Source organism: Artemia sp. Qi Xiang Cuo, chromosome 3 (assembly GCF_049724085.1).
Source record: "Artemia sp. Qi Xiang Cuo chromosome 3, ASM4972408v1, whole genome shotgun sequence".
Classification (NCBI taxonomy): Eukaryota; Metazoa; Arthropoda; class Branchiopoda; order Anostraca; family Artemiidae; genus Artemia; species Artemia sp. Qi Xiang Cuo.
In genome coordinates, this window is record NC_142796.1 from 44,398,560 (window position 1) to 44,458,577 (window position 60,018).

General features: G+C 34.6%; 1 protein-coding gene across 1 annotated transcript; it reads right to left on the reverse strand.

Annotated features, from left to right (window-relative positions):
• Positions 1 to 3,138: 3,138 nt before the first annotated feature.
• Positions 3,139 to 45,083, reverse strand: LOC148954142 (major facilitator superfamily domain-containing protein 6-like). The gene is made up of 10 exons (XM_089086937.1): positions 44,986 to 45,083; positions 39,377 to 39,475; positions 33,017 to 33,139; positions 21,245 to 21,880; positions 17,659 to 17,744; positions 14,978 to 15,149; positions 11,186 to 11,330; positions 8,424 to 8,575; positions 6,281 to 6,439; positions 3,139 to 3,570 (listed from the first exon to the last, which is right to left on the reverse strand). Exons 1-10 carry the CDS (start codon positions 45,011 to 45,013, stop codon positions 3,518 to 3,520), a joined length of 1,653 nt encoding a protein of 550 aa, XP_088943063.1. The 5' UTR covers positions 45,014 to 45,083; the 3' UTR covers positions 3,139 to 3,517.
• Positions 45,084 to 60,018: the final 14,935 nt, after the last annotated feature.

The following is a 60,018-nucleotide window of genomic DNA, read 5'->3' on the forward strand; positions in this document are numbered from 1 at the left end:
TTGTCATCCTCAAAGACCTAATTTCCAGAACTTTAAACTACGTTGAACAAAATGGCTATCTCAAAATTTTGATTGGATGTGTTTGGGGAAATGGTGGGCGTGAGAGGGAGGTTAGTTGCCCTTCAATCTCTTTCGACTATTAAAAAGGGCACTAGCCCTTTGAATTTCTAATCCAATGAGCCCTCTTTGAAGTATCTACGACAACGCTTTCGATAAAAACCTTAAATGCCCCCAGGGCATAACTTAAAACCCTTGCCCCGAAGGCTGTGGGGGGGATCGTCCTCCTCAAAGACCTAATTTCCAGACCTTTCAACCAAGCTGAAAAAATGGCTATGTCAAAATTTTGACTCGATGTGTTTGGGGAAATGGTGGGCGTGAGAGTAGAGGTAGTTGCCCTCCAATCACTTTCGACTGTTAAAAAGGGCACTAGCCCTATAAATTTCTAATTCAATGAGCCCTTTTGGAAGTTTCTACGACAACGCTTTCTATAAAAACCTTATATGCCCCCAGGGCAAAACTTACAACCCTTTCCCTGAGGGCTATGGGGGGAGTGTCCTCCTCAAAAACATAATATCCAGATATTTAAGCTGCGTTGAACAAAATGACTATATCAAAATTTTGATTGGATGTGTTTGGGAAAAGAGTGGGCTCAGAAGGGGTTTTAGTTGCATTCGAGTCACTTTTGGCTGTTAAAAACGGCACAAACCCTTCCCATTTTGAATCAAATGAGCCCTTTTCGAAGTTTCTACGATCACTCCTTCGATACGAAGTGCCCTGGTCTAAAACAAAGAGAGAAACCAAAAAATAAATAATACATTGTGCCAACATCGTTCTTTACTTAGGCAGCGCTATTGCGCTGTATATGATACATCCTGTGTTTAAACAATAGGCGGCAAATTCCATAATTTACGGCGCCTTGCCCTGGTGCTGTCGGATGCATGATATTCCCGGAGGCATAGTCATTAGACCTTTGGACGGCTTTGAACAGCTTGGGTTTTTCAAAATTTCAATTGGTGTTGACAGGAGAGAACATCTAAAAAAGGACGGGGGTTGATGGGCTGGTTGCCCTCAAATCATTCTTCAACACACCCTAAAGGTTTCAACTTAATACCCTCATCAGTTCCCTTGATATTGCTGATATTCCCTTTTGGCAGCCATAATGTTTACAGTGCGTTTTGATTGGGTTCGGCAACCCTCTCAACATTTCCTTAAAATTTCACCTTAATACCCTAAGCCTTTTTGGAGGCCCAGAATCAAACATACCCCCTTTTTCCAATAAAACTCTAAGTGTTATTAGAACTTGCATAATTTACAGCCCTTGTCCTCAGGGCAGTGGGGGTTAAGTCAACCCTGATGGCATAGTTATTTGACCTTTTGACTATTTTGAACAAAATAGCAGTTTCAAAATTTTGATTAGTTTCGTTTGGGTAAATATGGAGTGGGAGGGGATCTGGTTACCCCCTATCACTTTTGACTCTTAAAAAAGGCACTAGAACTTTCAATTTCCAATCAAATGAGCCCCCCCCCCCAAAGTTTACACCTCCACTTCCATATGAAGGAACCCTAGAAAAAAAAAATACACTGAAATCTTTATTTCTTTAGTATCGACAAGGCTAGAGCGTTGCTTCTGATCTGAAAAAAGGATGAAACTACCGAAACTACCACAAATCAGCAATGAGGCAAAAAATGAAACCCAAAACGAACAGAAATTACAATAAATAACCGAGTCAAACTCAAAACGAGCAGAAATTAACATAAGTTGGGCTCAAAACCCCTATGCCTTCCCAAGGCCAGAACAAAATTTGCACTTTACTGTGTTTGTGTTTGGCATGAGAGGGGGGTTAGTTGCCCTCCAATCACTTTCGACTATTAAAAAGGGCACTAGCCCTTTGAATTTCCAATCGAATGAGTATTTTTTGAAATTTCTACGACAACGCCCTCTACAAAAACGTTATATGCCCCCAGGGCATAACTTGCAACCCTTGCCATGAAGGCTGTGGGGGAGTGTCCTCCTCAAAAACATAATTTCTAAGTGAAAATCTACTACGCTGAACAGAATGGCTCTCTCAAATTTTTATGGGATGTGTTACAGGAACTGGTGGGCCTGAACGAGGTGTTAGTTGCATGCGTAGCACTTTAGCCTATTAAAAATGACGCAAGCCACTCCAATTTCCAATTGAATGAACCCTTTTCCAAATTTATTCGACAACTTCTTCGATACGATGTGCCCTGCTCTAAAGGAAAAAAATAAATAAAAAAAAAATACAGTGTGCCAACATCGTTCCTATATACCATCAGGGCATAACTTAAAACCCTTGCCCTGAGGGTTGTGGGGGAGTGTCCTCCTCAAAAACATATTTTCTATCTGAAAATCAACTACGCTGAATAAAATGGCTATCTCAAAATTTTAATTGAATGTGTTTGGGGGAATGATGGGCGTGGGGGTGGGTCTTAGTTGCCCTCCAGTCACTTTTGACTACTAAAAACGGCACTAGCCACTCCAATTTCCAATTGAATGAGCCCTTCTCGAAGTTTCTACGACAACTCCTTCAATACGAAGTGCCCGGGTATGAAAAAAAAAAATTACATTGTGCCAACATCATTCTTTACTTAGGCAGCGCTGTTGCGCTGCCTATAATACTGAATTAAAACTATAAGTTTCGTTTGGTTCCCATTTAGTTTCAATTTTCTGAGATCTCAAGTAGGTTCTCAATTTGTCTGCATTTCTTCCCCTGATTTTGCCACAAGTGCAATAACATATAAAAACAGAACCATTGAAACGTCATATGTCCTAATTTTAAAGTTGGGGCCCAACTAATTAAAAAAAAACCTACCTTACCACAGCAGCAGCAGTCTATAACCAATGCTATTTTCCTTTCCTTCGCCAGATTTACCTGGGATAAGATCCCATCTATCCCTATTCTGATTCCCTTTTGAACTCATCCCTGATTGAATCACTTTTCTATTAGTGGCACAGTAGTCGCACAAAACTTCGTTTTCTAAAGGAGAAGTGTGACTAGTGTGCCTAAAGCCTCATTTAATCAAAACGGGCAGAAACAAAAAAGGGACAAATTGCACTATTATTATTTGCCTGGTAAGTAAACCCTAAATAGAGAAATGAAGCAGATTTATTTATTTTAATGACATGTATATTGGTGTTTCATTTTTAGAACACTTAAATGATTAGTAAACAGATGTCCCTGTTATCCCAGGGAGAGGTGACTGTTAAAATTTGCTTTAGTTTGCTTCAATCATAAAAAGAAGGATTTCAGTTCTGAACTGAAATTCTTAAGTAGAGCTAGAATATTTTTTTTTTAATTCTCCTGAGGTAACGAGATTCAAATGAACATCACAGAAATCTTATCTTAAACATTTAATGTAAAAAATAATTAGAATAGTTTAAAGGGATGTCTAGTTTTCTTAGAACTCATTATTAAAAACTCATTATTTAATTTTAAATAGATAAGATCAGACGTCTTTTAGAGTAAAAATTGATTTCCTGGAGCAGCATATTCGGCTATGAATTGGAAAAGAAAGGTGTTTTGGACTCTTCTTCTATTTCTTTCATTCCTAAAAAAAGAAAATATTGTAAGTAACAAAATCCAAGGGAATACGGTCTTCCAAAATTTGCACCCTCGGGAATTGACAAGCGAACACATGAATTAATACTTCTAGAGTCACTGTGGTACAGCGTCTGGCGTCTACAATCAAAAGAACAAAATTACAAAGAAACCTGGATATTTGATTTAGTCAAACGGCAATATTATAGAAATAAAGTTTATATTTTCCCGTAAGCGATAATTAATCAGTTTTTTGTTTTCAAGAATTATTTTAAGCCAAAATCTAGCCGATTTAAAGACGGTGTAAGCAGGTTTAGAATAATTATGCTAAGTTAAAGATTCTACTTGACTTCAACATGAGAGGCCTACTAGTGACATAATTCTGCTTTCTCATCCCTCCCTTATATTTTAAGACACTTAAGAAGGCTAAATTACAGAAGATTTGGGTTCAAACATTTCAAATATTAGATAGTAGTGGTGATTTCCTTTTCGACACTAGCGCCAGTTTTCATTCTTATAAATTCCTCATAATTTTGTAACAAAGCATATGTTGACCTAACTGTATAGAATAAACGTATAGTGTGAGCAAGGCCGTATCAAGGAGAGGGGGTTACAGGGTTTGAACCCCCTCACCCGAAAATTGTGTCCAACCCATGCACATAACTAAATTTTTGATGCGTTTTTCATTTTTTTTAACCTCCCCCCTCCGAAAAAATCCAGGACATGCCCTTGAGTGTGAGATTAATTTCTTCTAGCTCCCCTCTTGCTTATCCATTCTAATTGCATGATAGCATTAAAAAAATTATGGAAGAGGACGAGATCAGACAAAAAACAATCGGAATGGCAATCCTTTCGGCCAATAATAAAATACTTGAAACAAATAATAATAAAAATAAAAAAATACTCCAGCTGAGACTCCCACCCAGCTCCAGCTTGTCCTGCTAAAAAACTTAATTTAGAAAGCAAATGGTGCGAAAAACCTTTGAAAACACATTTTTCATATTCGTCAAAATAGCAGAGCCTAGATAATTTGTTTTTCCATCAAATCATATTTTTTCTACATCAATTCAATCAAAATACTAGGACAAAATCTTCTCTAAATAAAATTAGGTCTTGGCTCAATTTTGCAGTAAATGAATATTTAGCTTATTTTTGCATCAAATAAGACCTTAGCTAGATTTCCATAAAAAAAACGAATTAAAACTATAAGTTTCGTTTCGTAAACATTTAGTGGCAATTTTTTGAGATCTCAAGTAAGTTTTCAATTTGTCTACATGTCCTCCTCTTATTTTGCCACAAGTGCAATAACATCTGCAAACAAAACCATTAAAACGTCATATGTCCTAATTTTACGGTTAGAACCCATCTATTTTCAAAAAACCTACCGTATCATTAATGAGTTTATAAAATAGCTAAGATAAGAATGAGCTACTTTGCCTCAATCCCATGGTACTACTGAAAATCATGAAAGTACATTTACCAAAACAATTACCTCATTTTTATCCCCTCGTAGCCTACATAGATCGTAAGAGACGAAGGAGGAGGAGGATGTCGAAGGAGGATGAGCCTATAGTTACTAGTCTATTCGTAATCTTATCATCATCCCTTTTTTTTACCAGGTATTTTACGTATAAAATATGCACCCACCGTCTTTACTACTTCACACGGGGTTCATCAAGTGGAAATATTAGATTCTTATCATGGCTCTGGTCAAATCATAATAACCAACACTAAGTAAGATAGCCTCAAACTAACTGAGAATAAAGTACTCTTCAACAGTTTATAGATTCTTGCTGGTAGGCCATATGGCATAGGAGATTTATTCAGAATATTCAGGAGATTTATTTACTACTTCCTCCACCTCTTCTTTTGGTATTTTGTTATTATTTAGAGAGCCTTCTCGTAAATTCTGAATAATATTGAAGGCCCTAAAGAAAGTGAAGAATGCGGTATTGAAGATTAAAAACTATGCTAGAAGACAGAAAATCAGCCTCATGGTGCTGGTACCAAGTGCTCCCGATTGTTTATTTTTTCAATAGACGTGCTAATAAGAGTTTGGTGAAGACCATTATCTTAAGTTAAAATTACTAATTGAGTATCAATTTGTGTTCAGATGCGAACAAAATTTCTCCCATTAGTAAAGATTAGAGGAATCCTAATTATTATAATGGCTTAAAAACCTGTCCTCAATGCGGTTTTTAAGGGATGTATTTGGAATTTTCTTTTTGTTTAAGGAACCAGGAAAGCTCAAGGAAGATTGGTTTAATTGTGGTAATGATGAGCTGCTCGATGGGGTCGTCAGCTGAACATCTCCTAGGTATATACTGCCAATTTTATTTTAAAATGTTTCAAAAACCTTTAGAATGCTCAGAGGGTCTAGAAGCAATAGCGGTTTCAGGCCCCATAATCTGGGGGAAGGGGCAATGTATACCACATGAGTGTAAAAATAAAAGGGAGAGATCCTGCCCCCCCCCAACCCTGCCAAGGGCTAGAGCCCCCACTGTTTAGAAGGTTTAAAAGGTTTAGAAGCCCGTAATTAAGAAGTTTTGATTTAATTAAATCAGTCTCTTTCTTAAGTTTCATTGCAACAGTTTTCTATATGTCTTTGTCGAGATTTACACCATTGTAATATGAATTAGGCAGCACCTCTTCAAGAACAACCCCCGACATAGAATCAAGTCACAACAGATGGGATAAAATCACAGAAAAAAGAAGCTTACGCTGTATCCTCTTGCTTTCAATTCGTTTCAAAATAAGAGCGTCAGTCAACCAATAACATGCACCAAATATTAATGCTGCATATGCGAGTATTTTAAAAGTTTCCCTTGTTCCAAAACGAGATATAAGAATTCCTCCAACAAATGCACCACTGCTTCTACCTGTAAAAGACAGTTTCTTTTAATTTGAATTAGTAATTCCTTTTTTTATTGTAGGAATAATACATATTTATAATTTCTTAGACCACACTGTTTTTGCATTTAAAGAATTTAAAAGAGAAAAAACAGGTATAATTTAAATAAAACAGTGGAACAAAAAAAGCAACAACAACAAACTTTAAAACATAAAATCGGGAAGAAAGAGCGAGGACAGTTAAGAGCCAGTAAAAAAATTGAAAAATTATGTAAATATTTCGGTTATGCAAATATGCAAATGTTTTATCTTGATTAGCCAGTGTGGTTTCACAAATTATTTACAACAAACTTTAAATAATAAAAATCCGAATATTTCGACTCCACGTCTGGGAGCCTTTGTCAACGGAAAAAAAATCAATAAAAGTTAAATTAAATTAAACGCAACATGTAAGGAAAAAGACACAAAAAAACAAATACACACAAAACAAATAAATAAAACTCACATCTTAATAACCCCCAAATGCTGCAATAACTGTAAATAGCCTGAATAAGCACACAGAAATGACAAAAGATTGTCTCTATTACACCAGATTGTCTCTCGTATAATTTCATTTTAGCAATGAGAGTTAGCAAAAATGAAATGCTATATTTATTTAAAAGAATTTACATAAGCCCCTGGTCATCACCCATGATCAAAATTACAAGGTTAAGAGTATTTGAACTATATAAACAATCTAAGGTTACACGGCAACAGGTCAATGTATGATATATTGAATAGATTTTTTATTTGCTAAGTAACTGCGGTCCGTTGACTCTTTCCTGCATTGACCTCATCCCGACTTTCGCTCACAAGGTTGATACTTGTTTGGAGACTATTATGTTACACATTACCATTTGAAGTTTTGACATAACAATTCTACGTTTTTCAGTTAAATTCTAATCAATTCCCCCAAATAAAATTGATCGCAATGAATTCATAATTCTTCGTCTCTTAAAATTAATTGGTGAATCACACTAGACAAAACAATTAACTATGAAATGATCTGATTGACCTATGTTTCGTTTTAAGCTGGTACCTTCATGAACGCAATTAACTTCAAGAGCATGAACATGCTCTGTTGAAAAGTTCCCATGAATATCGGGGAATTCAGATTGTTAAGTGATACAGCTGAAATCTTTGGCATTTGGATGAATAAGAATAACAGACAAAAACTAGTATTTTATCAACAGTAATCAATGCTGTATTTAGGATATTTTTTCGGGGAGGGGGCCTACAGAAAAACTTCAAAAAAAGCATCATAAATTCGTTCTTATGCATTTTCCTTACGTTTTAATGGGCCGGGAAAATTTTTGGGAGGAAGGTTGACACTTGTCAACCCCCTCCCCCTGGATACGACCTTGATTGTTATCCATTTTCCAAAAGAGGATAAAATGAAGCTTAAAAAAGTGAATTTCCCAATACAGGATAAAATAAAGCTTAAAAAAGTGAATGCACAGTTTACCCTTTCAGTCAATGTTAATTAGCCTATGAAATGGCCTATGAATTAGCCAATGAAAGTCGGTGGCACCCATGAAAGCGTGCTTATTCTCGTTGGATGTACATCAAACTTACTACGATGCATTCAAAATAAAGTGATTTCAGCGATATTAAATCTTCTCGGAAACACGGAAACGGATATGCAAAAAAAAGAGAAGCTAATTATGGTTTGCACAATTAGAAACTAAGAAATGGCTAATAGACCAGGTTTACTCTTCTTTCTTTCTCTCTCAACCCCCCCCCCCCCGTCTCGATCTCTCGTCAACTCATTTTCCCACCTTCAATCTCTTCCTCGTACGAAGGACGAACAGAAGTTCTCTGTTTTAGCGCATTCGTACAAACTCTAAATTCGATTAAAACAATTAACCACATGCACAACGTAATGTTTTTAAACCTGACTGGAATTCAAACAGTGTCTAGCTTTCATCCAAATTGATTTTCGTAGGAAATTCATGTTCAGACTGTGCAACTTACCTAGCTGGTAATGAATAGAACAATATACTGCAGTCAGGGTTGCCAGAAGCCCTTTTGGCGCTTTAATTGAGCAGAATTTGCATGCTGCACTTTGTAAAATATGGTAAGACAGGAATTTTAGGCACTCCAGCACCAAAGTATTCCATGGGTTTCTAGATAGAAGAAAAAGATTAAAAAAAAAAAAAAAACAGTTGAAGTTAGTATACAACAGTTTAATTTAGGGTTGATTTCAAACATCCGGAAAAAGTAAACCATAGGTTTGTGACCTAAAAACCTTTCATGCTGGAAAACTTTTTTACTGAAAAATATCAAGGAATGTGATTGGGTTATAAAAGCCCACCAAAGGTCAGCAAAATCAAAGAACGTGTTTTTTTTTGCTATGGAAATGAGAGTAATCACTCTTTTTGTCTTTGCACTTCTCTTCAGCCTTTTTTCCAGGTCTTTTAGTTATTATGATTATGAATATGAAATTGGATTATGGAAAAACAAAACAAAAGCCCTCAATTCAATAAAGAAAGCAACCTTTAGAAACTTCTTGCTGTTTTGAGACACAAAATTTCTTTAAATCTTATTTAATCCTGCAGTATGGGAAACATCCGAATTGTAAAAAAGATTTAATAGCTAGTAAGGCCATATCTAAGGAGGGGGGGGGGAGTATCGGTTTTCCCTCCCCCCCCCCCCGAATTTTTTTCCAACCCATAAAAAATAGGAAAATTGCATATAAACAAAATGTTTGACGCGTTTTGTAAATATTTTTTAGTAGCCCCCCCCCCTAAATAAAAATCCTGGATACACCCTTGATAACCGGGATAACCATTTTGACATGTGCCCCATTCTTTAAGTCAAGCGTTCTTAACTTTCAGACAAATTTTGTTAATAAAAGTCTAACACAGGTGCTCTTACACTGTTCGATTACTTTAAATTCACTGTTTGTGTTTGAAATTGATTACTCTAAATAAAAAAAGAACAATTATTCTTTTTTCATAAACGAGAGACCCTCAGTATCGCATTTCTGAATAAACAATGTTTATTTATGAATTTTTATAATAAATAAAACGCGTTTTGTTAGCCATAGGTAAGAATTTATGTTTTGTGCCTATGTTAGATTATATCACATTGGAAGATAGTGATTTGATGAAAAAAAGCAGATTTTCTGTTAAAATGTGCCTGAGTTAATATTTGACTAAATCTGATTGAGTTATTAAACGATTAATGTTTGATAAAGTACCTGCTCATAATTGACATTTTATTACTCACTTGTTTGCTTTAATTCTCCAGCAGAATTGACACCAGCACAAACAGAGCATAAAATATTAGGTCCCTGGGCGATCATAGGGGGAGGGGATGGTAAATTGTGTAAGGTAGTATCCAATCTTATCATGGCAGCCATTTTCAGATGGGGGGTCGCAAACCCTACTAACCCTAAGACTGTGGACTTTTGATCCACTGGTGAAAGCACCGACATGGTAAAGGCACCCCTTTACCGTATGCTTAGTTCATATTGGTCAATACCTAACGAGCGGAACGTGGGGGCGTAAATTGAGCGCCAGTACAATGATGAAGCGACAACTCCCTAGAGTTCTCCGGAGAAGTTGTATTATAATATTTTGCCCCTTAAACCTGATCTGAATTGGCAGCGTGGTTTGTCTTAATCAGAAGATTACAATGAGAAGGGTTATGAAATTTTGAGCAAAAACGTGAATAAAATTTCAGAATAAACAGTGGGTTGCCACCTCTTTTGCACCAAGTTGATACATTTTTCTAAACGAAAAAAAAAGGCTCTAAAATTAACATCAAGATTGGTCGAAACGAGCCCCTTCACATAGACAGGAGCTTTCGGCCTTTTAACCATTTAAAATCTTCGAGCTCCCCATCAAATATTTACTGACCTCCATCTTGGAACTGGGCGTGCAGCTACATGATATTTTAATTAAGCATTAAATGGCTACTAAGCAATAAATGCCAAATTAACTGAAATTTAAAACCTGACAGTGAAAAATCGAAAACAATTCATGAAACAGAATAGAAAATAATAATTTTTTCTAAGTAAAAATAAAACCTCTTTAGCAGTCATTGTAATGAGTTGACCACGCCAAAGAGTTTTTTTTTTGAAAAGATTTAAAAAGAATTTGGACTTTGAAAACACTCTTATCAATATCAGAAGTTATAAATATTCCTAATAAATCATAATTCTGAACCTAAATGAGGTTAATGAAACTATAACAGAAACTGCTTTTCAAACCACAAAATATGCAGGTGGTCACTTTATAGGGTAGAAAGATGTCAAAGGAAACATCTCAAAGAATATTTCCACTTCATATGAGGAGGTAAAAAGCAAAGATTTGAGAAGATCGGGATACAGGATGAACGTGCAGATCTCCATAAGCGTAATAAAGAAAAGAGAAAATACCCCTCTCCCTCCCTTCCTGCTAAAGAATACAGCATATTTGAGACTACCTCATGGAATGTTCTAAATTTTAGTCAATTTTTGTACATAAGAATTGGTTAAAATTTGCCCCCCCCCTTCAAAACAGTTAGAAAAAAGGACAACAACCCATATGAGTGTATCTGAAAAAGTTAGGATGATTATTTAGGATGTACAAATTTATAAGCTTATGGTGAATAAGATGAATAAGGCGAATAGGGTATGCTTGTATTTTCCGATCTAATTCTGTTTTTTCGGCTGTGGCTTACGAAGTAGGCTGGCTGAAAAGTCTGTTAGACTTAAAGTGAAAGTACTCTGCATAAACCTTGCAACTTACGTCATGAGGCTAAATCCAATGTATCTGACGGCATACGACCAAAATGCCACTACAATAATCGTCACTATTCCAACCTCCTTGATAATTTTATTTGAAAAGCAGAGAAAAGGGAGTCCAAAAATGCATCCAACAGTTACAGACAAACCTAAAATAAAAGATAAATTAAAAACTTGTTTCAATGCCGGTTAATTCTCGTCATAGTTGAGGTAGATACTTATGTTAAATGGCAAACAACAGTAAAAAGTACTATTTAATCTTTACTTAATATCGTAAATAAGACAAATAATACTAATAACACCGAGGCCGAACACTTAAATTTTTTCATCGTTCCTAGTACCTCAGTAGACTTCACAATTTACTTGTTCTAATCTAAGACTTCACAGATTACCAACTTGAATTTCGAAAGTGATTTGGTTGTGCTCAGGCTCATTATATTCTTGGAGTTGTTGAAGCAGGCTATTCGACAGAAAAATGCACTCTAACTTTGTACTGTTGACATTTCTGATGCTTTTGACACTGTTGTTCATTCTCAGTCTCTTTTGACACTTATTCTTGCTAGTGTTAATTCATTAGTTGTGTCAGTGCTATATTATTAGCATTTAAAACTTAATGCTTGCGTGCGGTGGCAAATCAGTATTTCTGATCAAATTTTCGTTAAAAAAGGTGCCAAACAAGGTGGTGTACTGTCACAATATATTTTCAAAATATTCTTTGTAATTATTTCCGTTCTTTGTCGAGAAGTGTATATTATGGTGGTATTGTTCTGAATCATGTTGCTTACGCGGATCACGTTCTCTTGAAAAGTAGAACACGAAATGGTCTTGAAAGCAATATACGAAAATGCAGTTTTTTGTCAAAAAAGTGATTTTACTTTCAATTTTGTGTTTTGTTAATTAGGAAAGGCGCTAGATGTAGCAGTTGAATTTAAAATGACTTCTTAAACAGCTCTCTATGAGGTTCCAGTGCCCCGCTAACTAAAGAGAAGGAAAAAAAGGAAAAAGATGTTTGACATGAAAAAAAGTGATTTTCCTTGTTGTTCAAGCCAAGGAATGTTCCTTGTTGTTGAAGCTAAGGGATTGTAAGTTTCCTGTATAGTGTTTTCGGCCAAGGTGATTCCAACGGTGTACCGTTTGTTTCATACCAATCCCATTTTAGCGGTTAAGGACTAATTTTTTTGTTCGCTCCTTTACTAGTTTACTAGTTTGTTCACGCCTTTACTAGTCACTCCATTACGGTTTCAGGGCCATGTTCGTTCTTTACTAGATTACTGCTGTCGCTGGGACAAACGATCTTTATTCTCCTATTGAGTCACTAGCCAAAACAAGTTTATCTGTAAATTCTGCAAATTATAAATGTTTTATGTTTTTAATCTACTTCAAATCTACCTATCTACTTGAATGGTTCTTTGCTGACTAGATTGACGAAAATTAATTGGCTTGACATTTCTTTCTGTTCAGCTCTGTTTTCAACATGTTTCGAGTTAGTTAGTTTAACGATTAAAAAAATAAAATTACTTATGGAAAAAATTGTCCCACCGGTGGTCGACTTAATCAAAATGGTATTTGCGGATTTTATGGTTTATTTTGCATTCCAGCAGTATTTATTTCTTTGGGTTTGCTAGTCTTCTCCAGAAAAAGGATTATAAAAAATTGAGAGTTGTATATTTTCGTTATGTAAAATATCTTTGTTTTTGTTTTCTTCTTATGTTTGTTTGTGTGTTTGTTTAAACTTTACAAAAATTTGCAGTTAAGTGCTATCCATTTGATGAATATAAATTCAATTGGTAACTATTTTGAAAATGAGAATATTTTAATAACCTTAAAAAAAATAATACTCAGGTATGGACCGCAACCCACCCAATCTTTCTTACTACAAAAATAGTAAGATTGTGTTGCGGTTCCAGCTTGATGATGCTCCTTTTAGCTTGATAAACTAGCATTTGAGATGAGTTCAAAATCAGTCTGTCTTTTAGAGTTAATAATCCTTTGTCCATCGGTTTTTTTTTATCGTGATTATGGTTAGTTTTTAATTTGTGTGTTGCAAATGTACAACTTATAGATTATCATTTTGATTATCTTTGTTAAGAGTTTAGGATTAACTGGTTTGAAATTTCTTATAAATTATTCAATCAGTGGTTCCCAACCGATTTCTGACCATGCTCCACCTAGGCATTTCTAAACTCCTGGTGCCCCCTCCCTTGTCATACTAAAAAAAATTTATCAGAAATTGTATATGTATTTACCTGAAGGAAGCTTAAAAGGCCATTAACTTGGTATTTTTTTTTCAGGTCGTCTTCTAGGCATATCTTATGCTAATGAAAAATATTATCGGTATAAAACACCTTTTATACAATGCATTACATTATTGCCACACTGTCAGTATCTTTTTTGTTCTTTGAATGTATATCAATGTGACGTCATTCACATGAATTTTTTTTTTCAAAATTAAGGCTCTAAAGTCAGCCAAAGGGTGCACGTCCAACCCACGACCCACAAAAATATCACCACGCCCCGCCGAAGGGGCCTGCACCACATGTTGGGAATCACAGGACTAGATAATAATTTTAAACTAAGCAGATGTTAAAGGCGATAAACAAGTTCTTAAATATACTGGTGCCCTGCAAGAACTAGTAGTATCTTAAATATTCTTATATTTTCAAATAGAAGGCTAAAGGGATGAAAAGATTTGATCTCTTCTATTTGTCTTATACATGAATTAAGACGAGGTGAAATATGCAAAACCTTGATGATTAATGAAAGAAATTCGTGGACGCGTTCAAAATTTAACTCATAATAATTTCTAAGGTAAGCAAGAAGAAGAAAAAAGAAACGCTTCCAAGCGTAAAACTATTACAAATGACCTTCAATAAATAAATGAAACCCAAAACGAATAAAAACTACAATAAATAACCGGGTCAAACTCAAAACGAGCGAAAATTAACATGAGTAGGGCTGACAACCCTCATGCCTTCTCAAGACCAGAACATAATTTGCACTCTACTGAAAAAAAAAACAATAAAAAAAAAAAAAAACACAGATGACCGTGGATTGTGATTTTAATATACATATACTGATATTTATTCCTTAGAGTTTTAGTAATGTTTCAATTAATAAAATCAAAAAAGGGAAAACATAAAAGAAATTTCAATAAAGTACAAGTTATGTTCTGGTCTTGAGAAGGCATAGGGGTTGTCAGCCTACTCATGTTAATTTTTGCTCGATCCTTAGTTGCTTCAAAAAATGGGATTTTATTTTCGAAGGTTTAGGAAAGATAAAAAAAAAATTTCCAAAAATCCACGTTAACATCAATTGAAAAAAAAAACAAAAAACACTGATAATTCCGATTGCGGTTTTTACAAAGATTTTGATTTTTTCCAAAACTCCAAGCAACCAGCTATTTAGAAAAAATAACAATAGTTTCTAGTGTTTACTAATATGCTTGACAAGTGAGAATGTTCTTAAGGATATTTTGTAATTGACTTGGCCGACTTGTTTTTTAACGAACCGTAAATATAGCAACTGGTAAGTGTCCGTAATTCCCAGCCCATCACTAATGTGAAAATTATCATTGAAAAGCAGTCGACAAAAAGGCAATTCCATATTTTCACCAACTATGTTGCACTCAAAAATGCTTACGAAAATCAGTAGCAAAAAGTAAAGAGTGGAGGGTTAAGGGTGTAGTCCCCACATATATAAAAATGTTGGAACCCTTTGAGTTTTAGAGTCACTCTTTTCTTTTATTTAAAAACTAGTCTTTTATTTATTCAATAGCTAAAAGTAGCCTAGAACTCACCAAGCAAAAAGTTTGGGGTTTTGATGTCGTCAACAAGGAAAATGAAAAGATAATTATCCATAAATCCAAAATTAGTTCCAAGGAACAGCATAAACACAAGAAACACCGGTATCTCAGGTATCGTAAGCAATTGTTGGAGATTCTTAAGAAACGACCCCTCAGGTTTATCAGCCTGGAATAAATAATGTGTGATCAGAAAGGCAACTATTGAATTTAAATTTAAAATTAAGAAACACAAGATACAGGTCAACTATAAAAAAAGGTGGCGTTATGAAGAAACTAATATGGTAAAAAAAAAGAATTCCAGGATGAGCAGTTACAAAAGTTCGAAAACAAATTAAATAAAATTTTCTTAGAAAGCATTTCATAACGTCTTTTCATCAAATATCATAATGACCAATTCAATTCAAATGAATTTTTCAACTGAAATTTCAATTAGATTGAATTCAATTGAAAAAAACTCCATTGAATTGAATTCAATTTAAAAAATTCAACTGAATTGAAGTCAATTGAAATTTTTCAATTTAATTTCGAATTTCCACATTTTAATTTTTGCATACTTCACTTAATATTATTGTGATTTAGCGGCAACCTTGGGACTTTTATGAATTTTTACCTTATTTTAGTGTGAAATGGTTTCTTTAAGTGTGAAAGATTATACTAACGCAAAGTAGCTTGACCACTTATGGTTCGTTCAGACACACTGGAAAACAGATGAGAAAAACCGATCGGTACGAGAAGAGAAGTGTTCAAACGATAAGTGCAAAATTTTTCCTAAAAAGCACAGATAACATACACTTATACGCGCCAAGTCTCTAAGCCAACGGCATTCCTTGCCAAGTATTTCCCTCTTTCCCGTTAGTTTTATACAAAGCATTACTTGTGTTGGATAAAAACTGATTGTTCTTGATAGGAACCACTAAATCTAAAATCACTAAATCTTTCGCGTGCTTAACAGTTGACTTGCTTTCCACTTTCAAAACGTTTTCTCATTTTTGCTCAACGTCACACGAAAAACTGAGCGTTACTATGGAAAAAAACCAATTGATTTTACATAGATAAGTGAGGTTGTCCACTTGATCAATCTTTCCGTTACCCAACGTCACCTTTTCATCTTCACTTATTCCTAGCCTTGGCGACTTAGTTTTCTTAATATTAATTTTCAAACCTATTCAAGCACCCTGAGCTCGCGAAATCTCTAAATGTTCATTCATTTTGCTAAGACTAAGTCTTTCCCAATTAGTTTCGTGTCCTCCCATTACCTTTGTTGTGCTCCTAAGGACAAAGTCCATCAAAATGATTCATATAATGAGGATAGAGCCCAAGCCTGCTTAACTAATGATTTAATATGAAACCAGACTCAATTGAACTAACTAAACTGACTTTAAGAGACTCAACACCTTATAATTCCTAGACTGCCCACCTCAAAACCTCGCTCTTTAAACTAAAGTTTGACTTTTTGTCTTTGTTCGTTAAGCACGACGGTACTTACGTATTATCCAGAGAACACGCGAGAATTGTATCACGAAAAACTAGTCATGCAGCATCTTTAAAAAGACAATTCTTTTGTCTCGCTAGGCAGAACCTCGCTCCGTGAACCTGTGCCATGACCTTAGTAAAGTTCATCTTCTCTTTGAAGATATGGCTATTCTTGCGAATCAACAGTTGGTTAATGTTTGACTTTTTGTGAACGGACAGCACTGTCAAATCTACTAAAATAGTTTTTCAAACCGCATGCTTTAATTTTTATGGACGAACAACATTGTAAAACTCAGATATTCTTATATTCTTCAGATATTCTAAGTGCTTTCTTGCCCTCCACTTTTGGATCAGGAATACTCACATCGCTAAGAAATACAGAGTTTTTGATATTACATTGACAGTGGACATCCTTTGCTTAAGATTCCAAAAATGTAACGAAGGCATCGTTGATTTTCCACTGAATTGCATCCGTGTTTGAATAGTACTGATATTCATAAAAGACATTTTTTTTCTAATTCCCTAGCTCTGGTTTTGTTTGAATGGTGCGTAAATTCATTTTTTGTTGTTGTTTACTTATTTTGTTGTATTTTCGTTTGTGCATTTTAGCGTATTTTCTTTTTTTTTCCTTTATCCACTCCTCAATAACAGCATTTTTAATGTTTGTAGAGGGTAAAAATAAAGAACCATTGCTATTATTTATGCGTAAGGTAAATAACTAAAACTTAAAACTTTTTCTCACATGCTGACCAATAATATGTATGATGCAAGTACCGATTTCCTTATTGACTGCCTTCGACTGGGAGCGCAATGCTTGGTTGGGAGGCATATCATCCGACGCTTCCCGTGTTTTACATGTGAATTCACATGTAAGGTGAATAAACACTTAACCTAAATCAACTTAGAGCTTCACTCTTTACACTCTGCCATGAAGTTCCAACTTCTTTTAGACCACTTCTTTTTGCCTCTTTCCACCTCACTTGGGGACAATTTTGAAATCACTTGCGGTACTGCCCTACAAACTACACAAGTTTCAAACAACCGAAAGAAAAAACTTCGAAAGTAACGGTTCTCAGATAAGATCGTTACATGCAAAATGGCTATCTAAGATGGCTACAGGGGGCAAAACAAGTTTTAAAATGATGTCCTTGGCACTTTAAATAATTATAAATTGTTAAATGCAATGTTCATTTAAACCATACCTTAACGTCCAGTTTCCATACAAGAAGTGCGGCAAGGAGCCAAAAAGTATGTCCCACGATAAAAATTGAAGAATAGTCTCTGTAGCCTGCAAAAAATAAACACAATTTGAGTGAATCTAGCTTCAGCTATGGAGACAAATTCCAACTCAAATGTACTAGATCAGCAATCAACAGTCATAAAGCATTATCTGCCATACAGAAAATAAACTATGAATAGGGATGACAGAGTTGAGGAATTAAAAGATGAACTGTTCACTCTCCCCATTTAGTAGGAGATTCCCTGTAACTGTGACAATAGCTTTTAGTTCCACTTCATATCTATGGGTACAGATAGTAACATGGCTACACTATCTAAAGATATGATACTAGGCGTTTACTTGTTATTAATTTAAAAAAAACTTTTCGAAAAATAAGTTTTTAAAATAAATTTAATTTAAATTTTAAAATTAATAACTTTATATAAAATCAAACTTTAAATTCAAAAATAAAAACGACCAAAAATTACTATTAAGGAATAAATGAAACCCAAAACGAACATAAATTGAATAAACAATCATAGCAAAAAACATACAACAAGTAATAATATAAATGAATAAAAAGATCTTAAAGCAAGTAATGCTTAGATTGAATATTAAAATCCAGCTTAAAACGAAAACAAATATTTTGCTATTAAAGTATAAATGAAACTTAAAACGACAAGAAATTAAATAACAATCAATGCGAACAAACATACAATAGATATTAATGTAAATGAATGAATAAATCTTAAAACGAGTGAAACTTAAATTGAACATGCAAATCAAGTTTGAATCGAATAAAAATAACTACAAACAAGAGTTTGGGTATCGTCTCACTGCAGAAGCCTAAAACCTACCGCGTCATTGGCGCTTTATTGAAAACGAATTATATTACAAATGTTTTCTTTTGTACTTAATATTGAAAACAAATATTAAAACTACAGTAAAATTTTGAACTGATGAGCTTTTAGCAATTAATTTCATTATGCATCAAATATTTAGTTTAATTTATTAGTTCTTTTCAAGATTAGTCAAGACAAATATAGTTTCACTACAAGCAAAATTTGGATACTGCCCCCTTCTTTAACTGTAAAAACCTAAAGCCTTCTGCGTCATTGGTGCTTCACTTAAAACGAATTACTCGTATATTACAAATTTATTATTTTCCAGTTCTTACAGCATTGGAAATCTCTCTCAAAGAAAGTCCACAGCCTTTTCTTTGCGTCAATAATAGATTCATGGCTGAAAAACTCTACCGCTCTATTCACGTAACCTATGTTTTTAAACCACATGCTAATGATCGGGAAATATAGTTCAATAGCGGGTTCCAGACAAGTTCAGCTTTATCAAATTCATCCATTTAATTAATAAAAAAGTTCAAGCCCAAACTAGTCAGATTTCATTAGCACCAATCTCTATTCAATTATTGCATAAATATTAACCTACGATTTACTGTCCCACAAAACAGTAATACGCTTATACAAATAAATCCAGAATGAAAGTCCACAGGGAAATTTCACAGGTTGAGCAAGGTTATATCCGAAAAAACTATGGTGTTAACACAATGAAATTTGAATCAATACAGCCAACCCTTAAATTCCGAGCCTTAGCTTTACGGAATAAACTATTCAACTTCTGACTATATGCTTTATATGAATTAATATGACTAATATTATTACTTAACACTGACTTTTTACACAAACGAAACTGAATACTCTTCGTAACCCAGGGCTTCATTGACGTTTCGTAATATTTTTTCTTCTTCTTAGCCTAACAACAAGCAACTACCACAACTTTCACATTCACAACAATCACCTCATATTATCACCATTTAAAAAATTAAAACTATAATCTCAAAGCTCTTTTTTTTAACTTCAATAAGGATCAAACCCCTTTTCAACACCTCAGATCGCTCTAATCCCTGATTTATTCATATGAGAAGGTGAAGACACAATTATACCAAAGTGATCCGAAACATCATTTGCAAGAACACTAACTGTACTATGACCAGTATTTAAGAAAACCAGTATTTAAAGGGTGGCGATGAACAACCTGCTCGTGGTGGCCCTGCTTCTTCTAATCTTAGTAAACAGATCGAATGGTGGGACTTTGTCATGTAAATGCTCCACTCCAAACCCAACATAGGTACAACCCATGCCGGGGCACCACCTCTATTGCCAAGGATGGGTAAAAAGTGCTTTGGCTCCATTGACTCTCTCGAGTGCGTTAGTAAGAAGTTAGATGTAGAGTCGATGGCTATTTCCTACAAGTACATAAATTCACCTCCTTTTTTAGAGATTTCTTGTATTGTGCCCCCTATTGTCCGACTGACAAGACAGATATGATGGTAGAGAGCTTGTTCCAATTATTTTAAGGCTGGCACGCCTAGAACAGAGTTTTCGAAGAACAGTTTTATTCAACGTTAAACTTTGATTTGGAATGATCTTCCTGACGCTGTTATCTCTAAAGGCTTCTATGTTGAATCTTTCAAAAGAAGGTTCAACAGCCATCTAAAATTTCATGAAATGACTAGCGGCAAATCAGACATTTAACCATACCTTGCACCCCAAATTTAGGAATAAAAAAAGAAAATATTATCAATCAATGTCGCTGAATCATGGGTCATCCTAGAATATATATCAATAGTCAGTTTTAACCCTTAACCCGGCACAGTGTTTAGGTACCCAAGGACTTTACCCTAGCAAGGCTTGGAATGTTATAAAATACGTGATAAGCACAAATAATCCTGATACCGTTTTTAATTTTGCTGATAATGAATATATTCACCAAATAGCTGAATGTATGTGTGAGCTTTTTTCTAGTGTAGGAGGCAGGTTAGCTCGTCGGTTGAACACCATTCTAATGATGGTTATTTTACTCAATTTTTACCTGAAAGTAGCGTGCCATCACTGAATTTGCGAACGGTTGCTAAAAAAGAATTGAATGACGTGGTAAAGAATATGCGAAATAGTACAACGGGGTCTGATCAGTGAGAGTATGTAAGACAATATTTCCTGTGACATCACATCAAATTCTGAACTTGATTGATGAAAGTTTAAAAAATGGCACATCCAACACTAGAGTTATCCCTTTATTTAAAGAGGAGATGAGAACAATGTGAAAATTATGGTGCTTGCAATCGATGGTTCGCGTAGCACATGTGCCGATCTCCTGATTCTCTACCTTGACCCGGGAGTACAATACGTGGCTAGCGGTAAATCGCCCAAAAGACATTGAGAAAAAGGAGATACAATTTAAAAAAGAAAGCAAAAAAAAAAATAAACAGAAGAAACATGTCTTCAAATTACAATATCATATTAAAAATAAAAATTTGTTCAAAGACATACTTTTTATAAAGGTAATTTATCAAGCAAAAGTAATAATATAACGCGGGTTATATTTATTAGAAATAAAGTTTTATTTTTTATCTAGTATCAATTTATGCAATGTATCTGTTATTTTTATCCTTCGAATTTCTTTCAAAATAGCCACTAAACTTTGTAAACTTTTTCTCCTGATAATCAATATATTTATCACAATATATTTTTTGTACTTAAAGTGACAATTACCTTTCAATGAGCCAAGCCAATCAGCAAGGATGCCAACAAAGGGGGAGACGGTCGACAGTCCAAACATAGAGAAGAATCTTTGTTTCCCATAATCTCCATTATGCTCCTTCACCATAGCTAATGTTATGGCATCAAATGAGCAAAAAGTGCTTGCAAGCATTGCTGTAGACACTCCTCGTACTAAGAAATAAATCCAAAAGCCACGCATATGACTAGCCTGATATTCAGCATCTCGACTTTCATCTTCAAGCCGTAGCCCAACAATCTGGATTTCCACTGGAGTCAAGCATTCCGTTATGTCTAAATCTACATCTACGTCTCCCGTAATGATAAGACCCTCTTCCTCTTTGGGTATAAAAGTTATGAGTGTTTCTTCATGAACACAATGTTGAGTTTCGCTAGGAGGTATTACAAACCTTATTGCTAATGATGGTGATGACGTGTTCCACGTATCAGTCGTTATTTGGATTTGTGTTTCATTGTTGATAGAGTAAAGAATAGCAGAAGCATTATAGGCTTCAAATCCATCAGGAATTCTTGCATCAGCAAGTAAAATACAAGTTTGAGATATAACAGCAGCAATGAGAGTCCCAATTAGAACGTAGCGATATTGACCAAGCTTGTCGGATATCATACCTAAAAAAAGGACCACAAGATAAGCGATTTCTCGAGCAAAGGAGTTTTTAGAACCTTATTCATCATTTCAAGTGGGAATGTGAAACAGCAAAACAAGAACTTGTAAAACTACATATTCCCACACAATGTTTACAATTAATTCAAAAAGTGTGGGTAACTTTTAGAGTTCAATCTGGTGCTGATGGGGGCAGAGAATCAGTCCCGCCATTTAGCGCATGGTGTTTAGGAGACCCAGTACTTCGTAATATGTTAATGTTGACAATTACACTAAAAACACAAATTTTGCCTGATTATTCATTAAAAAAAAAAACGAAAAATGCTAGATGGTATTGTGGCTTTTCTCGACACTAGGGTTGGTTTCAATACTTATGAGTTACCTATGTGGGACGTTGAACTAGCCAAAACACACTATGTCTATGTTACCACTATTGTTACTACTAATGTTTTGCTACTGCGACTACAACTTCTACTGAGGCTAAGGGTATTAAGGTGAAAATTCCACGGAATGTTTAGGGGGGTGTTGAACTAATTAAAAACCACTTTATGTGCATTTAGGTTGCCAAAAGGGTATATGAGCAATTTCTAAGGAATAGCTTAGAGCAGTGGTTCTCAAACTGTGGTACGAGTACTCCTTGGGGGCACGCAAATAATTTTAGGGGGTACGCGGCCGGCAAACAAAAAACAACACAACCCTTTAACTATAGGACTGGCAAAGTTGTCAGGATTGTCCCTTTCTGACTCTCAAGCGGCTTAAGTAGAGACACGTTGACGTGCGCGCGCCACTAGGGCTTAGTCATCAGAGTAGCAGTGTAGGTCGGCCAGTCTCTCGTGTCAATACACTGCAGTAGTATTGCCTGTTATTACAAGCTCACTCTCAGTATTGTGTTATTTTTGTGCTGTGTTGTGTTATTATGCGGAAACTCAATCCTGTTCAAACAGTACGTCAGTGTATTGATTCAGGTACGTAAGTGATTTTTATATTAAAAATTAACAATGGATATATGGCTCCCGAAGAAAATGTCTCATGAAGATCTGAATCAAAGGTCTGGGTCATCAATTTCACGAAATGAAAGTAGTCCTGAACGTCTTGTTACTAACGAGCAGTCCAAGCAAAAAAAAAAACGAAAACTGGCAAATGAACTAAAAGAAAAGAAAAAGAAATATGACGAGTTGTACTTAAAATTAGGTTTTACTTGGACAGGAAGCACAGATGAGCCTAATCCACAATGCGTTGTTTGTTCTGAAATTTTATCAAACAAATCTATAAGACCTTCTCATTCAAAACGCCATTTTGAAAACAAACATGAGAATTTAGTAAAAAAACAGGAGTTACAGCAATTTGAACGTCTTTTGGAAGATGTTAAAAGTAGAAAAAACAAAATAAAACAGTTTTCTGGTGCAGAACAAAATGAAAGGGCTGTAAAAGCTTCTTACAAAGATAGTCATTTGATTGGAAGGTTGGTAAAAACCATACTATAGGTGAAAATCAAATCCTCCCAGCTGCAGCAGAAATTGTTTCTTGCATTTTTGGAGAGAAAGAAGCAAAAAGAATTAAAACAATTCCATTATCAAATGGTACAGTTTCAAGGAGAATTAGTGATACGGCGTATGACACAAAAGAACAACTTGTCGACGCAATTCGAGGTACTCCATGCTTAGATATACAACTCGATGAAACCACTGATGTCACTGGCTTAGTCCAACTGATCGCTTTTGTACGTGGCATTTTTAAAGATGGAATATTAGAAGATATATTATTTTGTAAGACACTTAAAACATCGACAAAAGGTGAAGATATTTTTAAGTTGTTAGATTCTTTTTTTCCGAAAACCAGTTAGAGTGGAAAAACTGTGTATCAGTGTGTATGAATGGTGCTAAGGCTATGATCGGCCTTATCACGGAGCTTGTACGCCATGTTAAAAAAGTTTCAACTGAGTGTAAGTTCACTCATTGTGTACTTCACCGAGAGGCTTTGGTGGTTGCGTACCTCCTTGATGAACTTAAAGATCTCCTTGATCAGAGTGTTAAAATTGTAAACTTCATAAGCACAAGGTTTCAGAAATCTCGTTACTTTAAAATTTTATTCCAGGAAATGGGGAGCCTCCATGATAACTTATTGCGGCATACTGAGGTACGATGGCTTTCTCGGAGAAATGTTGTGTCCTGTGTATTTGAACTCCACAAAGAATTACATTTTTTTTTTATCAAGCACAAATCCCATCGGTCTTATGTACTTACTGATTTTGATTGGCTTTTGAAGTTGGCTTATTTAAGTGATATTTTTGAAAAACTCAACATCTGGAAGTTATCCATGCAGGGCAGTGTTTCTGATATTTTTTTACGTAGAAAAGAAAACTGATGCAATGCTAAAAAAAAATCACTCTCTGGGAAAGATAAATAGAAAATAGCAACTGGGAGCAGTTTGAAAGATTACGTATATTTTTGCAAGATAATGAGAAAAACATATCTGATTTCACTGGAATCAAGACTAAAACGAGCCAGCATTTGAATACATTGAACAGTTACACTGGATACGTGAGCCCTTTAATGATAATGCTATGGACACTAACCTGAGTACCTTTGAAAAGGAGCAACTCATTGAAGTCTCAGGTGATCCATCTCTGAAAACCACAAATATTTGACTGCTGCTACTACATTGTTAGATTTCTGTATCGATATTGGGAAGGAATACAAAGAACTGTCAAGCACTGCTGTTAAATTTCTTGTTGAGTTTTCCACCAATTATTTATGTGAAAAGGGTTTTTCAAGTTAGCCCATGTTAAAAGTCAATCTAGAAACGAATTAAATGTTGAAGATGATTTAACATTGTAGTTAACTTAGTTAGAACTTAATCTTGATAAACTGTGCAAAAGGAAAAAAGCTCATCCTTCTCACTAATCTCTTTGGAAATAAGCGCCGTTTGTTCTTTGAATTTTGTGTGTGTGTTTACTTTTAGTTAAAAATGTTTTTAAAAAATATATCTTTGTTTTTACTTCAACATGATACGTAATTGACTTTAAAAGGTCAAGGCTTTAAGATTTGTTTAATATTTTAGCTATAGTTTACTTAATATTGGTAACTGAGAAGGGGTACCTAAAATGTTTTGTGGGTAAAAAGAAGTACAGTGGCGAAATAAGCTTGAGAACCACTGACTTAAGAGTATTAAATTGAAACAAATTAAAATGAAGACAGGACATGGTGAGAGGGATGTCGAACTAGCCAAAAGGCACTATGTGCATACTGCTGATAATAATAATTAATAATATATTATCAAAAAATAATGGTTTAGGTGTAAGAGCCTTTGCCGTGTTCCTTAGGAAAAATTTCATCAAAATAAACTTTTAATACTGAGGAAACCGTGCTTAATTTCAGATTCAATACGATACCAGCTCAATACGAGAAAATGTTTAAAATATATTTTAGTTTTAGTAAGATACAAACGACACTTTGTTCTTTACAGTGGCGTCATTTGGGAGGGGACAGGGGGGGGGGGGCAGTATCCCTCCCCCTAAATAATTTGGAGATAAAAACTATTATATAGCCTGTGCCCCTTGACTCTCCAGATGTAGACCTCTCTTGGTTCTTTAGAATAAGTGTTCTCTTTTCATTTTATGGTTGACTTGATTGTTCATTTTAATTTCAGTTCTTTTTCGGATTCATCCATTTATGTTTAGTGGGATCTGTTATTTTTATGCAGAGTGTGATTATTCATTTGAATTCCATGTGCATTAAATTTCATTTATTTATCTATGGTAAATTTTGTCAGAATTAAGTATCATTTATTATCTGAGTTTATTTCCGCTCGTCTTTGGCTCATATGGCTTTAAGGCCCATTGGTACTAACAAGAATTCCCCTATCTTGTCCATTATAAACATTTTCAGTTTGTATGGCCGAACTATTTAGAATTATATTGGCGGCCTTGATATAGCTTGTAGAACATAGATAATAGATTTGAATAAACAAAATAAAACTAAAAGCCGAAACCGAATTTCCCAGATATCTTAGTAAAACCATTTAATTTCTTTCAATTTGGGCATGACATAGGGATGTTCACTTTTGGTGAGACTTACATCATCGAGAAGTGTGAATTTTGTTTTTTCTATTAATCGGATCAGAATTCAAATTTAAGTTCAGGAAAAGTCAGTCCCTAAAAATATTTTAGCCTACCTGCTCGAAAAATACTGAAAATCAGTTCAAAGAATCTATCAATTGGTTGATCTGGCCGTTCAGTATTCAGGTATTTAAGTATTTATATAGATTCAACTTTATCATTTAAAGCACATATTAGAAAATTCGTGGCCACAGTGTCCAGGAATCTCGGTTGTTTGCATCGATTGAAGTTTCTGTTTCCGTACCAGATCATGAGGACTTCATATTTTTCATAAGTTGAATGTTATTTTCAATATTGCCCGAGCGTATGGATGTTGACTTTCCCTTCGCATTTACGAGGACTCCAAATTGTTCAAAATAAATCAATAAGAATCCTGGGCCGTTTTTAACACACCCTAGGAAGATAGAAAAATTATCTGAAACTAAAACATCTTTTTTATTTCTGGGTATTCTTGATTTGCAACGAATTTGTCACCTTAATTTGGGCATATGATTTTTAAACATCCAACGCAGTGATAATTTTTTCCATAGCATGAAACTTTTGGTTGAAAATAAGCATAGCCATTTATCAAGAGTAAGTGGGGACATACTAGTTACCTCTCTGTCTCCTTTGTAGTAATTTTGTGTATAGCGTTTTTGGTTAATAAAGTCCAGTCAAGTCTGGAAATTCCTGTGCTGTCACCCGCCTTGATTGACAGTTTGGCCGAGAAAAGATAATTAAATTTCACTGTCTGTATCAATACTTGTAAATTGGTTTGTAGCTTCCCACTTTTCCGGTTTTCTGCTTGAGAATTCAAATATTGGAATCTCTTTAGTTAAGTTAAGATTATTAAGATTATTTAGTTAAGATTTTCAATGAATTGATCATCTCCCTTATCATTTAATGTATTATGGTAATTACTTCGCTAAAAAAAAAAAAAAAAAAAAAAAAAAAAAAAAAAAAAAAAAAAAACTTTAGTACTGAAATAAATGAGCACTTGAACAAGGTCTAGACCCTACTCATCCATCCAGTTCCCTAGGAAAAAATAGTATATCCAATCCGATAATCCGAAAATCAAGTCCAAAATAGAGCAAAATCAACAACAATAAGTATACGTCAATGTTCCGAAACCAAGCTATAGCACCTTAAATCTACAAAAACTTTATATTCCCAAGGTGATCACCACATATCAGGGCTCATCAGATGAAAACTCATTGCCTAAATGGGTTTTCCTGACATTCCAGGAATGGGACATTCCTGAGTTAGAACCTTTTGACAACCCGTATACACATAACATGTTTTGATTTAGTTCAACACTCCCCTCAACAGTCTCTGAAAGCCTCACGTGAATACCCTTCGTCTTTTTGGAAGGTAAAGGTCACACATGCATACCTTTCTCAATAACATTTACTATATAAAAACCACGAACGAATTGCCTAACTTACAGCCCTTGTCCTGAGGGCTGTGGGGAGGGGGGGGGGCATTTCCAAAGGTATAATTACTGGACCTGTATAAATATTGTTTTCATGGTTCTCCCAGCACATAGAGGGAAAAGGCCAGGCAGGGACCTTAGGCATAGGCCTTACCAGGAAATTCTTGGAGCATGGTTGGTAATAAGTACTACAAGGAGCCTTGTTTTCACCGATTTTTAATGGTAATTTTCCTCTTTTACTATACAAAATTTTGAAATGTATTTAAGCCAACGCATAAAATGTATTTAAACATCGGAGAATACTTTTTCTGGAGGCCGTACAAGACCAGAGTTGCCACCCGGTGACAAAAAAAAACATTAGACTTTAGTGATTTTCTGGTTGATTTAGTGATTTTCTCAATAATATAGTGATTTATATGCAAATTTAGTGATTTTTTGGCTTTGGAAATATAAAATATCACTAGAAATATTGCTAAATCACTAAGGGTGGCAACCTTGTAGAATATCAAGTCATTCGCAACTTCCATCCACATGAACAATAATATCCGTCTCTATCCAAATTTCTTTAGTAAAACTATTATACAGAACTTGTTCATCAAAACTACTTTTCATGGAAAATTTTGACTAAATAATAAAAAATTTTCCAGAGTTTTACTTACAATTCAATATTTGAATTCTCAAGCAGAGAACTGAAAAAGCGAGAAGCAACCAACCAATTTAAAAGTATTGGTACACACACTTTAACTAAAAAAACTTTCAATTTCCCTTCTAAGGAACATGTGAAATTATCCAGGGGGAACATGGGTGGGAATTATCAAGGAGGGGATGGATATACCGGCTTCCGTATGTTATTACTATGTATTGAGTATAGATATACGATATACGTATAGATATACGTTTCTTGGCTGTCTTTGGCATTCAAATTTTCCTTCTTAGGTTAGACCCATGTCGAATTTTCTTTAAAGTTATCTGAATTTCCTTTTATTTTAGTTGTTTATTTACTTCTAGTTTTTAGCTAGTTATCCCCCACCCCGTATATTCTTCAAACATAGTTCAATTTCTTAGAACTTGTTTGATTTTTAATGACAATTCATTTTACTTGTTTATGTTTTTCTAGTTTTCGCTATCCCTTATGTTCATTAAACATAATCAAACAGATCGTGGCTACGAACTGTAAGTACGGAGCGACTTGGCTCAATAGTAACAGAGACTCTAGTAAACGGAACTTTGATATCAATAGATACATCAAATAATCAGTATATTATACTGATTCCAAATACATAAAATTCATGAAGTTTAGTATTACCCAACAGCAGACATGAGCCTGAGAAAGCTGGCCTGATTTTTGAAATAGGAAAGAAGACCCCCTAAAAGTCAAGGAATCTTAATGAGAATGAAACCATCAGATTTAGCAGATCAGAGAACGCTATTGTAGAAGTTTCAACATATTATATATCTTGCATTTTTCCCCATAAGAAAGATCCTTTTCCAGAATAAGCCCAAAACAAAACAGCGCGTCAATGGACACAATAAAACTTTATACTCTTTTGATAAAGACCCTTATTGGAAGTGTACAACTAGGCCGAAAAAAGTCACTTTGCGTGTCAATACATGGTTTGCTGACAATAAAATTTCACTGCTTTTTATTTCATAATTATCCTACAGTATGTCTTTAGAGATAAAATGACCCACCACTGTCCGTGGGGAGAGGGCTGTAATTTAAGAAATTTGCCAGTTGTTTACGTATAGTATTTGTTATCTGGAAGTATATAGACATTTTTCGGGGGAGGATTTTGTGCTTGGGGTGGGTTTCCATAGGGAGAATTTCCCGTGAGAAGAGAAATTTCCAGGGGACGAACATTCCAGGGGAAATTTTACACTGGGGGAATTTGACAGAATTCCTATACGAAATTCTTTTTATTTGTCTGACCTTCTCTTTGCCAACTCAATTTTGCATGTGGATATGCTATGGAGAATTATCCGGGGTATTTTCAGCGTGTTTCGATTTCTGAGAAAAGATTTCCGGGGAAGGGGGGATTTCCGGAGTGATCGAGAAAACGAGTAAAAATTAAAGTATTTGTCAAACGAAAGTATGCTAAGGTGAATTTTTCTGGCTGAATCGTCCACAAGAAATTTTACGGAATTTTCAGCGAGGATGGAACTGTCTGGAGGGGAATTTTACAGATGGGGGAAGGGTGCATTTTACATGGGAGTAAATTTCCACGGAGTTTTCCGTGAGGGAGAGGAAAATTTTTCATGGAAGGTGAGCCAGATTTACCGGCCTTATTTGAAAAACGATCTGAAATTAACGATCAGAAGTTTTTTTTATTAGAAAGTAAGCAGCAACATTAAAACTCAAAGCGAATAGAAATTTTTCCGTATATGAAGGGGTTGTCCCCCTTCTTAATACCTTGCTCCTTGACCGTTGTCGCAATTTTTTAGGAACGGCGACTGAAACACAAGGGCCGTTTAATTAGAATAGGAAGCTGTTTTAAATGTGATAAACTCTAAAACAAAGGGCAAGGTATTGAAGAGGGGGGGGGGCAACCTTTTCATATTCGGAATATTTCTGTTCATTTTCAGTTTTAATGTTGCTAATTACTCTCAGTTATTATTATTTTTTTAATTCAGTTTCTTAGAACGAGTATCCAAGGCAAACCTAAGAAAGACTGACTTTCAAATTTAATTCCCAACGAAATTTTCAAAGATAACATTTTTTGGAAGCGTTATTACTCGAAATAGTGGATGGATACCACGTAATATGGCAATCCGTGAGTCATTTCTAGGCAAGTCGAGGGGTGAATAAAACCGCACGCATTGTTTCAAAGAAAATGTATTCCAGCATAAGCTTTTATATAATGCACGTATAAAAAAAGAACGCTAAAAATTCGTGAATTTATACTATAGATTTTTACTGTGTATTGTGTCGACGTTTCTTGCGGTCCTTATCATTGAGCTTTTTCTATTTAGGTTAGGTTAAGACCCTGGTAGGGTTTACTTCAATACTACCAAAAAATTTCTTTTTAATTTAGTTGTTTATATATTCATAGTATCCGGCTACTTCAACCTTCCCCCCCATCCCACATATTTTTCAAACATATCCCACACTTAGAAAGAGTGTCCTGGCCCAACCCAAAGAAGAAAAATGAAGACTTAATAGAAATAAAGGTATTTTCCTCGATATTAAAAACAGCGTCAATTTAAAGAGGAACTATCATTATTTTTATTTAGTTCAGATGCAGCTGAAGTCCTGCGTCTCGGGCCTAAGATTTTTCCTTGTTTACTTCGGCAAAGGAGATATGCATGAGGAAAAAATCAACCGCGACAAAAATTTCTAGCAGTAGAAAATATTTCTCAAGCTCCATAAATTTTATATGGAACCTTTGTTACCTGAAATTGTGGACGAAAGAGTGCCACGTAATATGGCAATCCGTGATTCATTCCTGTGCGAGTCGACAGATAAATAAAACCCTCACATATTCAGGTTAGGCTAGCTAGGTTAGTTTCTAGCTAAATTAATCTATATGTATGTATTCAATTACCCTATATTGTGCCTATATACGTTTCTTAGCGGTCCATGTCATTAAAACTTGTCTATTCAGGCCATGATAAGACCCTGGTAGGGCGCGGCTTTGAATTTGATTTCAACGACAATCTCCGAGTTGTTTACGTATTTCTAGTATCCAGATAATTGCCCGCTCCACATCCCAAAGAGAACACTTTTGAATTCGACTTGCAATGATTTTTTTTTAGGTGTTTGTACATTTACAGTTTCTGGCTAATGCCCACCCCCCGGATGATTCCCTTCCTAGACGGTTACCCCTCGGAAGATTCTCCCTGCGTATAAAATTTTCCTCATTTGATAAAATTACCAGTTCAATCAAAATTCCGTCTCTTGTACTTTTTTTTCTGTCAAGGTGTAATGTAGTCGTACAGACAAACCTGCTTATTTGAAAGTGTTTGAAAGTGTCAACTTTTCAATTTTGACAAGAGACACAAATCCAATTCTTGACTGACCTGGATAACTAATTCTCCTGAAGATGTCGCTAACCGAAGCTTTGTCCCTTGAACAAATTACCGACAAGAGAGTTTTAGTTACCACATCCGCGTAAAAGAATTTGGGGTGGATTCAGATAAACTGAATGAGATAGAGTCTAACTTATATTTCAAATTTATTTTTCATTTTATGACTCCAGGAAAAATTTGGATAATGATTTTATTTAACATTTTTGTCATTAGGACTTTTCTGTTGCCAAAGGAAAATGCAGATCTTTTACTTCTGTTGGCTTATCCAACCCAATTCTGAATTCTCAACTTAAAACGCTCACTTTTACTCTATTCTAACTTAACAGTTCATTATCATCTATTTTCCATATTCATTTTATCAATGTTACTCTTCCAAGAGCAAAAGCATTGAACAGTGGCGGATCCAGGGGAGGGGCAAGGGATCGCGCCCCCCTAACGTAGTCTAAAGTAGTGTAATTTACTTAATTAACGCAAGTTTACGTTAATTAAACTTTTTTAGTTGTTTGTACATTTACAGTTTCTGGCTAATGCCCCCGCTCCCCTGATGATTCCCTCCCTAGACGGTCACCCCTCGAAAGATTCTCCCTGCGTATAAAATTTTCCTCATTTGATAAAATTACCAGTTCAATCAAAATTCCGTCTCTTGTACTTTTTTTTCTGTCAAGGTGTAATGTAGTCGTACAGACAAACCTGCTTATTTGAAAGTGTCAACTTTTCAATTTTGACAAGAGACACAAATCAAATTCTTCACTGACCTGGATAACTAATTCTCCTGAAGAGGTCGCTAACCGAAGCTTTGTCCCTTGAACAAATTACCGACAAGAGAGTTTTAGATACCACATCCCCGTAAAATAATTTGGGGTGGATTCAGATAAACTGAATGAGATAGAGTCTAACTTATATTTCAAATTTATTTTTCATTTTATGACTCCAGGAAAAATTTGGATAATGATTTTATTTAACATTTTTGTCATTAGGACTTTTCTGTTGCCAAAGGAAAATGCAGATCTTTTACTTCTGTTGGCTTATCCAACCCAATTCTGAATTCTCAACTTAAAACGCTCACTTTTACTCTATTCTAACTTAACAGTTCATTATCATCTATTTTCCATATTCATTTTATCAATGTTACTCTTCCAAGAGCAAAAGCATTGAACAGTGGCGGATCCAGGGGAGGGGCAAGGGGGCGCGCCCCCCTAACGTAGTCTAAAGTAGTGTAATTTACTTAATTGACGCAAGTTTACGTTAATTAAACTTGCTCCTAACGCAAGTTTATCGATCAACCTATGTTCCACCCACCAACCCACCCACCAACCCACCCCCTCCCCCTAAAAAAAAATAAAAAATATTGGATCCGCCTCTGGGATTGAAATGATTCCTCTGTGAAAGAAACTTTCTCACAGGTAAGAAATTGGGAACAGTATACCTCTATCCCCTTCTGCCCTACTCCCCATTTGTGAGGGAAAATTCAGCTTATAGTATAGTTGCCCTTTTAGCTGTTCTTTTTTACTCTCTAGTTCGGATAATTGCATCTCAGAATAATTGCATCAAATTACTTGCAAAAAACAGATCACAAATTATAGTTACCAGCGATGGGGCTACAAATCAAAGAAACAAAGGGTAGACACGTTGAAATTGTACTGATCTCTTCAATGCTCAGGCCAATGCTTTTCATGTGAACTGTATAATAAGGAAATATAGCAGATACTCCTAAAAAGAGAAATAGCTAACATCATTAGTATCTTATCCTATCAATAACACACACAGTAAGGTTTAAATGCATCAAAGAAGCAAAACGACGTATGATATCATCAATGCATAGATGTACAAAGCACTAGTGAATTGGCAACTAGTAAGAAGCAATTAGTAGAACAAGGTGATCAGATCCAGTACAGTATCTAGACCCATAGTTTAATCATGGTTGCAGCAGTAGCTGCATCCTCGATTCACATCCGTTAAGCGTTTTAGAAGAAACCGTATGGTGGGAAAAAATTGCCATTCGCAGCTGTTTCAGGAACAGTAGCCAGTATTTTGATTTATTTTAATAATAAGATACTACAGCAAAAACAACAAGAGCCTAAAACCCCTCGAAAATGGCGCCGGGCCGAAATAGAAAGGGTATTATTCCAATCAATTTGTAAAAAGCTCGACAAAGCAAAATTAAAGCCCCCCCCCCCTAGCCGACTTAAACAACAAGGAAAATCACATTTGTATGTAAATCACTGATGTGTATCCTTTTTTAGTTTCATATTTTAATTGTTTGTTTTTCCATCACTAGTGGGGCACTAGAACATCATAGACAGTAATTTAAGGGCTTATTTAAACTCATTTTTACATTTACGTACTTTCATAAAGGGCCATATGTGCTTTGGTACCATTTCTATTAGAAATGATGTGAAGCCTGAAAAGGGTACAATGAAAATCTTCGTGGTAAAAAAAACCCTATGGCCATCATTTTAAGCATAATAACAAATGCTAAAGGTGGGATGCTTAGATAGCAATTTGGCCCTAACTGGTACAACTCCAAAATTTTGCTAAGTAGCTTAATCAAGACAGTGGCAAGGGTTAATACATCAGATGCGAGATCAGTAAGTCTAGTCATTAAGTATAGTAAGTTTATCAGTAAGTATAGTCTCATAAACCTTGACAATCACTTCTTGTTGAAAAGTTGTGTGCAAATTCAAATTTTTCTTCATAAATTTCTTTTTGAATTACATAAATGTAAAAAATATTGCTCTGTCAGATTATTTTTTCATCAAATAATTGAAACTAGTCCAACTATGAATAAATGAAAACTACTTTATGTGTAAGCAGGGAATATTGGTCATTTAAGGGGACTTTTTGATTTAATATTTAAAAAATGTTGGGATCTTCTCTTCTTTGTGTCTGAAAAAGGGCATCAAGGGATTCAGTCAGGAAACTGAATGGGTCGATAAAAGAGCCGTTCCTAGGGTTGGTGGTGCCCGGGGCAAGATTAACTACAGCACCCCTCCCGACTCAAATATAAGCAAAAAACACCAAGTCAAAGTGAAAAATTTAATCAAAGCTGGCAACCCCCATTCACGACACCCAGGCAGTCGCCCCGGATCCCCCCCCTGAACGGCTCTGGTCAACGAAGTGGATATTGTATTTTCTTTTATTTGCATTTTCGAAACTTTTAGCAACACATACTTTTCGATAGTTTTAGTAATGGCTTAGACTCAAAATCTCTATCTTGAAGAGTCTACCATAATATATTTGATGTCACACGAGAGTTTGTGGAATATCACGGGAACCAAGGCCGTATCCGGGGGGGGGGGTGTTAGGGGGCTTGAGCCCCCCTCCCCGAAATGTTTGTCTGACTCGTAAAAAAGATAACAAAAACCAATATAAAAAAATTTGATACATTTTTTTAAGGTTTTTGTCAACCCCCCCCCCAAAAAAAAATCCTGGATACGACACTGACGGGAATGTATAATTTTATTTATTGAAATTGAACTGTATACACTGTGGGCAAATGAGTAAAACCGAATCTTACAGGCGTCAAAATGGAAAAAATGTGGGTTTGAAGGGATTTTCGCCCAAGACATTCAATTTCGGGTGAAGAAAGGAAATAAGTACTTTTGCCAAAAAACACAATTTCTAAGGTTATGTTCCACGCATAGGGCGAAATATCCAATAAAGTTAAAAAATTAAAAGTCTTTACAGGGAAATTCAAATAAAAATCACCTAAAAATAATAAAGTGGAGGGGTGCTGCTCGCACTTGTTTTTAGCGTTTAAATAAAATAAAAAAAATAATATCAGATTTGAAGAAAAAAATAGAAGAAATGAGAGGTGAAAACATTGTAGAAGGGGTGTGCACCTCTTTCATGGTTGTTGCTAGCAGGAGCTCCCAATTATTTCTCTCGACTGCAGATATGCTCCTAAATATTTGTTGTATTGCTAATCCTTTCAGCTGTGGCTGAACTTCAAAGAAAAAAACTTTTCTCAAAAAGATCAAAGAAAAGTGTTACAATTATCACCCGTCTTTATATGAAAGAGAACTTGTGAGGGGGAATCTGGCATTATGAATCAATTTTTCCATAGTAAAACAGAGGAGTCATGACCTAGTTATGCAATTTCGATATGGCACACTTTCTGGCATGGGCGCCGGCAAGGGGGGCATGGCCCCCTGGAAATTTGAGACTATAAGTAATTATAAGGAAACCAAAGGAAAAGAGAGCAGAATAGGGGAAAACCATGGAAAGAATGTTTGTTGCCCCATTGTTGGCTGCCTGTCAATAGATTTTGACCCATAATGAGGAAAAAATAAGTTCTAATTTGTGACTGAGTAACCCCTAACCAGTTTTGCACAAAAATTTTTTCTATAGCCTATGATTTGGTTGGAGCAAAAAAAAAAAAAAAACAAATTTTTCATAGTAATGAATGGTAAATAATTAACGATCCTTGTCAATGACCAAAGTATAAGAGCCTAACTATAGACAACATTCAGTCAAAGGATCGGCTTTTTATCGTGATATTAAATATGTATTTGTTTATTAGTAATTAGTGCAGTTATTAGAACACAAGAAAATTCGTATAATTATAGAAAACACGAGGAAAACAACCTAATATGGGGCAATTTCGGTAAGAATATGCCGTCAACTTTTGCTTGCATTGCATAAGTACCCATGAGCTAATATAAAAGCATTAAATATTTTGGTGTTTGATAACCAAGTTCAAGACTGTCGATATTGTTAAAACATATCCGTCCAACCGTTCGGCATTGTTCAACAGAACTTAATGCTGCGAGTTTATATCTTAGGTTTGTAAGTAGGCTATTGTTTTGTGTATTTTTTGTAGCTACTTACTTTTTTCATTTTTAAATACTTTTACTTTAATTGGCATACCTTTTCCATTGCCTTTATAAAATTGTTTGTCTCTAAGCTTCATTAAATAGAGAAAATAAAAGATGTTTCTTCAACTGAAAATAAGGAGCAACATTAAAACTTAAAACGAACAAAAATTATTACATATATGAGGGGGGTTCCCCCTCCTCAACACCTCGCTCTTCAAGCTACAGTTTTTCGACAGTTTGAAAAAAGCTTCTTATTGTTCTAATTAAACGACCCTTGTATTCTAGGAATCGTTTTTAAAGAATTGGGACGGAATTTAAACTTTAGCGCAAAGAGCAAGATGTTGAAAGGGGGCAACCCCCCTCACATGAGCGAATAATTTCTGTTCGTTTTAAGTTGTAATGTTGCTCCTTACTTTCAGTTGAAAAAACTTTTTTTTAATTTCCGACCGTTTTTTAAATAACGCCAGGATACCTGGCTCCACCTCCACAGAAAAATCCTCCTCCCCATAGAAATATCCTCTGGACAATTGAATCCTGGCAAAAACTTACCGTGGAACATTACCCTTAACATTTCCACGCGTAAAATTGAATCGGTTAAGAGAAAGCAAGACATATTAAGAAATTTCGTATATAAATTCTGACAAATTCACCCAGTGTAAAATTTCCTCTGAAAATTTCACCCCCTGGAAACTATCCTCTCCAATCAAAATTCTCCCAGCAGAAAATTCGTCCTCCCCACCCCGGAAAATGTATGGATACTTCCTAATAACCAATAAAACAAAGGGCGATTTTTATAACTTTAAAACCTTTCCCCAGGGGCTGTAGGGTGTCATTTTATCTCCAAAGATAGTTATTGGGCCTTTCAACTATGCTGAAGAAAAAACCTATCTCAAAATTTTTATCGGATGGTTTTTGGAAAAGTAACATGGGAGGGGGCCTAGTTACCCTCCAATTTTTTGGTCACTTAAAAAGGGCACAAGAACTTTTCATTTCCATTAAAATTAGCCCTATCCCGGCTTTCTAGGCCCACTGGATCAATAAGATCACCACTTGAAAAAAAAAACAAATGAACACGCATCCATGATTTTTATTCTGGTAAAAATTATAAAATTCCACATTTTTGCAGACATGAGCTTGAAACATCTACAGTAGGGTTCTTTAATACGCTGAATCTGATGGTGTGATTTTCATTAAAATTATATGACTTCAAGGGGGTCTTTCCTCTCTTTTCCGAAAATCAGTCAAATTTTCTCATGCTTGTAGCTTTTTATGGGTAAGACTAAACTTAATGAAACTAACATATTGGGAATCAGCATAATCAACCAATTCTTTTGATATATCGATTGGTATCAAAATTCCTTTTTTTAGAGTAAGGGTTACTATTGAGCCAGGTCGCTGTAAGTAAGTTACAGTTCATTACCACGAACTGTTTGATTACCCATCAAAATCTAAACAGTATTACCAAAAGTATTGTATTCATAAAACTTTATAGTTTCATGAAATGTAATTAAACAAATTGAAAAGGTTTTTCAACTAAAGTATGGAACAAGTTTCAAATCTGTTCAATTCAAAGGCTCTTTTTTTGTATTTAATTTCTGATTGTTTTCCAAATCATACCCAGGCCTAACCAAGATATAATTTGAGGTACCGGTCCCTTAAATCCCTGGTCAATTGCTTTTAAAATGTGTTAATCAACAATTGTACGTTGATTAGTACCGTTCTACGTTAAAATTTTCAATTTCAATTTTTGATAAAATTTGAATATACTTAAAAAATTGGCAATGAATAGTAATTTTGGTGAAAAGTCCTTGTTAATGTTACTACTAAAGAATTTTAGTTGGATGAAAAGGAGGATTATCGTTTGCATGGATGGGAATTCTGTGAGATTTTTGATCTTCTACATAACCCAAGTCATCATAACCTCTACAATAGAATTTTTTATCAATAAATACATTACATATTTTTTTAAATACACTGAAGTACTTCATATAAATAGAAAAAGAAGAATATTACCATTGAAAATTGCTGAAAATTCAGTTCCTAGCAGTATTTGCCACCCCAAAGAAATTTCATGGTGGGGCTGATGATGACCTGCCTTGCCTTTTCCACCTCTGTGTAGGTAGATATGGTATTGTAACATATTAGTTGTATAGAGAAACATTTTAATTAATTCCTTCTCTCCCCCCCTTTCTCTTTCAACATTTATCTGAGGCCTCATGTTTGTCCGTTAAAATGTACTTCTGTAGGAATCTAAGAGCCATATTAAGTTTTAGTTTTCAAAGAAAACTAAAGAGCCATATTAAACTTAAGACCAGCAGAAATAAATTTCTCTAATAACTTAGTTAAAACGACCAGAAATTACTATTAAAGAGTAGATAAAATCCAAAACAAAGGGGAAAAAAATAATAAAGGATCATAGCAAACATAGAGGTAAGAGGTACTAATATAGATGCATAAATAAATCTTTAAACGAGTAAAATTAAATTGAATATTCAAGTCAAATTTAAAACAAACAAAATTACTACAAACACTAGTTTAACTCCTGCCATTTTCACCGTTCTCTAACCATAAAAGTCCAAAGCCCGTTGTGTTATTTGCGTTTATTCAAAACTATATTTATCTTGAACACTATGCTTTTGTTTTTCAAAACATCGACGAAAAATAAATATAAAATCACTATAATAATCAAGATGACAGTTGAAAATAAACTGAACATTTGATATACAATGATGTTGATTCCTGGAAACTTGGCAATTCAAGATTTTGTTTCACTGTAATTAAAATTTTTTTTAATATTGTAAATATAAAAGAAAATATTTGTAATAAATATTAGTAAAGTACAAATGTGGCAACAGACTTTAGACTTTGAGCTGTATTGGACTTGAAAGTAATGCATAATAGTGCTGTCCCTATAGGTTATTCAGACAAAGTCTTTACTTTTTCAATTCTTGATATTAAAAAATTAAAAGCATTTGAGACCTTTATCCTTATCTTTCTTTCTTTTTTGTGGTGTTTCTTACAAGAGACATTTTGAATTTTATCCAGCATTTTTTAAAGGAAAAATTTGTTACAATTGTATTTTTTGTTTTTATTTTTTGACAAACAATTTAGACAAAGTAAGTTCACTTACCACCATAGTGAAGAAAGAGGGCTAACTTCAATAAGACGAGATTGGGGTTGAACTTTAGAAGATTCCTAATTCTCTGAAATGCACCCACTCCATTGGAGCCTAGAAAACAAATAAAAAGCATTGCAAATGATATGTAGCCACCTGTAAGATGGTAGGGTGCACTACGAATTCTCTGTTGGAAGACAAAGGTTCCAAATACTAGATTATTTAACAAATGTATTTGGATATTCATTTGACAACAATTTGACCAAAGAGGGATACACTACATGGATATTCAGTAAAATGAAAAAGACATTTAGCCAAAGAAAATTAACACTTTGCCCAAGACGAATTTGATCAAAGAAAACACAGAGATTTTGGGTTTATTTCTTGAGTTTTAGAAGACTATCTTGTAATTCCTAGACTATTATCTAATCTTGATCTTGCTCTAATTTAATATTCACACACAACCCTTCCATTCAATAAAAAACTTTATCCTATTTTTAATCTATTTTATCATTCACAATGGGACAATTAAATGGATATTGTGACTTTTTAACATTCCAATGTTGAGAAAAAAAAACATTCCATTCAATAAAAAACTTTATCCTATTTTTAATCTATTTTATCATTCACAATGGGACAATTAAATGGATATTGTGACTTTTTAACATTCCAATGTTGATAAACAACTATGGTATTGACATTTTAACTGACGAATTTAGATACTTTGAGCTGGACTTGTTAGGAGTGTCAGAAACTCATATCCAAGAGGTAGGAAACATGAAATTGGATGACATAATTTATTTATTCAGGCAGAAAGGATGGGGTGCATAGGCAGGGAGTAGGGTTCAAAGCAAGTTGTGAAGTCTTGCTTACAATGGGAAGGCATGCATAATAGAATGCTAGTTACTCATTTTAGGACTAGAAAGTGCAAGATATCAGTCATAGTAGAATATTCCCCAGTAGAATTAAATGATCAAAATAGTGTTGACTCTGACAACTTTTAATTATAGCTACAAGAACAAATAGACAGGGTCCCATGTAGAATGGGTTTTTGTTAGGAGATTTTAATACCCTAGTTGGTAAAAACATGGATAGATTGTATCCTAGACTAGGTAAATTTGGCGCAGGAAAAGAAAATAGGAAGGGTTATAAACTACTGCAATTTTGTAGATGCAACAATCTGGTTATAACCAATACAGTATCTGATCATAGATGGCCCATAAATCACTGATATAAACTAAAGACAAGGAAAAAACTTTAAAAAAAAGGTCCATTTGATTCTACTATGTGTAAGATAAAATTTATTCCTGAAAAGTGTCTATCATAAGCCCAGAATGGCAAAATTTGTTTTTTGGGTCAGTAAACCAACAAACAATAAAACACATAAATATACAAAAAGAAAAAAAAAAAGAAAAAAACTCAAAATATCAGAGGCTATGAAAAAACGTCAAAACCAAGCATTAAAAAACGTCAAAACCAAATAAACATGCAAAATTAAAAGGAAACAAACCAAATAAAAACAAAAGCACAAAAATTAGTCTTGTAACTAAAAAAATACCAAATGCAAGTTAGGAAGAAAAAGACCATAAAAAGAAAACTCAAAACTTGCAAAACAAACAATAAACAATTGTATAGTAAAAGAAGAGAACAAGGCAGAAAATTCACATATTTAACATGTAAACTATGCATGGCAAAAAAGTTCTTCTAAATATTTCACTACAGAATGTTGTTAGTATAACAAGAGATTTTTTTGAAGTAGAACAAGAAAGAAGTGGTCAAAAGAAGGAAAATTGACTAGAGAAAAGGGAATTTGTATACAGGTTATGGTAATATTGGCAAAACGAAAGAAAATTTTAACATACTTTTTCTAAAGTACAACAAGATTGACTCTCTGAAGAAGGTTGATATAAGAGAATTTACTTTCATTGTCTATCATTGTGGGAACTTTTTTGGAAAACCTCTACTCTGACCAAAACTCATTAGATATACCATGACAGAAAACAGGACAGGCTTACTTGAGGATTGGGTGTACAAATGAGAGGAAAATCCTCAAACAGTGTGGCAGTTGTCAAGAAAACTTTAGAATATAATTAATATAGTAATGTTATTTCAAGTCGCTAAAGATGGTGATATCCAGTAAGTTTGCAACACTAACAAATTTTTCAGCAGAGAGGGGGCAATTTAAAGAAGCAGGGGTCTCATATATTACAGGATATCAGTAAAATATGTGCTATGGTCCACATCACATAAATACAAAAGGTATACTCCAAGGAAATTTAATTAAATACTATAGGACTTTATAAAATACTAGAGCATCAATTAGAAGGTAACAGTTCTAAGCACCTTAAAACGCATTGGAATAAGGCCTCACAAGAATACTTTGTCCTTGCTTTCAAATCAAAAAGCAAATATAATTATAACTTAATGGTTCTCAACAGTTTGGAAGACTGTCCATTCCTGTTTCTAGGCAGTGTGTCATGCCAAAGTTGCAAAGCTAGCTCACAATTATGTGGTATAGAAAATCAGTGACCTTGGCAGGTCAAAAATGTGGCAGGGTGACATCAAACAATGGTGGGAATATCTTGTTATTTCCTACCATATATTTTTAGATTTCCATCTTTATTTTCTTCTGTCAACAAGAGGAGAATATAACTTTTTACTGTTTCTGGATTTACAAAATTATGGATGCTAGAAAACAACTTCTACCTTGACAAGTCTTACACATTTTACTACTATCCCCCAAACCACCAAAATATGATAAATATCTAATTTTTAATGATTGCCCCTGTTCCCACCCTCCTCTATTAAAAAGCCTGATACTTTTTCTTTAGAAAATAATAGCTTACTCTTTCTCTAATAAAATGTTGAAGTTGTCTTTATATTATTATTTTAACTCCTTTTTTCACTTCCATTGTACAGTAGCTTAATGCATTATATGCTAGCCTAATGACTAATTTTTCCAGTTTGAATAGCATGCATCAGGCAAAAACACACATCAGACAGAATTACAAGTGGGTGAATAACCCCTAAATTTGTGTAATATTGTATAACATGTATAAATATTATATGACTGTAAGTTTGAATAGCATTGTGTTTGAAAATTCATCAATGCTGAGAGCCTTATCATCATTATAAGGCATCTGATTGACTTGTTGAATCAAAACATCTGAATTGTCAAATTCCTTTGTTAAATCTTGACTCTGGAGGAGTGAATTGAGCATGGGTTTTACTGGTGTTTCTGTGAATACTGAACTACACACCTTAATGACAAGATCTGATTTGTATGATAATCATCAATATGGGAAACAGTTTCAGGATTTCAAGCTCTTTTTACAGTTATATCATTGTTTCTGAAAATTTGTTTCTATCCTGTTTGATAGTCCTATTTATAGCCCTAAGATATGTTGACAATCCAACTAAAAGAAAGACTAAAATTATAAGTTCTTAAATTATCATATGTAGTAGGCTACAGAATGTGTGTAGGCTATTAGTCAGATTATTATATTCCTTCCATTAGGCCTTTTATTCATATAGTATTTTTATTTAAAAGAGTAGCCTATTTTTATATTCATTAGGCTATCCTACACAATCTCTTAGGTTAAACTGTAGAGTCCATCTCATGTCTATACTATATAATCAGTTTTGAAAAACTCAAACTAATGAAAGAAAAACAAAAAATAGCCTATATTATTAGCTCTACATATTTATCCATCTGGGGGGAGGAATATATTGTCAGGGTAGCCTAATTAGGGGTTAATTTTTACCGAATCATATTATTGACTTACAAATAAAGTGAATATACCACTTGATGCCTTTTTTTATGCTCTTTACAAATATAATAATCATTTTTGTTGGAAATGAATTTTAGCCACCACCCCTATATATACCAATTCAGGGTATATATTTGCACATTAGGGGGAAGGGGGGAAAGTTTAATCTTACCTCTCATTTACATTGGAAATAAATTTACCCCCACCCCCCTAAAGTGCAAATATATACCATGAATTGGCATAAATAGGGGTGGGGGTAAAATTCATTTCTGACAAAAATGATTATTATATTTGGAAAGAGCATAAAAAAAGGCATCATGTGGTATGTTTACTTTATTCATAAGTTAATAATATTATTTGGTAAAAAATTACCTAATTAGGCTACTATTATGTTGAAAAGGAGCACTAAGAAATCTATAGTCAAATTTTGGTAAATATCTACCAAATCATATTATTGACTTACGCATAAAGTGAATATACCACTTGATGCCTTTTTTATGCTGATTACGAATATAATAATCATTTCTATTGGAAATGAATTTCAGCCCCCCCCCCTCCCCTATATATGCCAATTCAGGGTATATATTTCCACATTAGGGGGTGGGGGCAAATTTTGGTAAAATTCTACTTTAGCTACTTTTGACTATCTTGGAAAGGGGTTAGGTTAAGAAAATGAAACTTTCAGGGATGGGTCTACAGGTTAAAGTATGTCCCGGGAAGATATTTTGAAGTATCCACCTCCACTCTGTCTCCCTCTAGAGGGTCCTGACCTTTGATGACCTTTAAAAATATGTGAGTTATAGAAGTGAAACCTTGCAAAATAGATCTTCTGCTTAAATGAAGTACAACAAAATTGTTTTCAGCTTCACAACTTTGCTCAATCCCAATTTTTAAGGTTTTAAAGATATGCAAATACATTTCCTAAATTTTGGAAATAAACTATTTATGTCTTAAAATTCTGCTCAAATAACTGAAATAGCATTTTCAGAGCTAAAGCCAGAGAAAAAGAAACTGATAACTGAAAATTAAGGTAAAAAGTTGTTTTGTCAAAATTTCAATGGGTATAGACCTGTCATGTAGGCAAATTTCATGACCCTTTAGAGGGAGAAGAAGTGGAGGTAGGTACTTCAAAATACCTTCCCGGGACATACTTTAGCCTGTAGACCCATTCCTGAAAGCTTCATTTTCCTAACCCAACCCCTTCCCAAGATAGCCAAAAGTAGCTAAAGTAGAATTTTACCCAAATTTTGTTTCTGATGTAAATTGGAGGTAAGTTTAAACTTTACCCCCCCCCCCACCCCTAATGTAGAAATATATACCCTGAATTGGCATATATAGGGGAGGGGGGCTGAAATTAGTTTCCGATAGAAATGATTATTATATTCATAATCAGCATAAAAAAAGGCATCCAGTGGTATAGGCTATTCACTTTATGCATAAGGCAATAATATGATTTGGTAAAAATTTACCTAATTAGGCTACTGTTATGTTGAAAAGGAACACTAAGAAATCTAATAGTCAAATTTTCATATTATATAAATTTTATAAACAGCCTAGGGATATATAGTCTATGGGACCATAAGTAGCCTAGGCCTAGGGAAGGGGTGAATCATCACAAAAACAATTTTAAGCTTAAGAAAAGCAATCTAAAATGCCCTTCTTTTTTTTAGCAGGTCTCCTTTCAGAGAGCCAGTACTCAACATATAAACCAAAATGTATTTTTCAAAATAGAGGGAAATGCCATTCCACCCTTTGATAAGCTGAAGTGAAAGTCTAACTAGTCTTCATCTTTACTGAATCAAAAATGCCAATCAAATCTAGCAATCTAAAAGCAATATTTAAAAAGATACATACCTGCAGAAACACTAGCCAGGTTTGTCATATAGCAATTTCTTTTGTCTCTCAATGTCAAGTGATATAACCATTTTCAGCGTTTATTGATTTCAAATTTTACGCTAGTGTTAGGCGATATTAAATAAATCGATAAATAAATATATAAATATCGACATTTAATATCGAAACGTAAATATTGATACAGAAAACGGTATTGAGATATTTTCGAATATTTTTGGCTTTTTCTGGTATCTAGCGGTGAATGTCAAGCAGAAAAGATCCAACATATAAAATTATTTTGCAAATATCCGAGAAGAAAAAGAATAATGCCTTCATTCCTTTGACTCAAACATGGTGATCTGATATACAGCATACATAGCTGATTCTAAAAGTTGGCATAGCCTAATCTCAAACTCAAACTAAGTTTATTGAGGGTGGACTCTCGAATGTTTGAGAGAAAAGTGTTGGACCTCCGAAAGGCTTGGCTAGATGAAATGCCTTCTTGAATTATAGGCCTTGTTCAGATTCGAGTCGTAACGATTGTCGCATATCTTGATCCGCGTCTCTAGAAATTGTACATTTCCCCTGACGATCATATCCAAGTTGAGAGTAAAATAGCAAGAGACAGGGATTTGGCCTTGCTGGAATATGTATCAACAGATGCAAGTGCCGTGACAGTCCCTGTGATTCAGCCACTACAGAATTAAGCCAGTAAGTGGAGATCACATGACGAGGTATTCTAGTCAATGAAAAGCAAGCTTAGCCAGCAGCTACATCTGTCACGGCCCTCCAGATTTTCAGCAGGGAGTCTTTCGTTCCAAGAAAAACTGATCCACTCGAATCGTGGAAGACTCGTAATGAGTCCCAGAAATACCTATACGAACATAAAATTAATGTCCATGCCCACCACCAGTGTCCTTTCTGAAAGTGGATTCCAAGCCTGATGAGTAAATCAAACAGTTCGCGGTAGCGAACTATAAGTAAGGAGCGACTTGACCCAATAGCAACCGAAACTCTAAAACACGGAATTATGATAACAATAGGTACCTCAAAAGAATTGTTTTTTTATGCTGGTTCCAGATATTTAGAATTAATCAAGTTTAATATAACCCATCAAAAGCTACGAGTTTGAGAAAATTTGCAAGATTTCCAAGGAAGGTTGAAAACATCCCTAAAAAAACAACGAATAATAATGAAAATTTCACCATTAGATTCAGCATATCGGATTAAATATTTTGTATCTTTTGCCAAAAGAAAGATCACAGATTTTTTTTTTTTTTTGCCAGGGTGATTGTATCGAACCAATGGTCCTAGAAGATCGGCATAGGGCTTGTCCGAATCAAAGTTCTAATTCCCCGTTTTGTGACAAAAAAATAGGAAAATAGCAGGGAAACTAGACCCCCTTCTTATGCCTCTTTTTTCCCAAAGTCATTCGATCAAAATTTTGAGATAGCCATTTTCATCAGCATAGTTGAAAGGTTAAATAATCATGCCCCTGGGGATGAATTGATCCCCAAAGTCCTTTAGGAAAGGGTTGTAAGTTATGAAAATTGCCTAGTGTTTACACATAGTATTTGTTATTGGGAAGTAAACATACATTTTACGGGTAAGGGAAATTTTCAGTGGGGGGGAGTTTCTGGGGATGAACTTTCAAAGGGAGACTTTATACGGGGGAATTTAACTGAATTTCTATACGAATTCTTTTTATTTCACTTCCTTTCTCTTTGCCAATTCAATTTTATATGTGGAGATATCCCGGGAAAATTTTCAAAGGGATTGAAATTGTCATGGGGATTTTTTCGTGGTGGGGGAATTTCCGAGGTAAAAACTTTCCATTGGGACTTTGAGAAAGAATTCCAGGAATAATTTCCATAGAGGAAAGATTTCCGGCATGATTTGAAAAACGATTAGAAAAAAAACATCTCTTTTTTCAAATGAAAGTAGGCAAAAAAGAATTTTCCAGGCGGAATTGTCTACAAGAATTTTTCATGGAGGAATTTTCAGCAGGGATGGAATTGTCTGGGGTAAATGAGATTTTACTTTGGGAGAAACTTCCCGAGGAGGAATTTTCGTGGGGAAGATTTTTCGTGGAGAGAAGAGGCCGATTTTCTGGCACTGTTTGAAAAACGATCAGACATTTAATAACAAAATATATTTTTCAACTAAAAGTAAGGAGCCAGATTAAAACTTAAAAAACACAGAAATGATCCCGTATATATGAGCGGATACAACTTCCTCACAAATTTCTCTTTAGGCTAAATTTTGAATTTTTGTCCCAATTCCTTATGTCCCAATTCTTTTTTTTTACATTCATTTATATAATCAAGTTTTTTTGCTTGTTTTATTCAAAGTTTGGAAAAAATGTGCCAAATACTCTTTATTTACAATTTTTGTCATTGAATTTTTGCAAAATCAAGAGTTAATCTGAGCAAAAAACCTCACCAGAAATATCAAAATCGATATATCCATTATTTTGAATATCGAAAGTAAAAGCATCGATGTATCGTTTGATCAAATTATCGCCCAACACTATTTTACGCCTAAAGTGTGAGGCGAAGCAGACAGGAGGGCGAGGAACAGGAAGTGGGAAACCACATATGACCTGGTGCACAGACAAAAAGTCGTTAATAATAGTTCATTTATGTACGTTATATACAAAATTAACATTCTATGCCTATGGTCTGGGTTCTTTGTTTTATATGTAGGCCTGTCTTATTAAGAAAGTGTCTTCTCAAAGAAGGATTTTAACTTTAAATCCTATCCTATATTTTTGTAGCAATAAACACAACAAGGAATGACAAAATGAAATGAAAACAAAAAATAATATAGACTAATTACAGTATCGAGCCTAATCCCTCCCTGACTTAATTGAACTACGAGGAATCATTCCTTCATAAAAAAAAACATTTGTCTTGTCCTGTTTAATTAATAAAAGTTAATATGCATAATTCTTAATAAAATGCAGCGAGAAAGAAATGGGATTTGCTCTTTCTCAATAAAAAAAAGTCTTTTATCTTTTATTTGTAGTATGTTTGTTATACTATTCCTATTTCGTTTTAGATTCTAAATGTTACATATTATAAACTAACCAATGTCTTAGCCAAGTTGTTGGCACGCTAGACTTGAAATTCTTTGTCCGTAAGAACAAAGGTTTAAGTCCTGGACCCTGGTTTCATTGGTTATTTGGCTTGGAACGGGGGTCAGTGGCGTGATTCTATAAGCTCAGCAAGAGTCGACGCAGCTCTAAATGGGTACCTGGAGAAATGTGGGGAAGGTACAGGATGTGGGGAAGGGTGTGCGAAAGCCCAGGATGGTGGCCCACCTCCCCCCCCCCCATTACACTTCCTAGCCGGAGGGTCATGAAAAAAAAAATCAGCACTCCCGTTTGGGACTGTAAAGGCTAAAGCCGTGTTCTTTCCATTTTTCGCCGACGGCAGTTTCGGGGGGGGGGGGGAAGAGCCCCGGGCTGCAGAAATTTTGTGGGTGCAAAATTTCAAATAAACAATGTGACGGTTATAATACTTTTGTAGTTTTGCAATTTTATTTTTATTAAAATTAAGAAGCGATCGCGAATGATAAATAAAAATAATTAATAAATTACTAATTAGTTAATAAAATAAATGAATTAAATGTAACTAAATAATAATAATTAAAATAGTAAAATTAGAATAATTGATAATATTTCAATAATTAAATGATTTAAATAAAAAATTGAAAAATAATTAAAAAATAATCACAAATTAATTAATAAATTGAAAATTAATTTTGCTAAGAAATGAAAATTTTGTTAAAATTTGGCCTGAAAATTTTGTGCTTACTCAAGATTTGCCCCAGGTAATAGAGGCCTGAACCGCCACTGTTCTTACCTTACCTAGGTCTTATTCAGTTTTAGTAGTCGAACTGGACTGCTTATGTTGGCAAGGGAATGAACCAGGGCTCGGTATGACGACTATTTAGTTCTGTTGAAGACAAATGCAAAATCGTGTAATTGGATTTCTAACTCATTTTCAGAAAATCTGACCCACTGACGGTATTATCAAGGCGAATTTATAAAAGTCACGTAAAAATGTAAAAGCTATCTTTTAGATTAGAACTTAAAAACTTCTCTATCATCTTGCAGTAGCCTGCTAGTTATGTTAGTCAGTAGACGATTTTCTGAAATGGCACCCAAAATCCAACTTTTGGGTGCTTTATGACACTTTGTGATGGCATTATCTAGTCGAGTTTATTAAAATTGATTTATATAAATCATATTTTAAATAGAATATAATATATTAATCATTGGAATAGCTGGAACTAACATGAACATGTCAATATTAAAAAAAACAAGCAGCAAGAAAAGAAAAATCCAGCAACACCAAAAAATATAAAGTAGCAAGTGATACTTCAAGGTCAAAAGATTTTAATGAATTATAAATAGCCTATGACTCATATACGTTAAGAGTAAGGCCACATGATTCATGATTGTTCTGGTGACCATCAAAGAGTTCGTGGTAACGAACTGTAAGTACGGAGCGGTGCGGCTCAATAGTAATCAAAGCTCAAAAAGACTGGATTTTGATATTAATAGATATATCAAAGGAATTCGCTTATTATGTTGATTCCAAATATTTACAAATCATCAAGTTTAGTATTACCCATCAAAATTTACAACCCAGAGAAACTTTGCCTGACTTTCAAAAAAGAGGGGGAACACCCCCTAAAAGTCAAGGAATCTTAATGATACCATCAGATTCAGCGTATCCGAGAACCCTATTGTAGAAGTTTCAAGCTCCCATCTGCAAAAATGTAGAATTTTGCATGTTTTGTCAGAAGAAGGATCATGGGTACGTGTTTATTTGTTATTTTTCCAGGAGTGATCGTATCGAACCAATAGTCCTAGAATATCAAGAGCCCTTTCTTGATATTCTAGGATGAGTATCAAGGGAAGAATTTGTGTATTTGTGGGAAGAATTTTCTACGGGGGGGGATTAGTGACGTTATTTTAAAAGCAATCAAAAAAAAAAGTCCTTTTCAAATGAAAGTGGGCTAAGAAAAAAATGTCAGCCGTAATCGTCCGCAAGGAATTTTCCGGGGGTAATTTTCAGTTAGACTGGAATTGTCTGGGGGGAGTTTTCCTGGTGGGGAGCCTGGGGATTTTATACGGGAAGAATTTTACACGAAGTGATTTACCATGAAGGAAAGGAATTTTCCATGGAGGGGGAAGCCCGATTTCCAGGCATTATTTAAAAAAATCAATAATTAAATGAAAAAACGGGTTTCTTCGACTGAAAGTGAGGAGCAACATCAAAACTTAAAACGAAAAGAAATTAATACGTATATGAAAGGGGCTATCTCCTCCTCAATACCTCGCTCTTTCCGCTTGCCACATTTCCGGATGTGTATAAGAAATAATGGGAATTGCCTGGGCAGACAGTGTCTCTTCAGCCTCGTCTACCCTTAATATAGCTAGTAGTAATCAACATTATACTTCTCCCAGACATATAGCAAATACCATGTTATTCTAACAGACATATAGGAAATACCATGTTATTCTAACAGACATATAGGAAATATCATGTTATTCTACGACGCCCCCGTACCAAACAGGTTGGGCATTACACCTTTGCCAAGAGATTTACGCAATTTAAGGACAAGTTTTTCTGACATAGATTTCTAGTTTATGATATACAAGTTTTTTTTTAGGTTAAATCCGTGGTCATTCATCTGTAAGTTGATTAGTAGGTTTTTTTTTTAAACTTGGGTAATAGGTTTTTAAACCTATTGCTACGAACGCTACATGCATTCTATTTTTGGAACTAGGAGCGAGATTGTGTGATGCTATCAGACTGGTTTCGTTTCATGGGTTCATTAATAGAAGGACTAATGTTTTTGAAAAGGGTAATTACTTCTTTAGTTTACGAGATTTGCGAATTTTTTGCGAAAAGATATTTGCGTAAAGGTATTGTGATGGTTAAGAATGCCTCACGGGTAATTAAAGAATGGGATGCTTGCATCAACAATACAAAGAATATGCTCAGATACTTAATAGATTTGACGCTTACAAGAGAAATTGGTTAGAAGGTATTCAATAGCTTAATTGAAAAGTAACGATAGAATGACATTGTGACTTGACCTAGCTTTACCTCGCCGATGTGGTCTGTATACTACATAAGTAACGGTTGAAAAGTATTGTCAATTTAAAAAGAAATGGCTGAAAAGTGTTTTGAGGGGGATGGGTTGCATGGAGGGTTGAGTTGCACGAGGGTTCAGTTAACGGGGAGACAGGTGCACGGGGGTTTCGGTTATACAGGGGTTCAGTTATAAGGGGGATTCAGTTGCACGGGGGTTGAGTTAAATGGGAATTGAGTTCCGCGAGAGTAGTGCTTTGTCGTGGTTTAGCCGTGAGGTCCCTTAACACAACCCTAAAGGGCTCCGATCCCCCCACCCCAACCCCGAAGGAAGCCCCCGGACAGCAAAGGTTCTCTGGACCCCCAAAGGACCCCCGGCGCCCCCGATGCCACCTGAGTCCCCCATAAAAAAACTTTTTAAGGCTTTATTATATCTTTTCAGAACAAATTATTATTTTAGGCAATTATTTCGGTGAAACAGTTAGAGACATTTTAAGAAATGATTTTAGAAAAGGACTTGAGGGTGAAACTCTGTGGTCGTTATAATACACAAGTTCCATTTGAACGGTGTTGTGAGGTCCCTTACCAGAACCCCAAAGGGCTCCGATCCCCCCCAACCCCAACCCCGAAGGAAGCCCCCGGACAGCAAAGGTTCTCTGGACCCCTAAAGGACCCCCGGCGCCCCCGATGCCTCCTGAGTCCCCCATTATAATACTTTTTAAGGCTTTATTATATCTTTTCAGAACAAATTATTATTTTAGGCAATTATTTCGGTGAAACAGTTAGAGACATTTTAAGAGGGTTGTGAGGTCCCTTAACACAACCCTAAAGGGCTCCGATCCCCCCCCCCCCACCCCGAAGGAAGCCCCCGGACAGCAAAGGTTCTCTGGATCCCCCAAAGGACCCCCGGCGCCCCGATGCCTCCTGAGTCCCCCATTATAATACTTTTTAAGGCTTTATTATATCTTTTCAGAACAAATTATTATTTTAGGCAATTATTTCGGTGAAACAGTTAGAGACATTTTAAGAGATGATTTTAGAAAAGGACTTGAGGGTGAAACTCTGTGGTCGTTATAATACACAAGTTCCATTTGAACGGTGTTCTGAGGTCCCTTACCAGAACCCCAGCTCTGTTGTTCTAAGCCGTTTGATTTTTTCTTTACATGGTATTCGTTCAAAAAGCGAGGATTTCTGTTAAATAAATAATTATTATTTTTTTTCCATTCAATTGAAAGCAAGGATTTCTGTTAGATAAGTAATTCTTACATTTTTTCCGTTCAATTGAATGCGAGGATTTCTGTTAAATAAATAATTGTTATACCTTTTAAAATGGCTTTACGGGGTTTGAGGGGCTCTGTTGTTTTAAGCCAAAATCAGTAGTTTTTGTATCTTTTAAAAGAGTTTTACGGGGATTGAGAGACTCAGTTGCCGGATTCCATGTGGTTTTTCTTTACTTGGTGGTCATTAAAAACGAAATTTTTGTGTTAAATAAGTAGTTTTTGAATCTTTTAAAAGAGCTTTAAGGGTTTTGAGAGACTCATTTGCCTGATTCCGTGTGGTTTTGCTTTACTTTGTGGTCATTTTTTGAATCATTAAAAAGAGCAATAAATAGTATGATAGAATCAGTTTCCTAAATAACTGTGTTTATACGTTACTTGGTGGTCATTAAAAACGAAATTTTTGTGTTAAATCAGTAGTTTTTGTATCTTTGAAAAGAGCTTTAAGGGGATTGAGAGACTCAGTTGCCTGATTCCGTGTGGTTTTTATTTAAGTGGTTGTCATTTGTTGTTTCTTTTAAAAGAGCTTGACAGGGTTTGAGAGACTCAGGTGCCTTAGTCCGTGTGGATTTCCTTTGCTTGGTAGTCATTAAAAACGAAATTTTTTTGTTAAATAATTGGTTTTTGTATGTTTTAAATGAGCTTTAAGGGGTTTGAGAGACTAAATTGACTGATTACGCGTGGTGTTTATTTTCTTTGTGGTAATTTTATTTTTCTTTTATAAGAGCTTAACAGGGTTTTAGAGACTCAGTTGACTACTTCTGTTTGATTTTCCTTTACGTGATGGTCAATAAAAACGAAATTTTTGTGTTCAATAAGTAGTTTTTGTATCTTTTAAAAGAGCTTTAAGGGGTTTGAGAGACTCAGTTGCCTGATTCCGTGTGGTTTTTCTTTACTTGGTTGTCATTATAATAGAAATTTTTTTGTTAAATAAGTAGTTTGTGTATCTTTTAAAAGAGCTTTACGGGGATTGAGAGACTCAGTTGCCTGATCCCGTGTGGTTTTTCTTTACTTGGTGGTCATTAAAAATGAAATTTTTTTTAGTTTCAAAAATGCTAGGAGGACTTGAGTTTTGTGAGTAGGGTGAAAAATGGTGCTTATTCAATATCCTGGTATATATTATACTTCATTCTTTTTATTCTAACTTAACTTCTAGTAATATGACTTCATTCCATCGGCTAAATTAGTTTATTCATCTATAACGGTGAACAAAAAAAGACTATTAATTCTCCATATTCTTCTGGTCATGCGCCCATTCCTCCTTCTCTCTTCTTCTTCTGATTGCATCAGTGAATTTCAAGAAGTTTATCCGATATTGGAATGCAGTTTTTAGAATGTGCCATTGAAGATGTATCGCTTGTGGAACTTATTTTTAGTTTCAGGTTCTTTACAGGGCTTCTGTCTTCTTCATTACCATCTATCTTTCCTTTTTCAACCGACCACTTCGTTTCCGTAGTCTCAGAGTTTCTAAGTTTTCTTTTCAGCTTTTGCGGGATTTCCCGGGTTTTCTTTTCTACTTTTCCTATAAGTGCTTCATCTTTCATATCAAGTGGAATTTCCTTCTTTGGTTCGCTTATTTCGCACTTGGAATGAAAGTCAAATTCGTCATAACGAGGATGTAAAGATCCTGATGCAAGCAGAGCATAGGACTTTAACTCACTTTCTGTTAGTTTGTTTATCACTACTGTAGAGGACTTCAATTGTCTCCGAATTCCAGGTATTTCAGCGAGGCTAATGAAACATCTTTCTGTAATTTTTTTTATTTCCTGAAATGGAAACAGAGATCATTGAAATATTGATCATTTTCTGCATTGCCAAAAAATATTGCTTTCAAAATTCTTTACACTCTCATGAAATGTAATTAAACAAATATAAAAGATTTTTTCAACTAAAGTAAGGATCAAGTTTAAAACTCATAACAGATTGAAGCTACTTTGTATATAAGAGAGGGACCCCCAATTTTCTTTAAAAAAATTGGAAAAAATAGCCAACTTCACAATAAAGAGTAAGGAGTTAAGGATGAGACAGACTTTTGATCTTTTACATAATTAAATAAATAAATAAAAAAAAAACTTGCGAATATTTTCATTCTAACTTAACTTGTAGGAAATAATCGAGTCAAACTCAAAACGAGCAAATCCCCTATGTCTTCCAAATTTAATTTTATTTCATATGAATACTTTTCATTTTAAACTTAAAATACGCTAAATTCTTGATTTTCATTCTAACTTAACTTGTAGGAAATAATCGAGTCAAACTCAAAACGAGCAGAAATTAACAAAAGTTGGGTGCAAAATCCCCTTTTCAATTGCGAATTTTCTTTAAAAATTTGGAAAAAACCAATTAGCTGGGATACCAAATGGACACTTTCTTGTGGCTTTTGGACACTTTTTTACTTTGAAGGACACAGGGACACTATTGAGTCAAAAAAGGCAACTTTTTGAAAAAAAAGGACACTTTTTGGACATTTTCCAAAATCAAAACCAAATGGCTTTTTTTTATTCTTTTTTTTTACTGCTTTTAATTTGTAATTTACTTTTAGGCTTTGTTAAAGGCTTACACACACACACACACACACACACACACACACATGTCTGACATAGTTATTAGATATTTCGACTATGCTGAACAAAATGGCTATCTAAAAATTTGGATTGTGTAACTTTGGGGAAATTGAACATTGAATGGTGCATAGTTGCCCCTTAAGTTTTTTTTGGTCACTAAAACAGAGCACTAGAACTTTTAATTGTCATTCAAATGAGCCCTACAGTAGGATGTCCGCTACTATCCTAAGCTTCAGCTGAAGCTAGCTACAAACATTGAACCTAAAAGATTCATATTACCATAGTTACGAAGTGTTTATAGAATTGGTGGTCTTTAAAAAGACCGTTGGCTAGTCATGAGCGTGATGACTATTGTAATTATTCATCATTGTTTGTCATCCACTCAGTATGATTCCAATCTATATTAGGGACATGCTTGTTCTTCTTCTTCTTACGATATCTGACACACATATTCCGAGAAGAAATATGTATTGGTACCCATTTACTAAGAAATCGAACTTCGTCCTCTAGGTTATGTATTTTACCCGGAAATTTCTCACAAACAAAATCTTCCAGGTTGAATAATGGTATATCTGACTTACATTTCTCTATTAAAAGTCTGTGAGAGGGTACATTCCCTTTTGCATACAGTGCAGTTGCGCCAAAAAAACAGCATATCTCTCTAACTTCCTCCTGAACGTAGGATAAATCCTTCCCTTTGTTATAGGATGTATGAATCATTCTATTATACAAAACCATTTTGTTTGTAAAGTAAAGTTTACTCCGCCAGCTCTCTTCATTGTACGCATACATATTATAGTTTATAAGCCAGTTATAACAAGAGACCTCTTGAAGATTAGTAGTCAACAGTAGAAATGAGCATTCGAAAATCACACCACATGCCGATTTCTTCATGCCAATGTAATTACAGTCAAAAACGCCATACATCTTTGAACTTATATTGATAGAATGAATATTCAAAACTGTTTAAAAATCTAAATTTAAACTACATTATATACTAAAGAAACTGAATTTATTAATATCTAAAACAAGAATTTTTATTCATATCCGATTCAAAACGCCTAATATCTCGAGCATATGCAACTCACTCAAGCATATGCGACTCAAATTTCATCTTTAAAACGCTAAGATATCTAATCAAGTAATTTAAAGCTTAGGATCAAAAGATATCTGATCAAGTAATTTAAAGCTTAGGATCAATTCCATTGCCGTTATAAATTGCTGAAAACTAAGTTCCTAGCAGTATTATATTTAGCAAGGATCCTTTTAAACAAAAAGGCAAAATATGACTCTTCGATGTATTCATTATAATAATATAAAATATTTGAAACTTATACAAAAGGGGTTTAGTTGCACGGGGGTTGAGTTAAATGGGGATTGAGTTCCACGAGAGTAGTGCTTTGTCGTGGTTTAGCTTGTCACAGTTTTAAAAGAGCTTTACGGGGATTGAGAGACTCAGTTGCCGGATTCCGTGTGGTTTTTATTTACTTGGTGGTCATTAAAAATGAAATTTTTGTGTTAGATTAGTAGTGTTTGTATATTTTAAAAGAGCTTAAAGGGGTTTGAGAGACTCAGTTGCCAGATTCAGTGTGGTTTTTATTTAATTGTTTGTCATTAAAAAATAAATTTTTGTGTTAAATAAGTATTTGTAGTATATTTTAAAATAGCTACAAGGGGATTTAGAGACTCAGTTGCCTGATTCCTTGTGGTTTTTCTTTACTTGGTGGTCATTAAAAATGAAATTTTTGTGTTAAATAATTAGTTTTTTTATCTTTTAAAAGAGATTTAAGGGTTTTGAGAGACTCAGTTGCCTGATTACGTGTGGTTTTTCTTTACTTGGTGGTCATTTGTTGTATCTTTTAAAAGATCTTTACAGGGTTTGAGAGACTCAGTTGCCTAATTCCGTGTGGTTTTTCTTTACTTGGTGGTCATTAAAAATGAAATTTTTGTGTTAAATAAGTAGTTTTTGTATCTTTTAAAAGAGCTTTACGGGGATTGAGAGACTCAGTTGCCTGATTCCGTGTGGTTCTTCTTTACTTGGTGATAATTAAAAATGAAATTTTTGTGTTAAATAAGTAGTTTTTGTATCTTTTCAAAGAGTTATAAGGGGCCCCAACCTCTCTTACTTAGGAGCACTTTACCCCTTTTCTAAAATATGAAAAAAAAGCCAAGCCTACCACGGGTGGGACCCCCACCACCAAGGTTAGGTTAGATTACCTAACATTTCTAGGTGGCCCCCCCGACCTAACATTACCTAACATTTCTAGGTGTCAGTCGAAAGCCTGACATGGGTAGGACCCCCACCACCCAGGTCAGGTTAGGTTAGATTAGGTTAGGTTACCTAACCTAATCTAACCTAACCTGACCTTGGTGGTGGGGGTCCTACCCATGTCAGGCTTTCGACTGACACCTAGAAATCTTAGGTAATGTTAGGTCGGGGGGCCACCTAGAAATGTTAGGTAATCTAAGCCTTAGCCTTGGTGAGGTCCACCCGTGGTAAGCTGGCTTTTTCATATTTTAGAAAAGGGTAAAATGCTCTATAAGAAATTAGGGCCTTAAAGCTCTTTTAAAAGATACAAAAACTACTTATTTAAGGGATCTAGCCTCAAACCCCTTAAAGCTCTTTTAAAAGATACAAAAACTACTTATTTAACACAAAAATTTCATTTTTAATGACCACCAAGTAAAGAAAAACCACACGGAATTAGGAAACTTAGAAAAAATCACACCTTAATGCTAAATATATTTTTACAAAATAGTATGTTTTAAAAAAAAAAGTTCTAAGTTAACTAGTACCAACTAAAGTAAATTCTCACGGAATCCAACAACTAAGTCTAGTCATCCCCGTCGATCACATTTAAAAGATGCAAAACTACCTAAGAAACACAAAAATTTAGTTTTTAATGACCACCAAGTAAAGAAAAACCACACGGAATCCGGCAACTGAGTCTCTCAATCTCCGTAAAGCTCTTTTAAAAGATACAAAAACTACTTATCTAACACAAAAATTTCTATTGTAATGACCACAAAGTAGAGAAAAACTACACAGAATACGGCAACTGAGTCTCTCAATTCCCGTAAAGCTCTTTTAAAACTGTGACAAGCTAAAACACTACAAAGCACTACTCTCGTGGAACTCAATCCCCATTTGACTCAACCCCCGTGCAACTAAACCCCTTTTGTATAAGTTTCAAATATTTTATATTATTATAATGAATACATCGAAGAGTCATATTTTGCCTTTTTGTTTAAAAGGATCCTTGCTAAATATAATACTGCTAGGAACTTAGTTTTCAGCAATTTATAACGGCAATGGAATTGATCCTAAGCTTTAAATTACTTGATCAGATATCTTTTGATCCTAAGCTTTAAATTACTTGATTAGATATCTTAGCGTTTTAAAGATGAAATTTGAGTCGCATATGCTTGAGTGAGTCGCATATGCTTGAGATATTAGGCGTTTTGAATCTGATAAGAATAAAAATTCTTGTTTTAGATGTTAATAAATTCAGTTTCTTTAGTATATAATGTAGTTTCAATTTGGATTTTTAAACAGTTTTGAATATCCATTCTATCAATATAAGTTCAAAGATGTATGGCGTTTTTGACTGTGAGTACATTGGCGTGAAGAAATCAGCGTGTGGTGTGATTTTTGAATGCTCATTTCTACTGTTGACTACTGATCTTCAAGTAGGCTTGGCTTTTTTTCATATTTTAGAAAAGGGGTAAAGTGCTCCTAAGTAAGAGAGGGTGGGGCCCCTTATAGCTCTTTTAAAAGATACAAAAACTACTTATTTAACACAAAAATTTCGTTTTTAATGGCCACCAATTAAAGAAAAATCACACGTAATCAGGCAAATGAGTCTCTCAATCCAAGTAAAGATATTTTAAAATATAAAAAAACTACTTATTTAACACAAAAATTTAATTTTTAATGACCACCAAGTAAAGGAAAATCACACGTAATTAGGCAACTGAGTCTCTAAAACCCCGTAAAGCTCTTTTAAAAGATACACCAAATGACCACCAAGTAAAGAAAAACTACACTGAATCAGCCAACTGAGTCCCTCAAACCCCTTAAAGCTGTGTTAAAAGATAAAAAAACTACTTATTTAACACAAACATTTCATTTTTAATGACCACCAAGTAAAGAAACACCACACGGAATCCGTAAACTGAGTCTCTCAATCCCCGTAAATCACTTTTAAAAGAAACAAAAACTACTTATTTAACACAAAAATTTAGTTTTTAATGACTACCAAGTAAAGAAAAACCACATGGAATTAGGCAACTGAGTCTCTCAAACTCCGTAAAGCTCATTTAAAATATACAAAAACTAAAAATTTAAAAAAAAAATTTCGTTTTTATTGACCACCATGTAAAGAAAAACCAAACGGACTCCGGCAACTGAGTCTCTCAATCCCCGTAAAGCTCTTTTAAAAGATACAAAAACTACTTATTTAACACAAAAATTTCATTTTTAATGACCACCAAGTAAAGAAAAACCACACGGAATCCGGCAACTGAGTCTATCAATCCCCGTAAAGCTCTTTTGAAACTGTGACAAGCTAAACCACGACAAAGCACTACTCTCGTGGAACTCAATCCCCATTTGACTGAACCCCCGTGCAACTAAACCCCTTTTGTATAAGTTTCAAATATTTTATATTACTATAATGAATACATCGAAGAGTCATATTTTGCCTTTTTGTTTAAGAGGATCCTTGCTAAATATAATACTACTAGGAACTTAGTTTTCAGCAATTTATAACGGCAATGGAATTGATCCTAAGCTTTAAATTACTTGATCAGATATCTTTTGATCCTAAGCTTTAAATTACTTGATTAGATATCTTAGCGTTTTAAAGATGAAATTTGAGTCGCATATGCTTGAGTGAGTTGCATATGCTCGAGATATTAGGCGTTTTGAATCTGATAAGAATAAAAATTCTTGTTTTAGATGTTAATATATTCAGTTTCTTTAGTATATAATGTAGTTTCAATTTGGATTTTTAAACAGTTTTGAATATCCATTCTATCAATATAAGTTCAAAGATGTATGGCGTTTTTGACTGTGAGTACATTGGCGTGAAGAAATCAGCG

Coding starts and splice junctions, on each gene's coding strand:
- LOC148954142 (XM_089086937.1), bottom strand. CDS start 45,013: ATGACAAACCTGGCTAGTGTTTCTGCAG. Junction 21,881..33,016: donor GATTTGTAGCCCCATCGCTG/GTAACTATAATT, acceptor TCCTTTTTTTAG/GTATGATATCCGACAAGCTT. Junction 17,745..21,244: donor TTGGCTTGGCTCATTGAAAG/GTAATTGTCACT, acceptor TATTTTTTGCAG/GCTACAGAGACTATTCTTCA.